Source organism: Folsomia candida, unplaced genomic scaffold (genome assembly GCF_002217175.1).
Source record: "Folsomia candida strain VU population unplaced genomic scaffold, ASM221717v1 Fcan01_Sc012, whole genome shotgun sequence".
NCBI lineage: Eukaryota > Metazoa > Arthropoda > Collembola > Entomobryomorpha > Isotomidae > Folsomia > Folsomia candida.
The window spans coordinates 4664955-4734031 of record NW_019091204.1 but is presented as its reverse complement, the minus strand read 5'-3'; the positions used below and the strand labels follow the sequence as shown (position 1 = coordinate 4734031).

Genomic DNA, 69077 nt, shown 5'->3' with positions numbered 1-69077 from the left:
CAAGTTTCTCAATTGCACATTCACGATAAAATTAATGTGGAAACGTAAATCCGCAATCTCCTCATTGTTATTTTACTTTAATTTGTCCACAGAAACTCAAAGGCTCCTATTCGCCGTAAAATTCGAGATCAAACGATCAATTCGCTATCAAACGTGGTGGCTGCAACTCTCACCGCCACCACCGCATCAAAATTGACATTGAAGACACATAGGTGGCGTCTGCACCCCTATTTCTGAGTCGCGTCTCCCCAAATTTTAGGTTCTACGATGGTGGGTCTGGTGCAGAAATAGGGGTGCAGACGCCATCTATGTGACTTCAACGTCGTTTTTGATGCCAGGATATGTGGGGATTGGTGGCGGTGAGGTAGGGTGGTGCACCACCGTCGTGGGGCGAAGCACGCACTGCTTGGCCGGGCAGCAGCTACCACGCGCTGCATGAATACTACCGATTAAAGGGGAAAAATGAACCCTCTATCGATGCGTTTTTCCTTATGCACTTTCCGCGAACCCTTTCTGGCTCACTCCAAATAAAAAAAGCCAGTTGGGTTCGCCGCGTGAACTAATGCTTAACTTTAATATTAATTTTGCCAATTCAGCTTTTTGACGAAATGGGTTTCGCTGAAAGTGTTCTGTTTTGGTATTTTGCCGCTTGTACAAAATGAGAAAAGTAAACATGGAGACAGTCACATTTAGGCATTATGCCATTAAGGTTACAGAGGACGACTATTTGATGCAGAATAGATTTTAAGTCTCATTCACTCCCAATCAATAAATTTCTGAAGTGTTATGAATGTTATAAACTTTGAGATATCTATAAGAGCTCTTCATTCATAACTATTTTAATGTAAGGTTCAACCTTTTGCACTACACAAGCATCGATTTAAAAAATGTTGATTCGTTAAAAATTTTTGAATACGAATTACCCAATTGTATTACATTTTAATTTTTTTGAACCTAGTTTCTTAAAATATTCCTGATTCTTAAAATAAAATTGAAATTTTTGAAGTTTGGCAGAGGGTGAGATTAAAAAAACTATATGACGGAGTTATTCCATCTTAAATACTTTACCTAAATTGCAGCTCGATACCCTACTGGCTTTATCGCGAAACCAAAATTTCTAAATTATAATATCCTTCAACTACAAATAATGTCAGTTTTGTGGATCTTGGCAACTCTTTCTGGTGCGGTTTTAACCATGTTTCTCGTCGTCCCACTCAAACCACAATACATTTCATCCCTCTTCAAAGAAGCTGTGCAAGAAAGTCGTTTCGTTTTGGGTGGATTTGCCCTGTTGGAATTGTATTCGAAGACTTCCGCCGCAATGGTGGATTCGATGGACGGGTTCCATATCTTAGTCACCATATACGTCGCCACTCGCTGCATGAATGCACTCAGGTTAAGTTCGAGTCAGGTTGAGAAATAGCATTTCGGAGATTGCGAATTAACGCAATACTCGAAGATTTATTTCAAAACTTTTCAAAATCAGCATGTCATTTTTAATCATTACTCCGCTATGGGAGTTTTTTGTAAATTTTGGACCGCTAATTTGTATAGCAGGGGTTTTTAATTTTTTAAGAATCGAAATCCCAGATATTGACAGTTTGTGTTACCAATTAATGAATATTTGCAAGATTTGACAATTCTATCGAGTAATATGTTAACGGGGTTACACTAGGGATTTAGAAAACACACATTCTTATAATTTCCGTAACAATTTCTTTAGTATGGTCAAGATTTCTGGACACAATAAGCAAAATATTTCGCGAAGTCATTCGAGATTTAATTCATAATCGGCTACAAAGTTTTGATCAAACATTGGTGAAAATTAATAGGGAATTTGCGATATATTTAAAAACCTACATTTCCTACCTGTCTATTAAATTCTCAATAACAAGTTTCTCAATTGCACATTCACGATAAAATTAATGTGGAAACGTAAATCCGCAATCTCCTCATTGTTATTTTACTTTAATTTGTCCACAGAAACTCAAAGGCTCCTATTCGCCGTAAAATTCGAGATCAAACGATCAATTCGCTATCAAACGTGGTGGCTGCAACTCTCACCGCCACCACCGCATCAAAATTGACATTGAAGACACATAGGTGGCGTCTGCACCCCTATTTCTGAGTCGCGTCTCCCCAAATTTTAGGTTCTACGATGGTGGGTCTGGTGCAGAAATAGGGGTGCAGACGCCATCTATGTGACTTCAACGTCGTTTTTGATGCCAGGATATGTGGGGATTGGTGGCGGTGAGGTAGGGTGGTGCACCACCGTCGTGGGGCGAAGCACGCACTGCTTGGCCGGGCAGCAGCTACCACGCGCTGCATGAATACTACCGATTAAAGGGGAAAAATGAACCCTCTATCGATGCGTTTTTCCTTATGCACTTTCCGCGAACCCTTTCTGGCTCACTCCAAATAAAAAAAGCCAGTTGGGTTCGCCGCGTGAACTAATGCTTAACTTTAATATTAATTTTGCCAATTCAGCTTTTTGACGAAATGGGTTTCGCTGAAAGTGTTCTGTTTTGGTATTTTGCCGCTTGTACAAAATGAGAAAAGTAAACATGGAGACAGTCACATTTAGGCATTATGCCATTAAGGTTACAGAGGACGACTATTTGATGCAGAATAGATTTTAAGTCTCATTCACTCCCAATCAATAAATTTCTGAAGTGTTATGAATGTTATAAACTTTGAGATATCTATAAGAGCTCTTCATTCATAACTATTTTAATGTAAGGTTCAACCTTTTGCACTACACAAGCATCGATTTAAAAAATGTTGATTCGTTAAAAATTTTTGAATACGAATTACCCAATTGTATTACATTTTAATTTTTTTGAACCTAGTTTCTTAAAATATTCCTGATTCTTAAAATAAAATTGAAATTTTTGAAGTTTGGCAGAGGGTGAGATTAAAAAAACTATATGACGGAGTTATTCCATCTTAAATACTTTACCTAAATTGCAGCTCGATACCCTACTGGCTTTATCGCGAAACCAAAATTTCTAAATTATAATATCCTTCAACTACAAATAATGTCAGTTTTGTGGATCTTGGCAACTCTTTCTGGTGCGGTTTTAACCATGTTTCTCGTCGTCCCACTCAAACCACAATACATTTCATCCCTCTTCAAAGAAGCTGTGCAAAAAAGTCGCTTAGTTTTGGGTGGATTTGCACTGCTCGAATTGTATTCAAAGACTTCAGCCGGGATGGTGGACGCGATGGACGGATTCCATCTTTTGGTTACTATCTACGTCGCCGTTCGTTGCATGCGTGCAGTAAGGTTAGTGCCAAACTCTGCTGAGGAAATGCTATTGAGGAGATTGCGAATTACGGGGTTTTATACTTAATTCTCTCGTAAACGGTTGCAATCGAGGCCTAATGTGTGCCCTGCTTTCGAACAACTAGGGTTAATCGATCTATTTAAAACCTAAGTAATCCCAAATTCACGATAGATACATATTACTGGCTAAAGTTTTGGTGTAGGTAATTGTACCCAAAAAAGAGAAACCGGTCTTTGAAATTCACAAATTTACAATATTCTAGATATTCGCTTTGGATGAAAATATGTATGTATCTCCGCCAAACTTGGACTTTGGGGGATGATGTCTTTTAAAAATTTCACATTATTTAAATTTGTGATCTATCTGTACTAATTTGGTCGAAATCGGGGGGCATGAAAACCACCATGTGTTTTTCTTTTCATTTTCACTGGTGATAAATTTAACGCATAATCCATAATTCCCAGTCTCTGTAGTATTATTCAAATTACTTCAAGTCTAAATACTTTAATTTCTCCTTAGAAACTCGAAGTCATCGATCTGCCGTAAAATTCAGGATTATCGCACCCTCCACGTGCTTGCAACCTCTTTCAACCATTCCATTACCAAGGAAATGCTCTCTTTCATCTGCTTTTGGGACCTGCCGGATATATTCTGGTTGCAGCATTTGCTACGATTCGGTGTCATGGAAACGTCAGCATTTTCGAATACGCCCCGTTCCCTACTTGCTTACAGAACTGTGTGATTATCTTGTTGCTTGCGATTCTGACCACCTCCTCGGTGGGGGAGGCTTCGAAAACGCTATTTAATTCAATCAAAGGGCGTGGCACGAGTCGAAGTAAAATTACTGTGAGAGAAATGAAGGCCTTGAAGCCGTTTGGCGTTCAAGTCGGTTCCGTCAAAGTTATTAAAAGAATTGTAGTCTTAAAAATCCTATATTTTGTAGTTGACACATTAACTACGATGTTAGTGACGTTTCCTAAGGAAGCCGTTTTTGCTTAAAAGCTGGTACAAATAATTATAGTAGTTAGTAAGAAAATTATTGGTCATTTTGGGACAATTTTTCAATTTAGGGTTTATTCAACAGTTTAAAATTTAAACAAGAAAAACAGAGTTCTTTAGCATGTTGGCTTATAAATTAGATTAAATTAGATTGGTAAGGTTATGGTGCATTTTTGCAGTAGGCAAATAAGTAATGCAAATAATTGTAATACATAAATATTTATTATTCATACGTATAAATATGTACATTAAAAATGAGTAGAAACATGAAACCAATGAATGCAACGTTATTATGAAATATTAAAACAATTGTGTATTCCCTTCGAATTGAACTTCTCATATTTATTAGTCTACTTGCCCCTTTGATTCCGAGCATTAAGCAAAAGCACTGACACGGTTTGGTTAATACAGAAATTCTCGATGACTAAAGGAGTCCCTTTATCGACAAAGTTTTGTCCAAATTGTATCCTCGTTGCGGTACAGGCTCTCAATTCCTTCCGATACTTCGACTTAGCTGAGAAACTTTTTAATTCGTTATTTAATTCAGACAACATTTTCACCGAGTTTGTGTTTACTTTGGCTGCGATGGTTTCAATCACGAGGTTCGTAATGGCGGCATCGATTAGAAGCAGGGGAAAAATTATGAAGCCTGGGAGCGGGATTTTCGAATAGAGTTTGATACACACGAATTGTGTGAAGACTTGGACTTGTGGGACAACTCCGATCATGGCGGGGATGAGTTGGCCTTTCATGGAATGATTTAGAATTTTTTCGATGAGTCGGATACATCGGTACGTGTGGAGAGCTTGGGTGACCCGACGTTCCAAAGTGCGTTGAAGATCATTTCCGGTTGTGGAATCAGTTCGAATATCCCGCACTAATCTGTGCAAAAAGATAAATACTAAGTGAATTTACGATCTTATCTCTCAACGGCTTTCTTCGCATCAAATCATTTGTATCGCGAAAGAATTCGCAAAATATTATTTCGGAAATTATGTAATCTTCACAAACATTTATTGTCCTAATTTAATTTGATTTTCATGGATTGTTTGAAGTTTCAACAGAATTAAGAGTGGATAAGTTTGCAAAATAATCTTGCGAAATAAAAACATGCTCAATTCAGGGGAAAATTTACGCTTTAGTGAAATTTTCTGATTTGAAACTTTCCAAAATGATTTTTACCTATTGCATAAATGTTGGGAAACTTTTGTTTCAAAAATAGTTGTATTAAGAAACTTACTTTTGAAAGTGCTCCAAATAATCCAACATGACCACGATGGAGGTCATGAAAGCGTAGAACACGTAGATCGTTCCATCGTACACCAAATGTAGCCAAAACCAGAAGTCAGTTAGTAGCAGGAGCACATGGACCGGGCGTGGTGGCGGAGTCCAGACGGAATTAGAGCAAAATGGAGACAGCGACCCGAGAAATGGGAGCGCGCATGGATTATGGAGACGAATCGCTATCACTACTATGGGAACGAGAACAGCTGTTGTTTCCAAAAGCTGGAGAAATGCTACCATAACTTTGTCCAGCATGGACGGAGGACGAGGTGGGCTGCCTAAATTGATATTGATTAAGAAGAAACTAGTGACGAATTTTCATGACAACTTGGTTAAATTCTGTTAAAAACTTTCCCTGTAGCGAAATTCATAAAGCCTAGGATTCAGGCCCACTTTTCATACGAAAGGACAACAAAATTGGTGTTTTCTGCTAGCTCACGAAATTGGTTCAAGCGATAAATTTAGCAGACCTCAATCACCTTGTCGTGAAAACCAGTGCTGAATACATAGCGCAAGTAATTTACTGTCGAATATACAAGTTTGGAACAACGTAAAGGTTTGTATTCAGGACGGGTCTTTCACGTTAATCTGTAAGTTCTTTGCTTTGTATTGAATTATTCCTTCACAGAAATTACTCATATTTCACTACAAAGTGTACCGAATTATAGTTCTTCAAATAACATGCAACAGGAGATTTTTTTCTTTTCACATGAAAAATCCTTCCTGAGTACATATTAGGTTTAAGAATTAAATTATTTATCCCCTTACCATATCCGGCGATGAGAACTTTCTCAAACTTAAAACACGCATTCAACATTTGACACGGTTCACTGATTTGTCCCTTCCGCGGCCAATGCCATCTCGCCATAAGGCAGACGATCATACACAACAGGAAAACGACACCTTGACATTTCTCCGCTATTGAGTTATTGCCTCGTGTAATTTTTAATGAGATCCCAAAAACGTAGATAAGCCCGGAGATTAGCTGACTTTTTTGGTATAAAATTCTCAACGAGGTCGAACTTTGGGCAACAATTTCTCCCGAGGAGGAATCCCATCGACACAAAGTGCACTTTAGGAAGATGCAAACGCGTAAATGATGGATCAAAAACGGTTGAAATGAAGTCGTCCACATGATAATTTATTTAACTTGGATATGGTTTTTTTAATGATTAACTTAACCCTTACAAATCTCAGTAAATTTTTATAACGAATTAATTCGTGTAGTCAGTAGGGTTGCCACGGGTAGCGAAAATGCTACCCGTTACCCGACCCGCTACCCGCAGCACAACTACCCGTACCCGCACGGGTACCCGTGCGGGTACCAGTTACCCGCTACCCGTAATGAAAATTGACTTAAAACCTAACCAGCCTTAAGAATAAATTTCATTTAATTAATTGGCTCATTTGGGTTGATATGTAATTTCAGATAATGCTACGCAAGTAACGAATGCCGTAAATTGCTATGGGAATATCCGCAGTTGTTCTGAAACCAAACTTTTTGACTTGCAATGGAACGTTTTTCAAACTACATCGGGATTTCTTAACGAATGATATCAAAAAATCAAGTTAAAAATTAGGAATTATCACTAATCTTTCCCTTGAATAGCCCATAGGAAACTATTTGGATCAGAGTTCAAAGTCCACCATGATTTTCGTCCAGTGGAGGAATAAGATGCTGAACATTTACTTAAAAATCGAACTTTGCCTCCAATATTTTTCTTTAAAGTGGACATTCAACGGAAAGTATCATGTGATTCCTAATTTTTGGCTTGACTTTTTAATATACTCTCTAGATAATCTTGGTGTAGCTTGAAGAAAGGTTCAACTTTTAGTTTGATTTTTTTTGAAATTTTGATTTAAATTTAAGTTTTCATTTTAAAAATATCTACAAATAAAATTTTAGCCTTCAATCGGATTCAGGTTTTTCATCTTCAACGAACAAATTAAAATCTCGTCAGTCTTACACAAATAAATAAATACAAAATAAATACAAATAAATACATAAATAAATACAAGTCAAATTGTTACTCAGATTTTAGAGCAGGCAAATTTTACTTGAGAAACAATAATTTCATTTTAGGGACGTGAAAAGCATATCAGGCTGCCATAGGCTTCCGAAAAGACACGCACGCTATAAACCCTAGTTGCTGGAAAATAGCAAATTTTGAAATAGATAAATAATAAATTGACGCTTTTGTTGGTAAATGGACTAACTTGCTGCTAGCTTTCTTTGTGAACTGATATATGTCGAGAATTAAATAAAAACAGAACTACCCGTTACCCGTGCGGGTAGTTCTCGCTACCCGCAGAAAACGGGTACCCGCAAGAATCGTGCGGGTATGCGGGTAACGGGTACCCGCAAGAATCGTGCGGGTATGCGGGTAACGGGTACCCGACCCGTTACCCGCGGCAACCCTAGTAGTCAGTAGAAAATTTTGTAGGATTCATGCGTTTTGTAAAATCAATTTACCAACTTTCCTTAAATAAAGAGACGCCTTTGGTCTGACAAAGTATGCAAAAATTTGCAAGCGAGATATTTTCTTTCTAGATATTTGTAAAATTTTGTAAGGTTAGAGAACTTGCGAATATTGCAATATTACAGAAATGCCTCAAAGTATGGCACAAGGATTTTCTCTTTCATGTCTCCAGTTACCAAACCAGTTTTCAGTTGCAATTTTACCAGTATCGTCGCTAGACTTACCCTTGGTCGTATTCAACTAAGGTTGCTCGTTAATAGGTGTGTTTATGAGATAAATATGTCTACACCTGTATAAATATAAACATATTACCCAATTTCCGGACCTATTAGCAGTTAATTATCTTGTCAGTGAAAATGCGTGTTTTCTCTTGATTTAAACGATATCATATTTATGTAGATACATATATACATTTATCTATTGTGCACACAGCTCACAAGGTAGGCTTCCCAGCGGAGAACTCGATTCACCAAGTATCTATGTCAATTTATTTACTTAATATTTATGCAATTTGCAAAAGATACAGACTGTTAATGGGTACGTTTGTTGGTGATTCGCATTCAATGGTATGCATAACTTGCTCGGAGGTGTAAAATAATAAAAATCAGAGAGTATACGCTGGGGGATTTGAATTATTGTCAAATCGATTCATTTCATTCCGTAGAAATGCAAGATATCCGTAAATAAACATCAACTTCAAGCGACACAATGGCTGTAATTAAAGTAAGTTCAGCGATTACAGTAATTGCTTGGGTACATACCATAATCCAAATGCCAAGACTATGTATGTACTTGACAGGGTCTTTGTGGGAAACCGGTCTAGGCACGGATAGGGTAATAGAATATAAATTCAGTAACGCTCATGGATATAACCATATAACCCAAATAATTACTAGATAATTGTTCCAAATTATATAAATACTTCGCGAAATTATGTAAACAAATTGTGCAGGAAACATTTCATGCACCTTTGTTACAATGCAATTAGCTCAAAATAAATTGTGTCGCTAATTTTAATAAATTTATGTATTTATCTTTACCCAGCCGCTTGAAAAGATGGACAAAGGAAAAGAGTGTAATCGGTCCATTGTTTATGCATGCTGTTACCAAAAAATAGGGCCAGAAGAGTTCATTTTTAAATAGGTTTTTCTGTATTTAAAAATAGAGGGGGAAGATCGTCATTGAAGTTAATGTGAGCTTTAATAACTTTTCATACTGCGTTTAATATTTTACAAAGTCGTTCTGTTCAATTCTTTCCAGAAGTACTGTGTACATTTTATTATAAAAAATATCGAAAAATTCGCACATTTTACACAGTGGCGCAAAAACTACCAGTGCACCCCTCCCCCAATCTTATTATAGATTCCTTATGCACACAAAATTACGGACATTTTACCGTATCAAAATTCAAAATCGTTCTAGCGCGAATAAACACTATCTCATTGTATATATCTATCTTCACTATCTCAAAAATGTGATACATATGTATGTATGTATTAATCAAATAGAGTCCTAAATTTTCATATCATCCGGCGCACCTGTCTTCGGGAATCCCACCCCAGAAGTCGACAATGCTACCGGCAAGGCTGATAATCTCGAACATATCGCCCCGCATAGGATTCCCCATCAGGTGAGTATACTCATTCGAGATGAAATACGTGAGTAGGAACTTCTCCATTTGGTCGTGTCGCGGATCCCGTCGGAACTCTGCACGGCGCAGGTAATATCTCCCCTCGCGCCCGACGCCTGTCCGCGCAACTGTAAATATTGGAATAAATTTAGGCAGGAATCATGTATAGTGTTTGACTTATGTAAGGGAAGTCCAGAAATTATGCCTTGACGGGGCTTCGCGTGACACCTTCTTGGGACATGGAGAAAAAATGGGTTTTTTCTACATGGTTTTTTCAACCCATTTTTTCGCGTTGCACCGTGAAACGCGAATGGGGTAAAAAGATTTGAAAAGTCGGCAGTTTGGCGTAGCATAATTTATGGACGATCCCATTCTCTGAAAATTTATGGGCGTCCACTCCTAAAAATTATATTGCCCTTTGGAAAGGTAAATGCACTACTGTTCAACCAGTCTTGGAAATTTTTCTGAGAGGTAATTTGGTTTCAAATTATCTGCCAGGAAACCTTTCAGATTTTTTTCAGAATGCCGCTACTGCTCAGAAAGGTAACATTATGTAGGAGTGTATAAAATGTAATGAACACATGATCAATAATGCCAGCCGTAAATACGTTCGTACATACTTAACCTATCGTACATTAAAGATTACAATTTTTTACGCGAATTTCCATATTTTATGAAAAACTCTGCATCCGGCATCTTCAATTGGGGCAAAGTTCCATTCCTGTTTTGCAGTTGGGACGAGTATTTTGTTAGATCCAAACTTGTCCATAACTTGGTAAATATGTCGTTTCCGTTAATCTTGGTGGGGGTCGTCGTCGTCTTGGGGTATATTGCGGGGAAAAGGTGGAACACCCCGAGGAAGACAATGACGAGTCGCATTGACTGAAATTAAACAGCTTAAATCAACTACAACAAATAATTATGAGATTGATTCAACATAAATTTTTGATTTTTTTAAATCCACTGGAAGAAAAGCAACATTATTTAGCCCGAGTCAGGTTGTTACCAATGGCCTTGACTCGGGCTAAAAAGGAGCAAAAAATGATTTGAAATATATCCAAGAATTGGATAAAAATGCAAGAAATTTGACTAATGGGAGCCACCACTCTTTGTACTGCATATATTTAATTATTTGCATTGTCCGTTAGGTGGCGCTTATTTTTTTAAATTTCGTTCACAGAAATTACGACTGCAAAAATTAATGCACTAATTCCTTGCATGCTTTGTTTTCGCTGCTAAACTTACCATGAATCTGGCCTCCATTTTATCCAATATCCTTAAATGTGCAAACTTATTTTATCACGGTTTGAATATTTTGCAAGTTAAGGTTCCATTGTCACGCTTCGAAAGGCGTACACTTACTGACTGTGTAAAATTATATGACCGTCGGAACAATAACGGCAACGGTAAACGGATTTACGGCCACCGAAAACAGGACACAAATACATACATTGTGCATTTCAGATAATTCATAAATAGGTAAATTTTACGAGTCACATTTCAACGCATATATTCGAGGAACACGATCTGCATGTACATATTTATGTACGTGACGCACTTTTTTCAGAGGTTTTAAACACTCGCAGGACCGGTTTTCCTATGTACTGAACGCTCATCTTCCGTGTTTTCGTGTAAAGTTGTAAACCTGTTTGGCCATCCATAAATAAATAAATAGTTTTTGCAAATATAAAAGTACCGTATGCTCATAAAATGGGTGCACGAAAAAATAGAGTAATTAAACCATTGGGTCACCCCACTCTTAAAAATAAAGTTATTAATTATTAATAAAGTTATTAAGTTCGTCAGAAGTAAATAAATTGAGCCTCAATTCTGTATTAACCCTTAGCCATGGGAGACCGTTTAAAAACGTTTTAGAGTTTTTGCTTTAATTCGGGAGACCGTGAAAAACCGTTCACAAAAAAATTCTCTGCCTTCAGGGTCAACGGCTTTTCACGTTTTCACGTTTCCATGTCAGGTGCGGGACAACGGATATTTCCGTGGTAAACATTATTTAGCTGATTCGGGAAACGGCAAAACACGTTGGCACTAAAAACTAAAATTATTAGGGGCTTGGTTCAGAATCATCCGTGGTAACACTAGGTCACTTTCATATAACTTCGCCCCTGCTTTGCATAGCATGGGTTGCATGTAAAATTTTTGACTCTGGTTTACTAACTGCTAAAACTATTCAAGAAATTTATAACGGAAAGTTATTGAGGCCAAACCACACCCGTCTCGTGTAATCTTGGTTTTGCCAGGACATGTTCATTTTTGATAAATTTCAACGTTGATGAAAAACTAGTGGGAGAAATTAGTTTAGGGTTTTCCCAGAAGCTCGACAAATATTTTGGTTAGTACACCAACTATCTCAGCCAATTTATAAAGGTACAGGGGATTATTTAAAATACAAAATATGAGGTAAAACCAGCGTCACCAATAAATAAAGGGTTATATACACCTTCTGCCAAACTCATAAATTATCAAATTGATCTCCTCGTCTAGGTTGAGGTCTTGGCTGCATTTAAAAATTAAAATATACCAAATGAATGCATATATTTAGTTAGTCAGAACTCCTGATCCAAGTTAAAAAAAAACCCTAATATAGCTCCACAAACATGTGTGGTTTTTAACCAATAGCTCTATTTTACAAATGTCTTGAGTAGTTTTGCATAGTCATAATTTTGTACCATAGTCATAGTTCATAACTCTAAAATTATCATGCAACTTTGCTTTACAATGTTACACTTAAATTTTGATACTCATAATTTTAAATATGATGTTTATTGAAGTTGCCCCGCAGTTAATTTTCTCCTAACGTGTTTTGCCGTTCTCCCGAATTGAGCATTTATAAAATCGTCCCGAATCTAGGCAACTCATATAATAAAAGTCTCCAGATTTAGAACTTGTCAGATTTTAATTATTTTTTGGCTTCCCGAATGATCACAATTGTGGTCATCGAAACGCCCGCAGCAACGCCAAACATAGTTACCGTTTCTCCTCGGCTAAGGGTTAAGTAACTATGCTACATAATAAATCCAGAGTATTGTTCCCGTTTGTATTTTAATTGCAGGCCCCCCATAAATTATGTAACGTAAAAATCGTGATTTTCCAGACCCCCACTTTAAATTAAAGGATTTAATATGGGTAAAATAGACAAGATATCGTTAGACTCTTAGACCCTCTAAATAGTGCTGCGCAATTTATGGACGACCCTTAAACACTTTTCTTCTTAAGAAATTCATCAGAAAAGGGTCCAATTTTAATGCACAAAATATAATTTGATAAAGAGTTAAGTTTGTTTTGGATTGAGCATTGTTTGCTTGATATAGAAGTTAACTACACATATTTACATTTACGTTTCAGAAAGGGAACTATATTTATTTTTAAGACTGCGCTTAATCATCTCTTTCTTTTGTGAGATAGAAAAATAACATTGGCAATTTGCAAATAAATTCAAACTGTACTTTTTATTATTTCATGACACATAAATGGAAATGCTTTTCTGATGCGTTGACTTTTATACTTGACATAAAATAAAAGCAATCAAATGTCTACTTACGTACCTACGATCGTGATATGGTAATCCGGTCTGGTCCAGGTAATTTTTGGTTACCAAGTTGGGTCACTAATAGGTAGGACGAATACATGCTCCCAATCCATCAGAACAAAGGAGCTTTTTACATACATTATTATGGAATTTTGATTTTTGATACATCACAAATGTGGAATTAGCCAAGATTTCTTGCAAACTTTTCAAGAAGGGGAAATGCGAGATAAATTCTTCAACACCACTTTGTTAAACAGATACATACATATCCTAAAATATCCAACTATATTTACCACGTGGTGCTTGTCAATAGGTTTGTATTGTGAAAATTGCGGTTAGGTTGGAATAAAAACTGTATTTGATATGATATTTCAGCAAATGATTATATTAATACCTTTATTTATACATTTTGCAAATATGTATATAGATCATTACCAATCATGCTCAAATTTGAATTAAAATCCCCTGTTTTTGCTCACATCATATGAAACATCATCGTCCCCCGTAGTATCCCCCTTTGACGCCATTCTTGCTCAAGACAATTTGCCACACCTGAATCAGTCTGGCTTGAAATAGTCCGTTGCACATTTGCAAATAATAGGTCCACATCCTTTCAAATTTGTCGCCATATTTTGGTCTAAGTTTGTCCCAATTTTTGCTAAAATTGGCATACCAAGCGGCCAAAGTTTTTGAATAATCAAACCCGATATTTTGCCAGTCTTCGATGATAAACCGTTTCTCGATAACATTCGTAATTTCCTTGTAATACGGCATCTGACCTCCGGGGAAGATGTACTTGCTTATCCAAGGTCCAGCCCGAGGTAGCCCGTGGTGATTAATTCCCCCAGAATGGAGGAGAAATAGACCATCATCTTTCAAGCATTTGTGCACTGTGGGGAAAAATAAAGGTGAGTAGGGTCAAGGGTCAAGAATCGGGTAAACTCTACCCGCCTGTAACCCTATGGGGCTAGACGGGTGCAGCGGGTAGCTTTAAGAAATTAGCAGGGTCGGGTAGATAGAATTTTTGGAACATTTGACCAGAACCACCTATAAGAGGTGAGTTGGGTTACTATCCGACCCGGTTAAACCCAACTCGCATGTCACTAAATTAGGTTCGGGCCAGGTTCCAAAATTTGTCTGGTCGGGTTTTCGGAATGTGACCAAACTTACCTTTATCGAAAAATGTATCGTAATTCCTAGATCCGATATGTTCCAAGCAAGCAATGGACACGATCCGGTCAAACGTTCCGACCACGTCGCGATAGTCGAGAAGCTCAATTTTGACCGGGAGATCGGTGCAAAGTTTCTCTGCGTAAAGGGCTTGTTCCTTTGATACCGTGATTCCAGTGACTGAAACGCCATAGTGTTTGGCCAAATGCCGGGCCAGCCCACCCCAGCCGCACCCGATTTCCAGGACGGTCGTACCGGGGAGAAGGTTGAGCTTTTTCGCGATAAGCTCCATCTTGTCGAATTGGGCGTCTTCTAAGTTATCAGCTGTTTTCCAGTAGGCGCAGGAATAAGTCATGCTGGAATCTAGCATGGCTTCGAAGAGGTCGTTACCTGGGAATATTTGAATTATTTGTATATATTTTCTTATCTGCTTTAGTAACACGCACCAGGGGAGATTTTCAGCGTATGCTCTCCGATTTTGTCAAAGTTTTGTCAATCGATCATAAATATATAGTTAATATGAAATTTTCGAAAGGCATTATTTGCCAATTCTCTGGTTCAGCAGAGATGTTTGCATCCGAAGAGGAGAAAATACAGAGTCAACTCGGGAAAATGAACAATTTGTAGACTTTAAGGTGCGTTGTCTCCTCTTCGGACGCAAAAATCTATACTAAACGAAACCATTGAGAAATAATGTCTGTTTCAAATTTCACATTAATTAGATTTTGTAATTGATGACAAAACTTTGGCCAAAATCGAACAGCGTATACTGAGAGAGTTCCCTTGTTAGTGAAATCATTATTACCAAGATCGTAGTGTGCTTTTACATTATCCTTGGCCCTTTCTTTCGTTTGCAAATTTAGCAGGGAACATTCTACAAAGTTTTTAAATCGGAGGATCGGGTTTTGACAAAGTTTCAAAATATCCGACTGTTTCCCGGACAATGCCCGAGTAAATAGGCCAGCCAAATCGGCACAGTCCCACAGTCCTTCCATGTAAGTTTCTCCCATCCCGAGACCATCCAGGGCACGAGTGTAAACGTCTTCGTGATGAATCTGTAATTATTTTTAAACTTTTACCAGTCACGTTAAAGCCAGGGTTTCGATTGGTAAAAGCTGGAGAATTTGAGAAAGGGTATATGCACTCTCAATAACTTTATGATTTTTACCGGCGGAGGTACTACCTATACCGCTCCGGTAAAAATTTATCCCTGAAGGGTTACATGGGGCTTACTGTCAACACTCGAATTACCGACACCTTTCTTACCCTTAGGCCAATTATGGTCTTACCACGCGGTAGCACTGCCTACATACATATGTGCAAACCTCCGCCGGTAAAAATCATATCACAAAATTATGGATATCAATAGCCGCGGATACTGTGAGGACATTAACATTGCAGAACAGGGGGAGGGAAGGTTTTTTATAGCATGAGCTGATAATGGGGACTTTGTCCCCATGCTTCCGCGGCCATTGGTTAAGAGTGTGTTGTCTACTACCTGCCTAACATATCTAGATAGGCGGCAAATTTAAAAAAGAAAGCCCTGTTCTGTTGTCATACTTTGAGCAAATTTCGTAATTTGAATACCCAGGTACATACATAAATCTGCAAATTATTTACATATGTATTTACCTGTATATCCCAAGGTCTATCGCCATTAACTTGGATGTCCACCTTGTTCAAATACTCCGTCCAAAATTCTTTACATCTCGTACGAAAGAAATTATTCAGCAAGTACAGTTGCAGTCGGCCCGACCAATTTGTTAGGCAGGTTAACATGCCAAGGACAATGTTAGAAATCATGATATGGGTTCAAGGTCAAGGTTGAAAAATTTATAAATACGTATCTTATTGAATTTTAAACTGCACAAAGCAAGGGAGTTTATTTGTCAAAGGGAATATTAAGACTGTTACCACTCTTTTTTGAACGATATCTTTTTATTTATGGGTCGGTCCACGTCAATGTCAATCATGTGTTGCGGGCCACGTCTCAGATTTTAGGGCTAATTTTACCATAAATACGTACGACTTAAATAAAGTTACTAGTGAAAAAATAAAAATTCTATGTTAGAAATTGGCCGAGAATTTAAATTTGTAAAAAATATAAGAAAAATTTTGCATTTGATGCACTGGGTGTCACGTAATTTTGGGAAGGTTTACCTAAACCTAAAAGTTGTTGTAGGCACTATAAACTAAATTCTAAAATTTAAAAAATTTGAAAAATTTGAATTCTAGCCATCTTGTAATGGTAACTTCAAAACGCTATAACTTTTTGCACCCTGTCGTGTGCAACCCAAATTTCATAAATTATAACGTAATTTTAAATTTCTAATCCACCATAAAAAAAATTAGGTCGCACACGACAGGGTGCAAAAAATTATATCGATTTTTCTGACACACATTAACACATGCAAGCATATGTATGGGAATATTCCCAAAAATTATCAGAAAACAAGAGGCGTAAACAAAACTTTAAGTGACAAAATTCGAATGCCATACCAGTCAAGATTATTTTTAACGCTGAGCTAAAAAACATGTGACTAAAAAAATGTAGCCCTGACCACGTCGACATTTAAAACGTTAGTACGCGCTACGCCCACTGCTGGTGAGCACCACCATCAGTAGTGTCGCTCGGAATGGAGAGACAACATCTCCGCTCTCATGACTCTCACCCGATCGTGGGTATTGACGTGGACCGACCCTTATAGGTGTGGGGACATGTATAAATTATGTCACGCAAAAATACCCGAATTTCTGTACCCTAACCCCCTCTGACTTTAACATAATGACATCGTGTCATGTACGCCCGATAGCCTTGGAGCCTTGACCTCCCCGCCTCTCTCGTGACATAATTCATGGGCGGTCCTAAATATATACACACCTTAACCTTTCGAAAGATCAGGTTGTAGCCGGTTTAAGAGAAAAATGTATTTTTTTACAACTAAAAATGCACCTCCACTCAAAATGGGACAACTTTCTGGATAAATGAAGCCTGTCTGGACGGGTTAAATATGCATATTTACATATTATATATATGTATATGTATCCTAAGAATTTTTATAATGCCCTCAGACACAGGTGCATACATACGTCTAATTTTTTTCTTGCAACTTTGTTTCATGCACATTAAATCACTCTGAAACGTGCTGTTACCATTATAACCAGAAAGTAAATAGTTGACTCTACCATAATGGTGAAAATGTGCATTGTTACATGTGCAGGAGGTTTCCCCAATTTGGGCAGTTATGCAAATTTATGTTGATGCATTTTTCTCTTAAACCAGTTATTCTGGACCAGCAGCGAACCATTGGACAATACTGATTAAAGTAATTTTAAATATTGGACATACCTAGATATTATCACTTACATCTGTTCGCTTTCATTCATTTTTCTGATTATGGTAATAAATGAAACTGGCTTACGGATGATAGGCTCCCGCCAATAGCCCCCCCAATCGCCTCCAAGTAATGGCTCCCCACTAATAGCCTCCTTTACCAATGGCTTCCCACCCAATCTCCTCCTGCTCAATCTACTCCCAGACCAATCGCCTCCCACCCAAAAACCTCCCATAATAAATGCATGTATTGGTTTTTTAATGGATAATTTACCTAAATCATAACAGTGTCATCACTAATATTTAAAAATTTACCATTGTATAATATTAGCACAAGGACCCAAGGAAATTTGGTGCAGCCATTTTGCTCCTGGTGGCATAAAATAGCACCTTTTTAAAACCGGTACGGGTCACTCTGGTCACACTTTGCTCACTTTTAGTTTTATATTCTTTGATGAAAAGGCGTTGCATATCATCGTACCGAGTTTCATCTTAAGCGGTATGGGTCACCCCACAGGGTCAGCTTACATAAAACTTTTGTCAATTTCACTTAATCTTCTTCCATTAGGACCATTAATAAACTATATATCAAATTTCAAGTCTGTAGGATGATTTCAAAAATCAGGCACCCCGTGTCGTCGCTATAGATCCATAAAATACTATATAAGATGAAAACCAGTTGGAACCATAATATACCAAGACTGCTTTGGGGCGTACTACGATTTTAATTGCTACAAGGTGGGTTGGTTAATTGCGCACAAAGTAGCTTTTACAAATTGTTAATTGACTTTGGGATGTATTAAAATTTAAAAACGGCGACGATATGGTCTTAACAGACAAGATTTGTTTTCACTTTCAATTCATATTATTCTACCAGGAGTCATTAGCAAGGGCCGCAATAAATTTTCCTGGGTATTTGTGCTAATATTGTACAATGATAACTTTTTAAATATTGGTGATGACACTGTTAAGGTTTTGATAAATTACATAACTATTAAAAAACCAATGAAAACGAATGCATTTATTATGGGAGGATTTTGGGTGGGAGGCGATTTTTGTGGGAGGCTAATATCCTCAGGAGGCTAATGGTCGGAGGCCAATACTTGGAGGCGATTGGGTGGAGGTTATTGGTGGGAGGCGATTTTCCGCAAATTATTTTCATTGAAGTTCTTATCATTTGAATGAAAATGAGTGAACGATTTAGCCACTTCAAATGAATGACTGTGAATGAAAGGATTTTTCACTGCTTTCATTTTTGACCCTATACTTAATACATGGGCGAAGCAAGAAATGAAATCCGATGAAGTGAAATGAAATGGATTTGAACGAAAATAACCGAATGTGAAGGTCATCAATCTGGATGACTGACTTTCGAATGAAGACTAAATTTATGGACAGCTAGGCTGTAACTAGCACTTTTGTACCACCAGTTTTACATCACATATCTGAATTCCAGTCAAGAAACAACATTTGCATAGACATTTTTATAACGCTATGTAAAAATCTAGCTTGAAAATGTAACATCAAACCTCTACAAATGCGTCGTAGAGACATGCGGTTTCGACCGATGGGTAGTAAATTCTTTGTAGTATTGCGGATTTATCTCTGGGCTTAATCGGTTCATACCTTCATGGTGTAATTGTCGTGCCAAAATTGGGTTGTTACTGCGCAGTAATATGTAGTAGTATCTACCAGTCATATATGTTTACCGCGTGGTAATATAATTTCTTTAAGTGTACCCAGGCCGGTGTAGAAATCTGCATTGTTATGCAGAAGGCTTTCCCACTTTGGATATACATACATATGTACTTATGCAAATTTATGTTTCTACATTTTTTCCTTAAACCGGTTTTTTCTAAAGTTATGTAATTGAAATTATAATTTTTTTATGTATTTTGTTTGGTATATTTAAATACCAATAAATTGCATACTCCATATTATCCTTATTCATGCTCCAGTATAAAGATATACATACAAAAAATAACTAAAAATGTACCACCAGCCAAATAAAATTTAGGGCTACGAAATACTTGTAAGCTCAGTAATTAGTGACATTTAGTTAACTTGCTAAGGTTCAATTTTACCCAAAATCGGAGAGTATAAATATCTACGCTGGGATGCATGAATTAAACTTGTGCACGAATAATGATTCACTTTCGCCACGGATTATCCGTATCGTTGGCATCATTTGATTCCCATGCAGATTTTGCATCATCAATGTCCAAGGATGAATTTGCGGTGGTGCTAAAAAATCGGGGGGAATTTGTGGTGCCTTGTTGTAAGGATGGGGGCGTCGTAATTTCATCCCATGGAGAGCGTGGCGTGTTTTCTTCCCAGGGGGAAGAAGTCGTGGTTTCATCTAAATTGGTTTCATCTAAATTGGTTTCATCCCAGTCGGGATTTGGGGTAGGTTGTGGGGAAGTTGGGGTAAGTGAGGGTGTTGTTTTTACGGGTTTTTGAGTTGTGGTTGGTGTTGGTGTTGATAAGGTGGGTGGTTTTAAAGATTTTGGTGGAGTTGTGGCAGGTTTATTGTTTGGTATAGGTTTTGTGGTGGGGGATGGTTTTTCGACGGGTTTTGGAGGCGGCAGTTTTGGAGCCGGTTTAGGAGCGGGTTTCGGAGCTGGTTTTGCGGGCGGCTGTTTTGGAGCGGGTTTCGCAGGCGGCGGTTTTGGAGCGGGTTTCGCAGCCTGCGGTTTCGGAGCTGGTTTCGCAGGCTGCGGTTTCGGAGCGGGTTTTGCGGTCGGCGGTTTTGGAGCTGGTTTCGGAGCGGGTTTTGCGGTCGGCGGTTTCGGAGCTGGTTTCGGAGCGGGTTTTGCGGTCGGCGGTTTCGGAGCTGGTTTCGGAGCGGGTTTTGCGGTCGGCGGTTTTGGAGCTGATTTTGCAGTTGGGGGTTTTGGAGCCGGCTTTAAAGGTGGGGGTTTTACAGTTGTCGTCTTTGGAATCGGCGGCTTCTTAATTTGCCCTCTCGTATCACGAATAGCTCCGATACTTGTATCCACTAGGTCATCTCTATTACGGCTTTGTAGAAATGCCTCACGAAACTTTACATTTTCTTGAATTCCGTAATCATCCCAATCAATCTGAACCTTAGAATCCATGCCACCTATTCGCGCAGGGTCAATAAAGCAAGTTAGTTAATTATCTTTTTACAAATTTGTGAAATGCTCCCGTGATCTGCTTTAATTTGCCGAAGAGAACAACTTGAAGCCACAGGCAAATATACAATTTCTAATAATATTTTATGAAAAAATAATTTAATTTTCTACATTTTTTGCAATGCAAATTGCACCAGGTCTTTGTCCATGTCAATACGTATAAATACTTATCTAATGACAAAGATTATAAATATGTATTTGTCTTGAAGTTTCTACAGATCTTAAAACAAATTCTGTTAAATGTAGTGACGCAAATCCATCAATTTATGTATGCATTCACTGGTAAGGCGCTGTTCGTAAACTTCGTAACGCTGGCTAACCATAGGAAGATAGGGATTTTTCCCTATCTTCCCATGGTTAGCCAGCGTTACGAAGTTTACGAACAGCGCCTAAATACAGTTAAATTCGTCGATTTAGCAAAATTATTTTACGAATTTTTACAAAATAAAAGGACACCTTGCCTTGATGTGAGAAAATCGACAAAAGTTTAGGAGCTAATACTCTGAAATATTTGTAAGTTTGCACAATATTTAGGGATTTTACAACGTTATAGGCCTGTGTGAACTGTCTCATTAAAATCATAAATAAAAAATAACAATTATTTTACGTTACCTTTCGAGGTGGCTAGTGGACTTTGGCATAATATCAAGATCCACGTGACACCAAATCTCCATATGGATACGAACCGCGTGACTTTGTGGTCACGTGGTCTGTGTAACTTTGCAGACATAGCTTTTAATTGAGGCGTACCTAAGACTGGATAACATTTGAAATTCTTGAACTAAAAAAACGTCGTCTGCAAAATGTAGTCTTAACTTTCACACTGATCAGGTGTACAGGAAATAATTTGACAAGTATAGAATGGAGTTATCTGTTAGGATATTTTTATTGTTGTCGATATATTTACAAAACATTAATTAGATATGTAAGTACTTTAATATTTATTGAAACAATGAGACTATTGTATTCATTACAGTAAATAAATCTTAGCAGTGAAATGTAGTGATAGTGTGAAACCAGTAATTCACCCCCAAAAATATGTGACCACACCCTTCGGCGACGAGAGGGGTGTGCCACAGTAGCCACAGCATGGCAGCATTTAATTTTATCTTCGGATTCAATTTCAGTAAAAATCTCATTTGCCCCGGCCACACACCCTGCCGCCAAATGGGGTGGTCCGAACCTAAAGTTGATAGGATCCTCCCCTTGAGGTCATATGTATGATGCTGAAAACCGATTTCGGTTATATCCATTCGTTCCCGTGTTATCTTGCTTACAGGCAGACAGACAGACCGACAAAGTCTTCGCATAAAGTAGCTGAAGCACTATGAAAACAGAATCACCGTATGAAAAAGTATCATGCAAATCTAAAGGAATACAAATTAAACGGAAGTGTTTTTTCATAACGATTGGTGCTTTCTTCCATCGAATTAACGGACCAACCAATGGCCTCCATGGAAATTGCCTTAATAAAGACGATCTTCCGTATCAATCCGGTCATCCCTGCTGTTCGATTTCAGCTCATGGGGACCGTGCATAAAGCGTGTCATGATTTACAGGCAGGTGGACTTCATGCCATTTTATTCGTCCTTAACTAATGAAAACTGCATTTATCAAGGAAATATAATTGGCAAGCGCAATTTGTTTTTCTCACAAAATTGGAGACATCATTCACGCACGGTCTCACGTCAAGAAATCGATTCTCAGCTGCTCGTTCATTCTCCTCTTACCAAAAAAATATGCAGAGTATTTGTTATTTAATTACATATTTAATTAATTAATCGAGTTAATTAATAGGTGCACTTGACCGTAATTAATTAGACAACTATGGCGAAGATTAAACCTTGTGGAAACTGTTGCGAAAAAAGTTCAGATCTCGTGTCAACAATTTTTCTAGTGAAAAACGAAGGTTTTTATTGACAACTTTATCTAATTGTTATCTTTCACCTGATATTTATGCTAATACGGGTTTAATTAATGATTAAATAACTACCAATTATTTCAGTCGGCGATGGCGGCGACGGGACAAATATTTCCATTTCTGCCGGACTTTCCTCCCTCTTTTCCTTCTGGTTGGGGTCACCGCGCAACGCCGTCCCCGGTTCCTCCTCCCCCTTGGAATTTTGCCCCAAATGTGCCACAATTTTTCAGGAAATGTACAAAATTTCAATCCAATTCCAATCCCTGGGCGGAAATGGGAGCCAAATTTCGAACCGGTTAAAAATCCTGAGAGAAGAGGTAGCCAAAGGTCAAGGAACCAAGTCAACTGAAGGAACAGGACAAATGTCAATGACCCCGAAAAATGTGGTCATTAGGTTCGATCCGGAAGAACGCGATGACCCTGAGCAAGGTCAAATTAAAGAGGAGCCCTTATCTGGTGACGATGAACCCCCGTGGATGGGCGAGGACGGCGAGATTTTTGGTAATTAATTAATTCCATAATGGAATTAATTAAATGGAATTTCCATTTAAACTTAATTAATCAAAGTGTAAATTTAACGTAAAAGTTACGCTCTAAATTTGTATTCAAGGTGACCACGACCAGTTCGCCAGCGACCCACTTCAATTATGTCAAACTGAAGAAAATGACGATGAATCCACAAATTTTTTGCCACTCTCCTCGGACTTTGTAGATTATCCAAATCCTGGCGATTTACAGTGTTCCATTTGTTTAAAAAAATTCGTCTCGGTTTTTGAAAACGTCCACCATTTTCGCCAAGTCCACGACAAAAATTGCAACCCACTCGAATGTCAGGTGGACACTTGTGGGGAAAGTTTTCAGGAATTTGTTCATTTAAAAAGTCACATGGAGTGGAAACATCCCGGAGTATCGTTTCCCCAGAGGAAGAGACCGACCGAGCGTCGGGGGGCAAATGGGTAGGTTTGGTTTGGAGGCTATGATAAATCGTAGACTCTTAAAAATCTTTGACAGTCACGGAGGTATTTCCCGGTATTACAGTTACTACCACTTGGTATTAAAATTACGGCCCAAAATAATTACGGATATGGTAAAACTTTAATATCGGGCTATTACTTGTCAGTGGCGGCGGAAGCAGGGAGACAGATATTTTCCCCCCAGAAATTCGGAAATATTCATGTTAATAAGCTTGTCCTCCTCCTACCTCACAATGTCTCCCCCAACTTTCGCCGCTACTTTTAGATACCTGTCATAAGAATACCACTTGGTATCATTTTAGTACTGGATTTCTGTACCCACCAAATTTACGGGTTTATGTATTTCGTTCAAATGAAAATTGACATATCCCCATAGGCAAGGAAAGATCAATTTGGACGAGAGAAGCGCTATCCCGATTAAGAAAGATAACGCCGTCAAGAAACTTCCGTGTTCCGTGTGCGGCAAGGAATTCAGATCCCCCGCTTTACTAAATACGCATTTGATCACGCATACGGACCAGGTTGGATATTTATTTATTTTAAAAATTAATTTAAATGAAAATTCACTATCGATATTATTGTAATTTTTTAAATTATGCCTATTATTATTTTGCAAACGGTTGTAACAGAAGTGTATTCAAATTTTTGTCGAGTTTGCAAAGCTGAATTACATATTTCATTTCCCTAAAGTGCACTACGTAAATTCCGTACCCAATTTAAAAATTGGATCAGTAAAATTTTAGATTGATATTTTTATAGAAAATGTATCAAATAATTTTACAAAATTTATCCAGTTTGTGAAACTATAAAGCTTTTTAATTAAAAAATATATTTATTTTTACCTTAGAAAAACCATCCCTGCCCAAAATGCGGGAAACGGTTTCGAACCCCAGGAAACCTAAAAAACCACGACCTCCTGGTCCACATTAAGGAACGGAAAATCGCTTGCCCCATTTGTGGGGCGTCCTTCGTCCGGAAGTCGCATCTCGAAAAGCACGTGGCGTCCCTGCACGAGCAGCCACGTTTTGCCTGTGACACGTGCGGAAAGTCGTACCCACGCGAGGACAGTTTGAACGTGCACATGAAAATCCACAGCGCCAAGGACGCTCACGAATTGCAGTGTCCCATCTGTTCGAAATTCTTTGGGCGGAAGTCCTCCGTCAAGCTGCATATGAGGAAATTCCACCCAGGGGTTAATAATTTCGATGAAACGGGGGAATTAAAAATGGAGGGAGAATATATGCCGGAGGATGAAAGTGCTTATAGTTAAGGAAATTGGGGAGGGGGGAGCAAAGAAGTGTAGTAACTATACCTGTTCAAAAAATATTTATTCATTCAAAATTCACTTGATTTAAAAATTGGAAAAAATTGTTCGTCATTTATTAATTTATACAAAATTTGAAATAATATTTATTCGTTATTTATTTTTTATGAATTTTATCTCAAACTTGCCTTGCTAAATTTCTCAATGTAGCAAATATGTAAACCGTAAAGTGAAAAATTAATCCAGCTCTATATGAAGTTGCATGCAGTATTGTTTTCATGAAACAGTTTTTTATGAAGTTTTAATGCAGTTTTTTTCATGAATAGGTTTAATTTTTCATGAAATCGACTATTTATGAAGTTATCATGCATTTTTTTATGAGAACAGTTTTTTATCCATTTTTACTGCAGTTTTTTTATTATTCAGCAGCTTCATTCATGAAAAGTTTGCATGCGTTGGACGACGGCCAACTGGAGAAACAAAGTCGAGGGCGCGATCCAATTTGCAAGTTTCACAACTCACATCAGATGTTTTGGGGTTTAAAGTTTTCCTAAATACTTGCAACATTTCCTGGTAATAAATTATTACCAGTTTGCTATTCAGTATAACCAGATAACAATTTGCACAAATGTGTTATTTCTTACATATCAAAAAGTTGCAGGTATTTATTTATTATTTACGAAGCATCGGGGAAGAAAAAGTGTAATTTGTTAAAAATATTTCTGCGTGTTTTCAAAATATTGTTTTAATTTCATAAAGTGTTCATAAATGAATTCATTTATGCTTCTCTTAAGAGAAGCCTGAGGCAATTCACGTAGTGATTGGTAACTCTGTAAAATCTCTGCAATTTGTCAAGTAATTTTTTTTAACTTTTACAAAATAAAGATATCTGAGCAAGTTAATAAAAATTTAGGAACTCATTTCCTTCGAAATATTTATAAAATTTGTAGGTTTACGGATTTTACAAAGTTACCAACTTGGTAACTTTGTAAAATCCGTAAATTTTGTACGCACGTAGTCCTTGGTAATACCAAGGACTACGTGCGTACAAAATTGCGAAAAATTCATAATTTCTGGAAAAAAATTGATATTAAATTTCACACTTTATCATTCCAGCTTCTCCGTTGGGATCAACACTTGACCTGACGTGACCTCACTTGACCTCACTAATCATGGAAACGTGCACATTTTGCGGAGGTCATGAACCCTGCGTCGTCCCTTCCCCGAAAAGCGGGGCCCTTTCGTCCTACTCGTCCTCCTGCGTGACCTCTCTGCTCACCGTGTTCCACATCGACGGCGCGGACCCCGTCGCCGCGCACCTCGCCACGGCCGCCCTCACCTGCGCGGACTGCCTTCAACTCACGCGCGACATCGACTTGGAGTTACGATCGCTGCTCAAATTCCTCAAAAATTTGGACCTTCTGCGATCCCGGTTGGCCAGGAGGGTCAAACGCGCGGCCGCCGCGACGACAAGTTCTAAATTTTCCGCGACCCGTGACCTCAATGAAAGTATGTTTTTATAGATAACTCATCGTCAAAATGAGCACCTTTTTAGCAATTTCTCTGCTGCTGGGAATTTATTTTAAAATTCTGGATGACCAATTTGTACAGCCAAATTTTGTAAAATTTGGCCAAGTTTCCTGATTTTGGCACTTTTTTAAGGAGCAAATCACAAGTTTAAGAAGCGTTTATAAAAATTGGAACTTATCGAAACTGGCTTCAAAAACTCGACGCCTTGTCGTCCAGAATTTTAAAATAAATGCTCAGAGCAGGCAAACGATTTAAAATGTGTTGATTTTAATTGTTTTTACGATAAGTTATCTAATCCTGCGTTAAATTAAAATTAAGCATAAATTCATTTTGTGCCCAGTATTTTAAATAAAATCACATTTAATAAACTATTTTTTAGAAATTCAACAAGAAATTCCCCTTGTTAACAAAGCGTTTGAAGCGTTCAATTTTCTGCGGATTCAAAAAGGAGGAAATAATAACGAGCTTAACGACACGATCAAAAACCCGGGGGACATTTGTAAGCAAGAAATTCGTGTATTTCACGAGATTAAGGACGAACCTGTATCCGACCATGAAGCTGAGGCGAATGTTGAAAATAATATAATTTTAGGTAATCTTATCTTACTCCCGATAACTTTGGGTTTAATTTGGATCATTTTATTATCATTGTATTACATTGTGTGTCATAGTTAGTTAATTGCCGTATAAACTGAAAGAAACCTTAAGACCTTAATTAAGTTTCCACAAAATAAATATGGACTGTTGTTTAGCTGTCCATATTTTTTAAAAAGAGCCAACGGTGGTGGTTCATAACGGGACGGGAACATTTATATTCGAGTTACTTTTTTAAAAAGTTACTCGTCAAAATTATGAAAATTAAATTACAATACCAAAACCAATTACCAAAATTTGTAGCGAAAAATTTCTGCGATACTAACGAAAGACAAAAACAGTCCATATTTTGTTGGTATGATTGCACTAATATTTGTTTATCTAAAAACTAGAAGTCGACGATGGGGACGACGACATGGACCAATTCGCCATCGATCCTGTCGATGACCATTCTGACGCAAATTCTTCCGATTATTCGCCATCCTCTCCAGACTCGGAAGATTCCTCCCAAGATTATCTGCCTAATCCGCGCCATTCCGTCGAAAAGTTCGACAACGACGTCGACATGGGCGACTCCACATCATCTACATCAAATCCTCTACAGTGTCCCGTCTGTTTCAAAACGTTCGGCGCCGTTTCGGCAAAACGTCGCCATATTCGACAACATCACGACTCTACTTTTACCCCTTTCGAATGTCCGGTCGACAATTGTGACCGGGTTTTTCGACAAGCCTGGCATTTCAGGGATCACATCTTAAAATATCATCCGGGCGTCGACGTTCCGCAGTTCAAACGTCGATGGACACCAAAAACCGAGAATGGTGAAGAGTCGGGAATTGTCCCGAAAAAAGAACGGATCTCTTGTCCGGTGGAAGATTGCGAAAAATCGTACACTCGAAACCAACGAGTCATCGAACACCTAAAAATTGCACATCCCGACTTCCCCTTGCAGAATTACAAACCAAGCAAGAAGCGAAATAGCGGAAATGCCCGGCAAAAAAGTTCGGATGGCGAATCCCTCCCCGATTATTCGCCCTCCTCTCCAAACTCTGACGATTCCTCTGAAGACGATTCTCCGCCTAATCCCACAAAATTCGACAACGACGACGACATTGGCAACGCCACCTCATCATCTTCAAATCCTTTACAATGTCCCGTCTGTTCCAAAACGTTCGGCGCCCTTTCGGCAAAACGTCGCCACATTCGACAACATCACGACTCCACTTTTACCCCTTTCGAATGTCCGGTCGACAATTGTGACCGGGTTTTTCGACAATTTTGGCATTTCAGAGATCACATCGTAAACTTTCATCCGGGCGTCGACGTTCCGCAGGTCGAACATCGACGGACACGAAAAACCGAGGAAATTCGGGCAGATGGTGAAGATCGGATCCCTTGTCCGGTGGAAGATTGCGAAAAATCGTATTCGCGAAATCAACGGGTCGTCGAACACTTAAAAATTCTACATCCCGACTTCCCCTTGCAAAATTACAAACCAAGGAAGAAGCGAAATATCGAAAATGCCCGGCAAAAAAATTCGGATGGACAAAAAGAAGAGATCCTTTGTCCCGTAGAAGATTGCGAAAAATCGTACTCGCGAAATCAACGGGTCGTAGAACACATGAAAACTGCACATCCCGATGTCCCCATCCCAGAAACGTTTGGACGACGAGTAAAAACTGAGGGGGATGAAGACCCCCCGAAAAATTTGGAAGGGGATCTTGTCCCGCAAGAACGGATCCCTTGTCCAGTGGAAACTTGTGATAAATCGTATTCGCGAAATCAGAGGGTCGTCGAGCACGTGAGAATTGCACATCCCGACGTCCCCTTGCCAACAAAGAGGCGACGACGATTAAAGCTGGAGGGGGAAAAGGTTAAAGAAAAACGGATCCGAGTTCGGACCATGAAGAGGAAACCGTGTCCCGTGTGTGGGAAGGAGTACAGATCGAGTGGTTTGAGCGAGCATTTGAAAACGCACACGGCTGAGGTTTGAAATTTTTGAGATTAAATTGAATTCACGTGGAGGTTTGTAATTTTAAGTTCAAATTAGAATATTTTGTAGCTATGTCATTTTTTGGATTATTTTTCACATTTTGCAAATTTTACAACAGATTGATAGTTAAATTTGAGAGGTTATGAAAGATTGCAAAATAATGACGCAATTCTTTGATATTAACATTACAAAATCCATTAATTCTGTAAACGTACCAAATTCTACAAACTTTTGCTACTAATATTTCTAAGGAAAATTAGCCTCCGAATTTTTGAAGGTTTCCAGATTTTACAAGTTACCAAAGCCTGCGTGAATTGCGTCAATTTTTGTTAAAATGTATGCCCTTGTTTTGTAAAAATTTCTGCATTTTGGTCACAATTTTGCAATCGAAATTGGTAATTTACCTTTTAAAATTTCTCATATTTGGAACGATTACAAGTTTTGGGGTCAAATTATTTCATCAAAGTTACGCAGTTTACAAACCTAAACGTGAATTGTCTCAACATTTTTTAAATGAAAAAATGATTCAATAAATTGTATACACATTTTAATTTTTCAGAGAAACCACCTCTGCACGAAATGCGGAAAACTGTTCCGAACCGCACGAAACCTGCGCCTGCACGATGCCGATGTCCACATCAAGGAACGAAACTTCATCTGCGCCCTTTGTGGAGCGTCCTTCGTCCGGAAGTCAGTGCTCGATAATCACGTCGCGACCATTCACGACCAGCCGGAGGACCTCCGATTTTCCTGTGACACGTGCGGAAAGGCTTATCGACAAGAGAGAAATTTAAGAGAGCATATGCAAATGCACACCAGTCAAAGTTGGCGGTGTCCAATTTGTGATAAGGCGTTCAACCGGAGGGTCAATGTCCGCCTCCACGTGCGCGCGGTGCACGAGGGGGTCAAGAATATCGGAAAAACGGGGGGACGAAAGAAAGATAAAGAGGAAGAAGATATGGAGGAGGAGGAAGAGGAGGAGGAAAGTGCTTATCATCAAGGTGAAGCTTATCAAAGTGTTAGGCAGGATTACAAACTGTTTTATACTTGAAGGTTGTAATGATTAGTTAATCACGTAATATATTTGAATCATTAGTTGTGTAATTTATGTATGATTCTGTTTTTGGTACATAAAGCTTGTAATTTAATTGAGTAATTAATTTAGTTGTTTGTATAATTGCGTAATTTATTTATTTAATTAATTATTGTTTCATTTTTGGTCTACCTGGATATCAAATTAGGGTTTTTACATATTGTTGAGCAGTTTAATATTTAGATTAAATTAGCAAGTGTAATTTATATAAGTACATATTTTGTTTTTGTATTTTTTAAGTCAGAAATTATAGAAAATAAGACGTAGCATAAGTAAATACGTACAAATTTTTTAAAATAAAGGGAAAAATATTTGATAACATGCATTAAATCCTGAATTGTTGAAATTGATGAATTACGTACATAATTGGAAATTCCAGATTGGAATTAATTTATACATGAAGACAAACATAATCCATTTTTCCAAAAAGTTTAATTATGAATATGTTCTTCTTAAGCTTTTTTCTCTATAGTTTATTAAAAAAGGAAAAATCTGCATTTATTTTTTGTAGATTTGTCCAGGTTTTAAATATTATTTCTAAACGCACAACTTGAATTTATTGTCGGGCTGAGTCTTTTATCTCAGAATAATATGCAAAATTTAGCAAATTAGATATATTAAGCAGTTTATGTATGTACGACTCTGTTCATGCACAATTAATAAATCTACATTACCCTGGTTGGACATTAGGCATTCTTAATTATAATTGGTCAGTTAATTAAAGCTTGTTGGTCCATTTTTTATAAATTAGCCAAAATATACCAAACACCCCAATGGCCACGAGTACTGCCCACATCCAGAAAAAATCAGTCTCCTCTTCCCCCTCCCCTTGCAAATTGCAGGTGTGCCTCCTCCTCCCCAAACCGCCCCCACTACCACCTCCTCCTCCTCCCCCTCTCACAAAGACTGGAACATAATACCCACGCCCGCGGTGGTACTGCGACGCGTACGCGACCCGACTCACGGATCCTGTCGTTCTCGCGCCTGAAACTAACGAGTTGTAAATTAGCCAACTTATGCAAAATTAAATTTTTAAACACAGGGCCCTTACGAGGGGCTGCCAGGTGGGGGTTTTCCCCAGGGCCGGGCCCCGAAGGGGGCCGGGCCTTGGTGTCCACTACAAAATTTCACGGAAAATTATTTAAACGTTTCGAAGATTTTGAGCAATTTCGTAGCGTGCCAATATCGAACAGAAATAAACAATAATTACCCTAAAATTAAAACATAGTTAAAAAAAACTCTTTTCACTTTTGTGAGCCTAAAATAATTTATCCTTGATTCTTTCAAATTATTAAAATGGAGAAATTATGGCGTGAAAATTATAAGCCCAATCTATGCATTCTTACTTGGGCTGACCAAGTAAAAAATGCATCATAATTTTTTTACCTCTCCGAAAACACTAAAAAAGCTAGGGCAGGTGTAATCCCCAGAAGGTATCGGGTAGTTGTGTCCACTAAAATTATTGTACGAACAAGTTCGCTACCTATCACAAGTCCTTAATTGCTTCGAAGATTTTGAACAGCCACATTGGGTTTAAATGTCGAATCTACAAAGGCACCTATGCCATCACATTGTCGATCATAAAAGAACAATAGCTAACAATGGTTATGTACCTACCTTGGAATAAAAGGTAGAATTTAAGCTGAAAATCTGGGGCTCCGGACGAGTGGGTGGCCGACAAACTGTCTCGTCAACATCATATTGGTCGACAACCAGCTGGTCCCCAATCTCAGCTCGTCGACAAAATATTTGTCTTCACGATTTCGGTACCAATGGGTTCGGCAGGCGTGTTTCTCCCAGATTTTTTTGCAACATGTACATTTTCACACATATTTATATGTATTAAATGAATAACCTTTAGTTCAATTAAAAACTCGATCATCGATTTTTAACTTCAAAATAAATAAAACTATTCCATATCCACATCAATTGATTTGCAGTCTTCCTGCATAACGCATTGTTCTGTTATGGGAAATGGAGTTGTTTTAAGTAATTATTTTAAAATTAAAAACGATGGTTTTTTTCTTATCGGCCCGAGTTTTGAACTAAAACTTTGTGTATTTGATAGATGTGCGGAATTGTGCATGTTGCAAAAAATCTGGGAGAAACAAGCCCGGCGTATCAATTCTAAGTCCACATACCGTGATAGAAAAATGTTAATTTGGATCAAATATGGTAATATTTTTAACTTATGCCACTGCAATTTTCACTTATCGATGTAATGCTATCTTTTGGCAGAATTTCTGGATAAGTAGTAATAAAATTATACATCTTCCCATGCAAGGATTACTTAAAACTTGTAACGTTGGTCGACTAATATGTTGTCGACCACTTTAAGTTGGGGACCAGTATGACATGTTCGACATATACACTGTTTCGACCAATTTTCTGCCGACCACATATCTGTTTTGTCGACTAATCAGGTTTCGACGAAACGTTTGTCGACCATTCGTCGCTAACCTGAAAATTTTGTGTAAGACCCTATGTCACATTGTCACAGGGCGAAAACAGGACATGCTTGATTTTACTAAATTACTAAAGCAGGAAATTGTGCAGTCAAAATGATAAGCCCAACTTCGATTTCGATATTTTTGCTGACCAAATAAAGAAACGTACCGGGTAGATTTTGTATCACCGAAGACATTAAAAAATCTGGAGCTATTGCACCTATTTGTACACAATGCAGATGCATACCAGGTCCTTCGGTGAAAATGATAGTTCGAAGAACAAATCAAAATAATTTTTTAAAAACTCTTAAATAGTTCAATTTTCAAACTTTATAGCGCGTAAGGTATAATAACGCAAATTGTACCCATGCGGGTTTTGCGGCCCTACATTTTTAAACGAAGTTCAAAGTCTGGGCACTACTATGTCGGTGTTTAACAAAGTTGAAAAAGACCTAATTAAACTAGGACCCTTGGATATCCTGAAAATTCTACATATATACATATTAATGGTCTCGCGTGTGCGTATCTAAACTTCGAGATGGCACTGAGGATGTTTCTCAGTCTGCCCATTTCTGTTCCGTCAAATGAGGGGCCATTTTGCAGATGAAAATAATCAAGAATTATCTGAGGTCAACAATTGGCAAGAACGATTGAATGCCTTTGATTTCGATGTGGTTATAAATAATTTCGCCTCCAAAAAAGATTGCACAATCATAATTCTGTAACGTTGAAGTAAGAAGTGGTTGAAGTTAACACAATCAATATATTGACATCTTGTTAATTCTTTTGCTGACTTGCTTACGATCAGAATTGTTTTAAAGATACCTTTTTAGACTCAAAATTTCACGCACAAATGCCAAATAATAAATGGGGCCGGGCCTAAAAAATCCCCAGGGCCGGGCCAGGCAAGTTTGGGCACTGTTAAACATTTACATATTTTTTAATTCCCAGACACATAAGTTTGTGATGAAAAGGTATAAATTCTAATAATGAAATGAAGAAATTGAAATTTTCGGCTAATTAGCAGTTTGGCCGATGAATTAAGTTGTTAAAATTTTTGAATTTTTTTGAAACTTATCTGGGAGTCAAAAAACGCTTAAAAATTCAATTTTTTGCCCGACTCTGTGAATATTTAAAGAAGATGGCGTTGCACTACCTGAAACGGAACCCCCCCTTCCCGACCCACCAATCCACCCTCTACCCCCCGATCTGCCCCCACTCCTTCCACCCCTGCCCCCACCACCACCGCCCCTCCCCCCACCACCTCCTTTCGCCATGGCGACAGGTCCCCTGCTTTCGGACAGGACGGCGGCCGCACTACTTTCAAAGGAAGAGGATGTGTCCACATTGGTCACCCAAACTTCAAAGAGGACCCAGCAGAGGGCGAGCAGACCGCAAACGTCGTGCGCGGTCATGTTCCGATTGATGATTTCACCTGACAAAATTGAATTAATTGCTTTTTGGGTCATCAAAAACTGGTTTTTTCATTTCTCCAACCATCGGTTTTATGTAAATTTGAAAAATCTTAACCCGGTTTTTCAAATTTTTGTTGTCCTGATCGATACTTCATAAAACATGGTTTTTCTTACCCAGCAAGCCTGAAGAATCGCGGTCCTGCACGAGCTCCATGCACGCGTCGACGTCTTCCTGATCTTCGTGAAATTTGCAAACATATTCGAGTACGGATTTTAACTTATCCTAAAATAAAATTGGAAAACCTTTCTTTCAGAAGGTGAGTAAGGGGCCGTCCATAAATTATGTCAGGCGATGATATGTGATCCAATAATATCTTGCCTTTGCGACACATGTTAAGGGAAGGGGGGGTCTAGAAATTCGCGATTTTTGCGTGACATAATTTATGTGTGTTCCCTAAGTATGTAAATATTATCGAATTGTTCAGCCCACCTTACGCCGGCTGCCGGCAATCATTTCATCCTTACACATTCGGCACTTGTCGATGTCATCTTTCGGTACAAGGGCCGTATTCCAGACGCAGTTTATGCAGTATGGCGTGGTCCCACAGTGTTCAGCTTGTCTGCATATAAGAATTAATGTTTACCCCCTTTTGACCATTCTGAATTTATCATTGCTTACTTAATTTAGAATTCAGAGTGCTTTTGCATTTCAAAATGGCAATATTAGATACTCATGTCAACTATTGTGAATACTACACTTTTAAAAATTATAATCGTCATTTATGTATGAATCCTTACGCTAATGTTTGGCAGGTATCGTCCAGTCTAGAATTGCATTCTCTTTTACTCTCTTCCTCTTGGCCGTAGCCTTGTGGAATGGATCCCACTGAAAATACACAAATTTATATAAAATATTTTTGAAAAATTAAAATTTATACTAAATAATCTTTATTAGTAACACGATTTTATAAAAAAAACCTTCTTTACCTTCTCTAACGAGGTGAAGACTGCATAGACCGAGAGAGTAATATGCTATCCATGCAGCCGAAAAGAAAGCAACTGGTTTCTCCCGAGTAGGTTTCATTTCGCTTTGCGGACACAAACTGAGCCGAAAAAAGTTTGCAAAACCGACAACGCTTTCTCTCTTGCGAGGAGAAAGGAACTTGCGTCATGTGAGTTAACAGGGAACGTGCGTATATTACGTCATCAAAAAGATATTGGTTAATGGTATTTGTTAAGATTATCCTGAGTAGGTGGGTGGCTGGTGTAAAAATCCGAATTTTTGGATGACGTCATGCATGGACGTTCCCTCAGTGAGAGAAAGTCCAGCACTTTGCAAGCATGCATTTCACCCTCAGATTTATTTAATACCATGTCGTGAGTGACTCACTCACTGTCGTCATCAGCATTCACATTACTATAAAAGTAATGACGTCCTTGGAAGAAAGTGTAGTTTTTGTGGTAAATAATTCCTGAAAATAGTCTGATGAGACACGCTTTTTAGGCCAGGAATAGATTGAACTTTCGTCAAATGATGGGCATGCAGACATATGTACTCACGCCATAAAGACATCAATATACATGCAATTCGCATCATTTGCGAATAATGTTGCGAAGTAAAAGCATGGATTTTTTGCATGGATTTTTCTATTGTGAAGGTTCCACCATACGGATTCCAAAAGTTTGTAAACCATACAAAGTTTAAATCAGTTCAAAAAACAGAATGTAAGAATTATTTACTATATGCATTTTTGCTATAATTTCGATGAAAAACTATGGTTTTCACATAATCTTGAACGCTTCGATAAATAATCATACGAATTATACCTAGATGTACATACCTACACTCTTAACAAACTGGTAATAAAATCTTAACAATCATCTTTACCAAGCCCTCGGTAAGCATGATTGTTCCGCAGTGGTAATAAAGCTTGTTACTATTTTATTACTGATCGGTAAGGACATGACTCAGCATATTGGTAATACTTAGTATTACTTACATGGTAAAAATTTATTACCGGGGAGTTATAGTTTTATATAATTTGGTAATAATTACGGCGCTTTGCTTAATTACTTCGCGTCCAAGTAAGCAACAGTCTGCTGCCACGCAATAAAAAACTTAAGTTAATTCGAGTGTCGAATTTATTGAGATGAAAAATCAGTAATTTCCTCTTGGTATTTTTAGAAGTTTCTTTAAAAGGTTATGGTTTTAATAATAAATTATTATTGTTGTAGTGTATATACATATTAACAATAATAATTCATGGGCACGGAGCAAGAATTTTTTTTACAAGATCCTGCTGCTGGTCCAGGTCCCCAAATAGTTTATATGAAGAAATCTTTAATAATTTTTTTAGTTTTATGTAATAAGAAGCTACACTTTTTTGTTTACAGTACTGTCTATCCATTTCATTCTACATATTTTACATCATTTATATGTGTATTGTGCTATTTATATACATTTATATTTGATTCATACATACATAAGTATGTACATACTAATGTTAACAATTAATATTTTATTTTTTATTTGTAACGTGTTTATCTAAAAACAATTAATTTCGTCAGATCATTTTAAATACTAAGGTTGAAAATAAATTTTGTTACCAGATTATGAACAGAATCGTTACCGTGTTAATTTGATTTGCAACCATGTGGTAACGATTAATAAGGAAGTTGTTACCGTGATGGTAATTATTTATTACCAAATAGTACAGATTGTGCTCCACGAGGTAATGAACGGTTTTACTGTCATGGTATGAATTTATTACCGTTAGGTAATCAGTTATTACTGCGCTGGTATAAATCATCTTTAATCCGTAATAATTCTTTACCATTCTGGTAGAGTCATATACTTGTACAGTCTGGTAATAATTTGGTAACAATTTTGCTAAGAGTGTACCTAGTTTATGTAGGCTTAATTTTATATTTGTGAAGACAGTAAATATAGAAATGGCGCTACAAAAGTAGATTGAATCATTCTGAAAAATATTTAACATAAATCCTAAATTATTGAGATTAATTAATTTTCTGTACACTCCTTAAAATAATGTTAACCATTTGAAATGTATGTAAATGCAGTCTGAATTAAGTAAACTACGTATTATAAATCCAGAGTAACGTTAACTTCCCCATTGACCAGTTGGTTCTCATCACGTTTTTAACTGGTAATATTTGTGCTGGATTCGTCCAGGACCAAGGGCACCGGTAAAAGACGTGCTTAGTTTGTACGTATGACACGAGCTTCGCCCGGTACCAGGGGCTCGATCTTAGGACGTACGGAGGTGGTCACAACCATACCACCTCGAGATGGGGTTGTATGGTTGTTTGAATTTAGACGTGTTAAAGACGGCCGAGGGACGAAGTCCGATGAAACTAGTGCGCCACATTTAAATATTTGGCAGCATGGATGTTTTTGCTTCTAGTTTTACTTCCAGTCAGCAGCTAGCGGTCGGACAGAGGACATTTACAGAAATTCGACGAAAAAAATTACCAGACGTGCTACTAAAAATTTTTAAAATTCGCGAGTATTACTAAACTCTCAGTAAACCAGACGCCAAAACTTGGAAAATCCTTGAGACTGAAATAGTTGAACGATACGGTATGTAGTATTTTTTACATTAGTTATAATATAAAGTTTGTGGGTGTATCGTTAAAACTTTAGTTATATTCTGTTTAGGAAAATACGAAGATGCTCGCCTAAATCTTCCACTTCTTGCACAAGGAGGAGGGATTAGTAGTGGCGCAGAACTGGGGGTCGACTACGTAAGACTGTCAACAGAAAACTTTTTAACGCTGACTCAAGTGGCGATGACGAGAATGATAGTCCGTTAAAGAAGAGCTACATGTAAAACCTAAACAATCTAACTCATTCGTAAACATAATTTACCGTTTCATTCTAACTTGTTTGCATTAATTAATATAATTAAAATAACTAATTCTTCAAAGGACGAGCCCCGATGAGTTCTTTGTCCCAGGTACGAAGCCAAAATATTGATCAAGGGTCATTTAATGGAACAATTGCACTTACTCCAAAAACCCATGGTATCCAGTTCACTTCCTTCTACAGTAACAATTTAAATTTTAGGGGCGTATCTATTTTTTTGGTGCAGATATAATTCGTAAACTGGATTACCTTCAAGCGACCATTAACGAGCTTCGAGAAACTTTACATCTGACTTTGCGTAATCAAAATAGGACGATTATCGAAGACCTTGATGACGACGAAAAGGTTATTCCATTAAACAACTTAACGGAGTATGACGAATTGGAACGAAAAAGAGCTGACCCTAAAATTCGACAAGCATTGGTTAACATCAAGCTTTTAAGTTCACCCAATCTTTTTAGCTCTGTTTATCATAATTTATGTATTGTATTGTAATTTCTAGATAGCGAGATTGTTAGGCTCATGCAGTAGAGGCACAGATGCTATTTACCGCGTGCTTACACTTTTGATGACGGACGATTTTGCAGCAACACAAAGTTTGGCGGGTCAACGCGGAAAAAAATCTTTTAAAGATCGTGAAAAGATCAAAAGCTGTGTTTATTGTAAGGCTGATAATTTAAACTTTTCGTCCTTGCTTCATTCGGGTGCATATTTTAACTATTTTCAATTTTAGCTGCCGTCCGGACAAATTCACTAATGTCATTAGCTACGCATAAAGACATCGACGAAAGCATCCAGAACTGGCTGAACAAAGCTCCTGCCAGGATCAACTGATCAACGCAAGAAAGAAAAAGGTATATACGTAACCTTCATATATTTAGTAGATTAAGAATATTTAAGAATATTATTTAATGTGAGACATATTTATACTTAGATGCAGCTTGGATGGAATTGCAGAGCACGTTTCGTCATAAATTAATTGCTACTTATATTTTAATTTGTATTAAAGCTACGAATATAAATATAAATAAATTGAGTAAAAAATAGTTCTTGGTGGTTACATACTCGTACTATTTTCGTATATTTGCACCGCATAAGAGCGTGATTAGAACGAATTCAGCCCGGTTCCAGGGACGTTCTCAATTGGTTCCGTTTTGGTATTAACGGACCAGATAAGGACGAGCCTAGCACGTTTACCGGCGCCCGTTCACCCCGTACCAGCCCGTCTATAACTTGTACTAAACACGAACTTCGACTCGTCCTTTCGTCCATTACGGACGAATAAAATACGTGTTCAGTAACCACTTTGGTCAATGGGGTTGATATGTAAAGAATAAAGTTTATCCAGGATTTATTTAGTACAGATAGTTTACTTAATTTAGAATTTAGAGCGCATATGTCTACTTTATAAAAAGGGTAACATTATTTTTTAAGTGTAATTTGAAGTTATAAGTACGTGACAATTTTTCCATGTTGGTTTCTGGATGAAAGTGAAAAATCCACTGCTGTCAATCAATCTATCTCAACTAATTTGCATCCATTTCCTAATCTGCACCTCGCTAACTTCCCATTTTCCAGGAGGATCTGACCCTGAGTTGAAATTTGGGCGTTTTTCCATTCCGAATTCCACCCCATTGTTCGAACGCGTTCAAAGGCGCCCACTCGTGCCGGGGAAGAAGTTCCTCTCGCAGCACGGGACGACCGCATGTCGGACACGTGACCTCCGACGAGGCAGGTATAATGTCCAGCTCCTCGTGCCAATTAATTTTCCAGCCGGGCTGATGGTGCAACAATTTGGCCACGCCGTGGTAAAGTTTTCCGCATTTTCATCATATGATTAATGCCGTTTCACACTTTGCCTTCTGAGCGGCGTCCGATTGTTCGGGAGGTACCGGGATGGTAAAAGTTTATTGTAAAAGTTTTGCTTCACAGGGCGACTTGCACCACGTATTTCACTCGTGTGGAATGCATGACACGGGGGTGAGATGGTGTGAGAAACTTTCATTTTTACGTGACTTCACTTATACACAATCTGTGGCCAACATATAAAATAAATCAGGAAAAATGAATGAATTTATTTATTTATTTTATCTTTCATGACATACATTCCAAATTGCCAACAATTAATAGAAACTGTCTTGGAAAATAATCGAATTCATCGTAGTTGTCCTGGGGAGTGGAGTATGTCCTGGTACTTACAATGCGATGGTGTGAAGTGTAACCCTCCGATTTGGCTGAAATTTTAAAATTAGGTGGTCCAAGCCAATACAACTAACGTTTCTTCAGGCAGTTTGTGCGATGGTGAGAGTTACTCAAAATATTTGAGGTCAAAGTTCAAAAACGGCCGATTTTTTTCAGGCGGAGTGAGAAAACCCCACTTCCATTCTCTTCCCCCCGCTTTGATTTTATTCAGGTGTCTCGCTCACGCATACGCCTTCATGCACAAGCACAAGCTTTGATTCAAAATAATAAAAAATAAACATTATTAATTATAGCTTAAAAAGCAATTAATACGCATTATGCATACATACTTAATTTAATTCATAGCTAAATAAGTGAAATTTTTACTTATTTCTAGATATCTCTTCTTATTTTACATAAAAGTTAATTTATATTATAAATTCGCCAACGGCAAATAAACATGGAAAAACGAACTTGCTTTCCATTTCGAAAGCGTTGGTTATTCTAATATCCAATTATATACTAATATTTTAAGTGCTCCTGTGTTTGTTCCAATGATTCGATATTGTTGGTACTCGAGCGGATTATGGGGTGATACCGAAAAGCCCGAGTTTAAAAATGTAAGCGAAGTTTGTTTTGGAGAAAAAAATATTTGTATTGGATTTATCGGACGACATGGTTGTTTTAAAAATGCAGATATATTTATTCCTAGCTTTCAATACACACTTGTATCATCTTCAGGGACAATTTTCGAAATCAAAATCCTCAAAAAAATATTAGTTGCGACCTGAATTGTGCCAATCCCATATTCATCAAATTCAGCTGGTGCAATTTATCGTATTGTTCTGTGGACTTTTATGAAAATAATCAGATTGTCACATGTGCAATGAATAATTAATATTTTTCTATAAAAAATTAAATTTAAAATTGTTGAAATTAATTACTTTTCGGAGTGCAAATCAAAGCGAGGGGAAGAGAATGGAAGTGGAGTTTTCTCATTCCGCCTGAAAAAAATTGGCCGTTTTTTGAACTTTGACCTCAAATATTTTGAGTAACTCTCACCATCGCACAAACTGCCTGAAGAAACGTTAGTTGTATTGGCTTGGACCACCTAATTTTAAAATTTCAGCCAAATCGGAGGGTTACACTTCACACCATCGCATTGCTAGTGTACCCCCTACACATTGTGGTACTTCGAATGGAAATTTGCACGTGTAATCGTGAATCTGCAAGAAGAGGAGATAAATATTTGAACCCGTTTAGTAGAGATGAATATTTTGAAGGGATTGATGTTAAGGGTCGTGGTCCCCGGGGGAATTATGCCTCTGGGGGACGGGGGGATGATGCCTCGTACGGGAACCTCCGGGGATCCCACGATTCCTTATTCAACTCCTTCTTATTATTTAGGGATGAGGGGATGAATTGATGATGATGCTGAGAGAGGGCCGGATGATGATGATGAGGAAGTGGGCAGAATTGTCCACTTTTGGGGTGTGGTGGGGGTCGTTCCCGGAGTCCCACGGTGAGAATACCCTTACAGTCGGATAGAGGACCTCTTCAGCTCTGCTGGGGCCCGTGGTGGGGTCACCACCACAAAAAGGGGGGATGGGGGAGTGGTTCTACTGCGACGCGTTGGTAGAACACTCCGTGATGCACAATATGGAGGCGTATGCGTATTTAACTGTCCAAGTTACTGTACGTGCACAATATGGGAATATAAATTTATGAAGATTCACTTGACACCCAATAATGTTCCTTTCTCTGCACAATTTTATGGTTTCTTACTAACAGCACTATTTATTAAACAGGTAAGTTTTTATAACACTACGAATTGTTAAATTTGTGTGTTATAAAAACGTTTATAAAAACGATTATGTGTGTGTGTGTGTACTTTATGTGTGTGAATTTACAAGAGAGAGAGAGAGATTGACAAAGAATTATCTTCCCCAGAAACTTTGGGAAGTTTGGAGGTGAGTCGCGCATCGACTACAATTGTGATGCGTAGTCGAGTCTAGGTGGTGCGGGACTGAGGAGAAGACGGCGTGGAAGCCAGGATGAGAGCAATGGCGACGGAGACGCTTGGTTCTCCGGAGTAGTGGTCTGGCCATGCTCCCGAGACCAAGTAGGGGGAGAGGGAGGGGATTGATGAGGATGGGGTCGCCCATAGACTCCGTCCTCACAATTTTTTAAATACTCCGTCGAAGAAGAGACCAAATCCACATGTTTGTAGGGAATGAGACCCGTCAAGTGTGCAACTGTAGTGAAGGGAACAATTGAACGGATGTGCGATAGGGCCAGCGTATCCGGAAGGGCAAACCCAATTTATTGGGTCTTTATGGAATAGCATGCATATATATACAGGGTGGCCCTCCGTGACTGTAAGTGAAATGAATTGCTGTAGCGTCAATAGTTTTTGTGATGCACATTTCTGGTTAATTTTAATGGAAAGCCAGTTAATTTCTGAGTAGAAAACAATTTTTAGTTTTTACAATTTCCTCCCCTTCCATTAATGCAACGCTGAAGATGTCACCTCCTGTCCTCGACTGGAGCACGGCGTGAATCCATGGACAAATTGTACCATTTAGGGGTCAAAGAATTTTTTAAAGCCGCCACACTTCTACGAGGCTCAGAACACACCTTTGCCTCTAATTTTGACCGTTTTTCATAGTCCAGAGATTCAAATCCAACAGGGACGACGACATTCCCAAGCGGAAATAAAGTTCGGAATTGTTTTTTTAGCCTCCCTTTGCTCATTTTTTGCACTATTTAATGGTACTATGTCCTGTAGCGAGGTCCAGTCGACTCCATTGACTTGGATCTCATTTAGTAGATGTACCACGGACTCAAAAATGTATTTCAAGAATTTCTTTCCTTTCACCTTCCCCCCCGTTTCGACGAAAAGAGGATAAATTATCCCTAATCAGCTCTTACTTACAAAAACCATCACAAAACATGGCTAATGGGAACGTTCGACCTTCTTTCTATATTGAGGGATATCTTTGACCAATTTTGCGTAGACGAAGTCATTTTGTTTGTTTAAAAAGTCCTTCACAGTGAAAATCTGCTCATCTGGAACGAGGATTTTTTTTACTCTTTTTTTTAGCGTACCTATTAAAGAGAGCCCTGCATTTCTTTAACCTGGTTTTATTTTGAGTGATAGTCAGCATGCGTCAAGTGCTATGTTTCAAAGCCCCAAGCCTAAGGTTCAGTTTAAGCACTCATTGGATAATATACATCGAAAATGTCAGCTGTGAGGCTATTTTCCGTTTGAATTTCGAGAATTTTTTCGGATTCTAGCTTCCAGCGCCTTCAGCATGGGTGTGGTGCTTGTAGGTTTTCAAAAATTCTTTCTTCGACTGTTCTTAGTGGGCCAGGTCCAGATGAATGTTTCTATAGTCCGTTGGACTAAATGAAAGCGCAGGTTCGATTCCTGTCGCATTTTTCATATTCACCATTTTTCTTCGCATTTTCTTTAATAAAAATTATCGTCGCCCGCCTAATTTCAAGAGTTCGCCTACTTATATGCTTTGCAACTAATTAAAAACGGAGATGCGGTATTTATGTAAAATCGCACGGGGAAGCCAATGCGCTTATCAGATTTTGATTATCTCCAGCGGTTTTCCCGTTAAGAGCAACTTACAGCTAGCATCAGCCCACTAGGTACATATATAATTATTTACAGGTAAAAGAAATGTTAAGAAATAAATTTGTGTGGACTTGCTTCCATTGTAGTTGCTTCAGTTGGGAAGGTTGTCTCACTTGTAGTGGTTGCTTCAGTTGGGAAGGTTGTCTCACTTGGAGTGGTTGCTTCAGTTGGGAAGGTTGTCTTACTTGGAGTGGTTGCTTCAGTTGGGAAGGTTGTCTCACCTGGAGTGGTTGCTTCAGTTGGGAAGGTTGTCTCACTTGGAGTGGTTGTTTCAGTTGGGAAGGTTGTCTCACTTGGAGTGGTTGCTTCAGTTGGAAAGGTTGTCTCACTTGGAGTGGTTGCTTCAGTTGGGAAGGTTGTCTCACTTGGAGTGGCTGCATCAGTTAGAGTGGTTGACTCGCTAATTTTTGATAAGTACGGTATTAATATATTATACGCATTAATTACCCGGCCATGCTAAATATAAAATACATTTTTATTTCACATATATAGGCATGAGTCGAGCTCCATTCCTCCGTATACCAAAGACTTGGATTAAATAAACTATTTTGAATAGAAATTGCATAATTTTCCTGGAGGATGGGGTTGCCCTCAGCCCACTCAGCCCAGTCACCAAGGTCCACCGCGGCTTCAGTGCTCGTCCATCGAAACGTATTACCATCAAAAACTCCATCCGTCCAAATTCGACCTAATTAAATAGAATATAGATTTATTTAATGTGACCTCTCATCTAACTCGGTCAAAATGGCGGACATATGTATACCAACTCCATATCGTATCATGAGAGCACGCACAAATTCATATTCTCCACTCGTTTCCACTGCAACTAAACTTCCATGATGTGTTGTAACACATTCGAAATACGCTTCTCCCCAGGTTATCTTAATTTAGTGAATTGTGTTATATAATATTACTAAACATATATATGCAGAAGTTCAAATGATAATGCAATGTGTGGAGGAAATTATACCGCTGTTGTGCTAACGTTGTACATAGACGACTCAAAATATTCTTGTGTTCCATAATTACTTCCACCTAAATTCGAACCAAAATCTATAATTAAATGATCTTCTAATGATGAAATATTTTTGTTTGCAGACCCAAATAATTCACAGACTTGCCCAAAATAAGTGGGAGGAGGAAAAGGAGACAGGAAAGTGTAGGAAATATCATCATAAATATAAATAGGTCAGTTTGTTGGGGGAAGCCGGTTACACAAGGAGTTCTTGCCTGGATGGAACTGATTTTTGAAATGATACCTGCAATGACAACCGATTATTCAGTTATAACTAATTATTTGACACATTAATCAAATGATGTTTCATGTTTTTGTGTTATCAATTAATTGAATTGTTTTTGCTGGACAACATATTTATCGTCCTTGTCAATAATGTACATATATGGAAGGGCGGTATTTCGCAGAGTTTTACTTTATAATCGACCCAGATTTATTAAATGACACATTTAATGAATCGAATTATACATTATTATATTCCACCAAATATCTATCTGCTTAAAAAAAGAGAGTAAAAAAGATTGATTATTGGTTATCGATACTGTGACCTAGATATATCACGATTACAAAGTACTTTAGTTAAGTAATGAGGATAATATTTATGTGTGTGAAACTTTGCACACATTTACGGCGGATGTGTTTCCCCTGTGGATAGATAATCAATCATGCAGAGATAAACCAGACCAATCGTTCCATAAAAGCATTTTCCATATTTCGAGAGACAAAGTGTAAAACTCGGGTTCTGGTGGGTATCCACCACCATAGCGCGTCAGTGTCGTATCCGTCGCACTTTGTCGCGCTCACTCAATCACGCCTCTTATTTAATTAACTATACTGGGTTACTTAAATGTTGGCTTATCAAAATACAAAAAACTTAAATGTTGATATATCATTGGCCCTCGTTTGTTACGGCACTTGCCGTATAAGCCACTCCGTCAGAAAATTTGACCCCAAAAATCTCATGGTCCCAGCGTTTCCCTTCGGGCAACAAGAGCAGAAAATGTAGCTCTTCCCAAGAGGAAAAATCTGGCATCAGGTTGTCAGAAGCAAATGGCTGGGGCAAAGAGTTTTTTGACGATTTCTGTGTACGTAAAAAAACCGCCAATTTTCAAATTTTGAAACTCTTGATGCATCAAAATGTTCCTATTTCAGGGGGAAGTCAAATTGCAAATGCAAGTATAGGTCGAACTCTTGTTCTACAAGATCTACATTGACTTTCTCATTTTTCCAAAGTTTCTCCCTTTATTAGCTCACCCTGCGGGAGCTATTGAATTCCTCTTGTCCATCTGTCCGTCTGTCTGTTAACGAATTTTTTGCATCAATTGATGCTAATTAAACAGCCCCTTGACAATTATTGGATAAGTGGGGCGCACCATTGGTGTCGAACAATCCGTGGCGCAAATGGTGCGAATTAATTGTGCAAATAGATCGAGAAAGTACTACAATTTTGGAATAAGTAGCACCGTTAGTATCGAACAATCGGTTATGTAAAATGATGCGAAACAATTGGGGGATAAGATGCAGATCGAACCAAAACTGCAGTTCCAATCGAACCAATTCCAATAACCGATGAAATTAATTAAAATGGACCAGCTCCATTTTTTTACAAATTAGTAGCACCGTTGATATCTAACAATCGGGAACCCAAAATGATGCGAAATAATTGGGGGAAGGAATGCAATACGCACCAATAGTGCAGAATATCCGGGAGAAATGATCATACAATTTTGACAAAGTTTTCGAAATTATGGCTCAGTTTGCACGCTAATGCAGCCAGGGTTCGGAAAACCCCGGGGTTTTTGTAGAAAAACCCAACCCCGTGGGTTTTTCTGGGTTTTTTGGGGTTTTTGTGGGTTTTTGTGGGTTTTTGTAGATTTTGGGGCAGGTTGAACCAGAATTCCTAAAATTATTTATTAGAGAAAAACTAATTTAATATACGATTTTAACATGCAATTTTAACCGTTATCATTGACTTGGACTATTACATCGAAAATTCATGTTTGACATGTAAACCTGGAAATATGCAATGATACTTGGAAATTCAAGTCGCAAATGAAAATTCTCAAAATTTCAAGATGAGGCAGAAAAGTTAATTAGCATTGATCTACGTTGTAGTTTAAGGGATTTTGTTTCAATATGCCTCAAAATCTTACAGAAACCCCACAAAAACCCGCAAAAACCCCATTAAGCATTAGGGTTTTTCCGGAGATTTGATACCCCAAAAACCCACAAAAACCCCAAAAACCCCAACCCACAAAAACCCGGGGTAGCGAACCCTGAATGCAGCTAATATTGGCTAAAGTGGTGCAAACTGTTTCGTCCATTTTCTGTATTCTTCTGGTAATAATGCACCATTGGTGCAAGAATATAAAAATTATGATCTATTTTGTCGGCTTATTCCGCACATTCGGTGCAAAGTCATATCTCCATTGTGACAGGGTGAGCTACTTCTAACGTTACTACGGTTTATTTTGTATTTATTTAAATACAATAAAATACAAAATACGAATTTTGTAGTTTCAAAATACAGTTGTATTTAAGATATGCATTTTGACTATCCCTGGTTGTGGGTTGTGTGTCTATTGCCATACAAATAGTGTAAAAGGATTGGACTCCATTGGGCCAATTGTGTCCGCCACACCCACTCGAAGGAGTGCAAGCTGCGAAAATTGCCGCACTAAAATCATCGCCAAAATTCTAGTTTTGCTTAGATTTTGAAAATATTTACATTTTTTTAAAATTCAGATAGTGCTCTATCAAATCCAATAGCAAACTCAACTTTTTTCAAATTTCGAATTTTTTCGATACATGCCCGTCACAATATTTTGAAAAATATCGAAGATTTCAAAAAAGCTGAGTTTGGTATTGGATATGATAGAGCAACTATCTGAGATCACATAAATGAAGATATTTTCAAAATGTGAGCAAAACTCGATTTTTGGCGATGATTTAAGTGAAACAATTTTCGCAGCTTTTACGCCTTTTAGTGGGTGTGGCGAACACAATTGGCCCCATGGAGTCGAGTCCTTCTTCGCTTTTTCTATATATGGTCATAGAGCCCCGCAACAAAGGAGTTCGACTACTTGCGACCTTCTACTCGTCAGCTTCCGGTTGAATCCTTCAACCGATGTTATTGTATTGCTATTGCATTTCTTGTCGTTCCGTCATGTATGTGCACATTAGTGTAATGTCATGAAAATAAGAATTTACGAAAAAATAAAAAAATTCAAACAAAAACATTAAAAAATCAAAAAATACTACAAAAAAACCAAAATATCGTGAAAAAAATATATTTTCTTAAAAAATGGCGAAATATTGCCAAAAATATTTATATTTACGAAATGTCCAAAATATTTTTTAAAATTGAAAACATTTTTCAATTTTTGATAACCACAAGTGTTGATAAACATCCCTACAAAGTTTGGGGGTCGACGTGTTGGAAATGAAAAAGTCATAAATAAATAAAAACCGGGGAATGCAAATTACATATGTTCGTATGATATATGTAATTCGCATCGTAGCAAATAGTTTGCGAATAATGTTTAGAAATAAAAACTTGCATTATTTGCATACATTTTAATTTTAAGAGTGTAGTTACAAATTATGCACATACGCCTCATGCAATTTTGATACGTTGCGGCTGAATTGACCACTTGGCTTCTGGACGAAGTTTAAAAATCCACCGCTATCAATCAATCCATCTCAACTAATTTGCATCCACTTCCTAATCTGCGCCTCGCTAACTTTCCCATTTTCCAGGAGGATCTGACTCAATTGAAATTTGGGCATTTTCCCGTTCCGAATTGTTCCCCATTGTTCGAACGCGTTCAAATGTGTCCACTCGTGGCGGGGAAGAAGTTCCTCTCTCAGCACGGGACGACCGTATGTCGGGCACGTGACCTCCGAAGAAGCGGGAATCATGTCCAGCTCGTCGTGCCAATTAATTTTGCAGAGGGACTGATGATGCAACAATTTGGCGACGCCGTGGTAAAGTTTTCCGCATTTTGCACACTGGATAAAAGCCATTTCACTGTTCGCCTTCTGAACGGCGAGAGCTTCTTCAGGAGATTTATGAGACCACGTGTGCCACTCGAGTTTCCCTTTGGGCACCGGTTTTCCACAGATTTTGCAGGGGACGAGAGATTTGCACACTGCGTGATGTTTTCTTCGGCCGGCTGAGCTGACGAATTTCTTGTCGCAGTTGGGACAGCGGTGATCACCTGAAAAAATTAGTAGCATTAGGTTATTACTACATATGTAAATATTTTATATTTTTGTGTTATTTATTGAAGAATCAGTAGCAAGTATTAAAGAAATGAGAGAGTGGTTTCTTGCAGGTATGTTGACCTGATTTCGCAGAAACTATGTCCCTCCAACTATTCCTTCATACGACGAAGATGGCTAAATGGCGCTTATTTTTTGCACTTTTTTGCACATCGCATTTTTTGCTTTGCTTGCCTTGCAGTACATGAAATGGCTACATTATAGTTTGAAATAAATAGAACAGGATACCTGAAAAATTCCAAAATCATTAAACTGTTCATGATTCAGGAAAAGTTTAATGATTTTGAAATTTTTCATAACTTTGGGTTTATAAATTATGTACCGTGCGAAAGCTCTAATGATATTGGCATGTTGCATAAAGGGAATTAAACGGGGGAGGGGGTGGGGGTCTAGAAAATCGAAATTTTTGTGTTACATAATTTACGAACGGACCCTTTGAAATTAATTATTTAGCATACTTACGTAGATGATCTTTCTTGATGTGGTTGCAGATATCGAAGCTCTGCGTCGCCGGGTTGTTCGTGCACCACCCGCACGTTAAGCAGGTCAAGGTGTCGTTGATCGGGGCGAATTCGTAGTTCTCGTAGAATCTGCGCTCGATGGGAACTTTGACGGGTTTTGGGATACTTTTTGGGCGTGACTTTTTGGCAGGAGGAACTGAGTCGTTATCCTGGGGGCAGGATAAGCCATTTTCATGCTCCGTTTCGTCGTCGTCCTGTCCAGTCTTGATTTTTTTGAGGGGACGTTTCTTCGTGACGGGCTGGACTTTTAATGGGGCAGTTGTTTTTGGACATCATTTTTGTACAGTTTTCGTTAGTTTGTTGAGTGGCGGACTTGGGTCGATTTTAGTACCGAGACCTGTACAAAAAGTGAGTGAGCATGAATTTTTGAAAAGATAAATAATTACTTAAATATGTACATAAAAACTGTAAATTTCTGGAGAAAGTTGGCTCTAAAACTTATAGACTTCGCTTAAAAACCGTCAAATCTATTGCATGTAAAAAATTATTTTCTGTGGATAAATATGAATTAAGTAGGGGAGTTAAATTGTGAGTAATGGATTCCGTACTTTGCGAGGGTTTTCTGAGCAACTTTTTGGACGCAGGAATTGAGTTGTTATCTTGGTTGCAAGATAAGCCATTATCAAACTCCGTATCGTAGTTGTGATCAATTTCTTCGGCCTCGACTTCCAGGGGACGTTTCGTGGTGAGCTTGATTTTTAATGGGGAAATTGTTTTTGGAGGAGGACATCGTAATTTTGGTGTAATTTTGGTATTGTTGACGGGCGGATTTGGGTCGATTTTAGTGGCGAGACCTGTGCATAAAGTGATTAAGAAATGTTGAAAATGCGTTTTAAATGCGTTTTTAGGAAAAGTATAATTGGGGTATTCACGTCAACTTCATAAAAGCCGTTCGTGAACATCGCTTCCCAACCGTGTTTTGCGATGTTTGCGAAAAATGTTACCCATCGTAAAACATTTTTCGCGTAAAGTCGTCGAGTCATTAAATAAATTTTAATTTCTCGTAACTTTTCCGGTTTACATATTTTCATTTAAAATACAAAAGTCGTTCACCCCACGAATTTCCAAAATACGGGAAAGTTTTTAAGTGACGTGAATACTCCCAATTGTTCATATAAAGTGTGAAAATTTCTAGAGAAAATGTAAAAAATGGGTTTAAACACTTTGAATTTGTCTAATAAAAATGGTCAAAATTATAACATTGTTTTCCGCTGATTATTAAGTGTTAATCAGGGTTAAAATTAACTAACCTGGCTTTTTTTGAAACGTGGCGACCCCTCTTTTCAGCTCGTTTTCGATCTTCTTGTAATTTTTGATGAGGCCGAGGAGGTGGGACAATTGGCCAGTGCAGGTCAAGCAAAATGGGGGGACCGGAAACTGTGATCCGATCAAGGAACAAAGCTGCCTCCAATGCGAGGATCGACGATTAAATGGATAAGTCGACGGCGACGAAGAGGTTGTGGTTTTGACCAGATTTCGACAAACTTGGCAGCATGGCGACGACGACATCGTGTTGTCCGAAGGGGGTACACGTGGCCTGGATGTTACAAATTACGAGCTTTGCAAATTACATATTTGTTTAAATGGTCAGCATTCTTAAAATAAATATGGACTGGACACAATAATTGATTTCGTACCTTTCACCTTTTCTGAAACACTAACTTGCTTATTAATAATAACTCCAAATGCAGGAATGCAATTATTACCAAGGAATTGTAAAATTTCAGTCGGTTTGAAATCTGAAATTTTGTGCAAATATTGTTTTTCTCTGAAAAATGTGCGCGAATTGAATACATAAACAACCCAGCTGGTTCCCGGTACAAAGAATGGGGCCGTGCATAAAGCATGCTATCGATTTAAGCAGGAATTTAGACCCTACCCCCTATATGTCTTCTCATGTTAAAATTAACATGGATGGAAGGATAGGATGCCTTGACCCTACCATTCTGAAATCAAGAACATACTTTTTGCACAGTCCCAAAAACTTGAGCATATGACAATCTCAAACACATGAAACTGACCTTTTTGCATGAAAGACTTGAATTTTGCTCGAATTTCGATATTTTTATGTCATCTCTGTCGCCCTCTCGAAACAGGAAATAAATTTTAAGGGTATTTTTGTCGAGTAATTTCATTCATATTTAATTCTATAAAAATAAAGTACAGTTTACCGACACAAAATTTATGCTGCGTTCACAAGAGTAACATTATTTTTAAGAATTGGAATTTATGCATCATGCATTTTTTCACACTAAATTTGAACCTTAACTAATTCGAAATTCCTGTTCCGCCATCCACTTTCTAATTTGCATCTCACTAACTTCCCCATTTTCCAGAAGGATCTTACACGGTCGAAATTTCGGCATTTGTCCCCCTCGAATTGCGACGCGTTTTTCCAGACTGTTCAAATGTGACCACTCGTGCCGGGGAAGTAATGCTTCGCTGATCAAAGGACGACCGCACATGGCACACGTCACCGCTGAAGTCGCGGCCGCGGGAATAATGTCCAGCTCGTCGTGCCAGTTGACGTTGCAGGCGCGCTGATGTTGCATCAATTTGGTCACGCCGTCGTAAAGTTTTCCGCATTTTAAACATGTGATAAAGGCCGTTTCACAGTTTGCATTGAGAGCAGCGTCCATTTCCTCGCAGGATTTGTGAGACCACGTGTGCTCCCGAAGTTTCTGCGGGGGGACGGGTTTTTCACAGATTTCGCATGGGACGACAGATAAGCAGATGTTTTCGAGATGCTTTTTTCGTAGCTGGAAGCTTGCGAATTTCCTGTCACAGTGGGGACAGCGATAATTGTCTGAAAAAATGTGGGGAAACGGTTAGATTAAAATACGGAGAGTTTGGATGAAAATTTTGGTTAAGTGATCAAGGATGGTCAAAATACTGATTTCGTGTGTCCAAATAGAGACGGACTCTCACTAAAGGTATACATTGCCTGTACGACTATTTTTTGATTTAAAAATAAGTACCCGAAACGTTGACTCTCACGTTCACTCTCAAACAAAAATTTCCCAAACAACTAGAATTTGGTCGAAACGTGTTCTAAACAGCATAATACATCAAAAAAATTGATTTTCGGAATTTTTTTTGAGAAATTTTCGACGTTTTTCAAAACTTCGACGAATTTTTGTGAGCCACACCCCCAATGCCTGTGGGTGTGGTTATGCTTATTTTGTTCACAATAGATAGTAGTATCGACCTGACACTCAATTTGACCGAAGGAAAGGTCAGGCTCGGAAATAAGGGCCGCTAAAGTACCCTCCCCGTCGCGTTCGACATCGTCGATTTTCTGGGGTGAGTCGTCCTACAAAGTACCCTTAGTTTTTGAGCTAGGAGGTCGAAACTACCGGCAATAGACGCGGAATATATTGTTTCTGTACGGTTTTGAAGTGGGATAGTTAAGATTTCATAAACATGGAAAATATTTCGAAAAAACGAAAAAAAGGTCGAAATTTTCAGGTCAAGGGCATTATAAATTTTGACCTAGGGGATTCATACTTAGCGTCACCGAGGACGACCCCAAATGAGAGGTCTATGCCAAGTTTGGCGAATTTATCGGCCTTGGGGGCCGAGAAAAAGTTGAACCAAGCAAAATTACCTCTGGGGGAGAGTGGGTGGGGCAATTTGACAAAAAAATATTTTTCCGATTTTTTTGGCGCAACGTGAACCCATTTCGGGTACTTAATTTTAAATCAAAAAATAGTCGTACAGGCAATGTATACCTTTAGTGAGAGTCCGTCTAGATTGGTATTTCCAAAATACTGAGATTTTTGCTTTTACAAAATGCGAAATATTTCTACTCTCATTTTCAATTCAAAATTTGAAAATACAAATTACTTTGTAGGTTTTATAGACTGTAAATTTATAATTTAAAATTGTCGAACGAACGAAATTAGATTAAAAAATCGTCACAAACAAGCGTCACAAATAGAGCACGTGTAAAATACAAAACTGAATTTCCTATAATTTCTCAAAATGCAACTGTAATTCAAAATACTTTCGAGCATTGTGTCGCATATTTTGAAAATTCCAAATACGTATTTTGTATTTTCAATTCAACGTATTTTGACCATCCCTGAAATTTATATATGTCATTAGCATATTTACGTTTGTGCTCAGTCTTGATGTGGGTGCAGATATCGAAGGCCTTCGTCGCCTCCGCCACTGAATTCGTGCACCACCCGCACCTTAAGCAGGTCAAGGTGTTGTTGATCGGGGCGTATTCAGTGTCCATGTAGAACCTGCGGTCGAGGATAAGTGGGGGCAGTTTCGCGACACTTTGTGAAGGTTTTTTGGGAATATTGGTGTTATCTTGGTCGTCGTCCTTATCAATTTGTTCCATCTCGGTCTCCATGCTTGTGGGTGGCTCGGGTTTTAATGCGGCAATCGTTTTACGGACGCGAGGTCGTTTTGGTATAATTTTAGGTTTTTTGGGTGCCTGATTTGACTCGAGCTTAGCGGCGAGACCTGAAAACAGTGAAAATGGGTTGTTATCTATTAGAGGTGTACATACATATATTCACGCCGTAAATTTCGTAAACCTCGGTTAAAAACTTTGCTATGTTTCCGAAGAGTTGCGACAATTTGGTAAGAGATTTGCGAATTTTAATTTCTCGTCACATTTTCAATTTATGCATTTTCATTTAAAATAAATCCTTCACGATTTCGTAAACACGGCAAAGTTATGAAGCGAGTGACGTGATTAGATTATGTATATACTGCCCATAATCAGAAATTTTCAATCCCTCAAAAATGTGCAAATTTCCAGAGAAAATGTATAAACTGGGTTTGACGTTTAAATTTAAAAATGATGAAAACTAAACGATTTTCTGCTGACAAATACAAATTTTTTGAAAAACTGACCCGGCTTTTTCTTAAACTTGACGATCCCTCTTTTCAACTCGTTCTCGATTATGTTATACTTTTTGATAAGGCCGAGGAGGTGGGACAGTTGGCCGGTACAGGTCGCACAAAATGGGGCCAGGAGCCGTGTCCCGATCAAGAAAGAAAGTTGATTCCAATCCGCAGATGTTCGTTTAAACGGCGAACTTGACGACGACGACCGCGACTTTAACGAGATTGCATTGCGACACACTTTGCAGCATGGCGACGACGACATCGTGTCGTCAGAGGGGCGGGAATGTGGCCTGGAGGAAACTAAATTGTGTCGAAAAATATATAATTTTAATAAGTTTTGCCAAAATCCAAATTAAATTATGAACAAGTGTAGATTTGAAAGTTTTAAAAATGTGTAAACATGTTTACCAGAAGTGTGGACAAATTGCGAGATTTATAAACTATTTAGACTAAATCATCCCTAGGAAATTGATCTAATAATAAAATCTGTTAATTAAATGTCACAAAATGATTGAAATTAATTTCATACCATCAACCTTTCACTTTTCATGAAATATTAGTAGTACCTCCTTTGTTTATAAGAACTCGAAATGATGAAATACAGACAATAACGACCAACAGGGTAAAGGTTTATAAGTATTGTAAAATTGCAAGTAGTTTGGAATCTTATGAAAATGTGTTTTCGGAAAAGTGTGCAGAATTTTGCGAAATAAATAGTCCAGCTGCTTCGCGGTACAGAGCAACTTGGAGCATGGGTTGTCTCAAGTCTGTCGATTGTCAGATATCTGTGTTCAATTGTAACCCTCGAGCACACACGATCAGCAGAGGCAGTGGCGGAACTATAGATTGGGGGCCGGTACGTGACCAAGATTTGGGGGCCTATCTAAATTTACTTTTGCCAATGGATATGTGCCTGTAATTTTTTATGAATTTTAGCATTTGCTGTTAAAAGGCATTCACATCATTTTATTTGACATAAATACGTTGCGTTATTTGGTTTTAGTTAGCAAAATATGAATGAAAATAAGAAATGACTTGTTTCAAATAACAAATTATGTATTTATGTATGTACTATATAGTTTTGGGGTTTCCCGATTTTAGCAATTTCTCGACAATCCGGCTTTAAATTGTTTTCAAAATTCTGGTAAGACCAATTTTTGATCAATCAGATTTTTGGAAAAGTGCAATAAGCGGGTTTCATACTCCACAAAACCGGCTGTAAACCGGTTTTTAATTTTAAATCTGTGTGTTTTAGTGAGACTTATAAATAAATATAGACAGCTAAATTTTAAAACAAATTAAAATTCAATGTAAACGTGATAATAAGGTATCTATTTCAGAACTACTATTTCTCATTTATAAGAATTATTAGCTCGTCCTGCGTAGCATAAGAGCTATTGAATTCCTCCTCTCCGTCTTTCTGTCTGTCCGTCTGTCTGTTAATGAGTTTTTTGAATCAATTGATGCTAATTAAATAGGCCCATGTCCAATTTTTAGGATATTAATGGCCCCATTCGTACCGAACAAGCGATGACACAAAATGGTGCCAAGAAATTGGGGGAATTGATGCCACACGCACCAAAAGTGCAGAATAACCGGTAGTAATAGGCCCTACTACAGGGGTCGAAAAAGTCGAAATTATGTCAAATTTATTGGTCTGTTTTGTCCGCCTATTTCCCATCATTGGTGCCAAATTATATACATAAAAATGTTGCATCTATTTGCGGGGATTGTTGTGTAGCATTGATGCAAAATTGTGTCAAAATTCTGTATCTAGATTGACCGATTATTTGGCACCTTCGGTGCGAAGTTATGCTCAAATTATGTTTCAGGGCGAGCTATTTCTAACGTTACAACGGTTTATTAGCTTACCCTGCGTAGCATGAGAGCTATTGAATTCCTCTTGTCCGTCTGTCCGTCCGTCCGTGTGTTCACGAGTTTTTTGCATCAATTGATGCTAATTATAAATCCCCTTGTCCATTATTGAGCATCTTAATCGCACCATTAGCATCGAACAATCCGAACGGAAATGGTGCGAATCAATTGGGAAAGTTGATCGAGAAAGTACTCCAACATTGGAATAAGTTGCACCGTTAGTATCAAACAAACGGTTATCAAAAATGATGCTAAATAATTGGGAGAATCGATGCAACATGCACCAAAAGTTTAGAATAACTGGATGAAAGGTGGTGTCAAAAATTTAACACCACGAGTTCAAGGCCCCGGGGGAAAAACCAAAATTATTTCAAAATTAGATATTTAATTTGGCTCCTTATTCTGCACCCTTGGTGAAAAAAAATTATATCATTTTTATATGCCTGCTCTTTCTGGTTATCCTGTACCATTGCTGCAAAATTATATGACAATACTATATCTATTTGTTCGATTATCCTGCATCAATGGTGCAAAATTGTATAACTTTTATACTTGTATATTTTACGCGATTATTCGGCACCTTTGGTAAAGTTATAGCAAATCATTATATATGCGTATCTTACTCGCTAATTGTATTGTAAGTATGGCTTGTCGGGTTACTCCGCACCTTTGGTGCGTAAGTTATAACCAAGTCAATATGACAGGGTGAGCTACTTCTAACGTTACTACGGTTTATTAAAACTTAAGGGCCCAAAGTTTAACAGGTTTACCAGTTAAATACAGTTAGTTAAAATTATTAAGCTGGCGATGACATTATTTTTTAGTTTTTTAAAAATTTATTATTGAATAAGTTCGAATAATATAACGAAGTCGAGGGGCCGGGGTGCCGGCCCCTCGACGTAACGGCCCCCGCGGGGGCCGTTACTAAGCGGGGGCCGATACATGGGACGTACCCTGCGTACCCCTAGTTCCGCCAGTGAGCAGAGGGCGGATATGTATTTCTAACTTTTTCATACCCAGTCAGATCTTACTAAAACTTCGTATAGTGACATCCAGAGTCTGGTTAATCCGGGATTACGGATTGAGATTGGGTTGGGGGATTAATTAATCCTTAATCCAAGGATTAATTAATTACAAGGATTAGAAGGGTTAATTAATCCTTAATCCCAAACCTCAATCCGTAATTTTTGACTTTTAATCCCTAATCCTCAATCCCAAGTAGTTTGGAAAAAATAATTAATCCTCAATGCTAATCCCGGAAGCCATTGATTAATTTTAATGATGGGATTAAAATGGGATTAAGTCAGATCCAGACTCTTGTGACATCCCAACGAAGCATGATTTCAAAAATTCAAACATAGTTTTCCATATTTCCCATATTTTAGGGTTTTCATACATATACATATTTTCATACATATTTCGAGCCCTTTTCCAACGATAAATATTTTAATGCATATTTCAAGGTTTTTTGATGAAAAATATTTTGTTAAACCAAAGTTTGACCAAAATTATATTTTCATTATAACAGAGTTCAATTCGTGTGAACGACTAGCAAATCCAATTTGTCCCATTTTTCAAGCCATAAAGTACCTCTGAAAATCTCTAAATATGACTAATGTCGCTTCATGGGTCGGTTAAATGAATATTAAAATACATTACTTAATAATTCATTAATAAGAGTGTTAAAAATTTAAAACTTTTCGAAAATTAAATGCAAATATAGTACTAAATTTCAGTTGGAAAATATGTTTTACGTGTATAATTTCGAGTTTTTTAAGTACATATTACATACATATTTTGAGGAATTTAAGTACAAACATACCCGCCCTATGACGATATGGTTAGGTTACAAGTAGGAGCTTTGAGTGTGCTACGTTACCTCGCCGTTGAAAGGCTTTCGGCCTCAATCTGAAACGAGACCATGAGGTGCTTATCAGCGTGAAAGATATGGAGAGTGATGATAAATGTGAGATAAGGGCGCCTTGAAAGTGGGTCATTAGATCTGTGCAAATTGGGTGGTTGGTGTCGATTCATTTCATTGCTCGGTGAAGTGAGGAGGAAGAAAGTATAGCATGATAGGGAAATTGAGACTCATGTTTTGGGTTTCATTAAGCTCTATTAGTGGTAAAGACTTGTTTGAAGGCCGTCTCCACCTAGGCCCGGGTGAGCCGGACTTGTTCAATTGGGACGCCCTGTTCTAGTGCACGGCAGGTTTTCTAAAAATCTAAAGCTGTTCCTCGTAGGTGACGAACAAGGTTGGCAATACATTGCCCCCCCCCGTCCAGCGGTGAGTTGTGGCGTCTAATTGATAGACGTCCAGAAAGTCACACCAACTAAAAGAGGTTCCATCCCACTTGCTTGATTCGGCCTGTGGCATGTAGACGGATATAAATTTGTGAATGGTTGGATTACTCGCCATGGCAATGGGAATATGTGTGAACACGGCAGTAGAGGAGAAAGTGGTGGTTGCCGTGGTAACAGGTTTCGTACCCGAGGGGAAAGTAGTGGTTGTTATGATGACAGGTATCGTACTCGTGGAGAAAGTGGAAGCTGCGGTACTGGTGCACGTGGGGAAACGTGCGATAGTCGAGATGGGGCTGAAGAATTGCATGTGTATGTACGCTTGAGTAGTTGTGGCTAGTAAGTGGTGTGCGGGGAAGAGTCGATGTGGAGATAGTGTGGGCTGATTGCGATCTCCCGAAGAAGAGCTTGAGGTTGTCGTACGGGCGGAAGAGGCTGAACTGAAAGTGATTTGTTGTTGTAACGGGGTAGATGATGGGCGAGATAGTACCGGAAATACAAGTGGGGTGCGAGTTTCGGCGTTGCTAAGAGACGGGTATAAAGGTGGGCGTCTGGTCCCCCGTGGGTGTGACAAAGGTTGAGATGCCGAAGGAGAGGTGGCGTTGATGGTTTGGTGCGCAAGGGGAGAAGATACACTGATTCTTTATCTATGTTCACAAATGGTGTGTGGGGATATGTCCCACAATGGCCGGGGGGTGTAACGATGCTTAATATGGGTTTACGTGAGGTTGTGCTCATAATTATACATGGATTCCCTTAACGGATGTCATATGAAAATTAGGTTGAATCGTATTCGCTGTTGGCATGCACACTCCGAGTGAAATAGAAATTTCCTCTCGTTTTCATTTCATGAATGAGACGAGGTTTCGAGAAATATAGTATTTATTTTGCAGGATAAAATGCTGGAGTGAATTTAAAATATCCCTCACAAAAGTTCCATGTGGATTTCTTTCAATTTTATTAATTAGAGTAAAAATTGTATTCGCAGAGTAAATAGTGCATATTACATATCATTTGTATAAACAAATCTTTTAAAAAGATAGACGACCAGCGCTGTACAAAATTGTCCCTATCTGATACTTTTAAAAATCTTAAAATTTATCAAAGTATAAATAATGAAGGAAAGTAAAAATATGTTTTTAATATATAGATATGTACATATGTATATACGTAGTACGTATACCTATGAATGTATGCATGTTATACATACATACATATACATACTATATTTGATATTAATTTCTGTCTGTAGTAATGTGAACATCATGCATGTAGCACCAAAATTTTTCAACACTTTGTTGAAATTTTTGGAATTCATAGTTCTATTTAAGTCAATACAAAAAATTTTTCAAAATTTTTCGAAATATTCGAGGTTAAAAGTGACAAATTTTCAACTTTGACCTAAAATATTTTGAAAAATTCCAACCATTGCACAAATGGCGCCAGGGAACATTGATTGTATTGACTTGAACTCATGGTTCCAAATTTAAACACAATCTCTGTATTACACTTATCACTATCACATTTTTACTAATTTAGTTTTAATTTGTGGAGGTAATGAATATCCATCTGCTCCCCAATTCGGCGTATTGTGGGAGCGGCTGGTGTCTGATATTTGTCCTGAAGTTGTTCTGCACGGTGAATCTGGAGAACCCTGGTAAAATAACTCATAAAATCTTTATTATTGCATGCAGTTTGAAATTATAATTTTGCAACTGTTTGGCAAATAGGGGATTATCTTTTCCAAATTGTACATGTATTAGTAAATTTTAATGTGACCACTTTGGTTGATTTTTGCAACCGCAGTGGTAAAAAGTGGTAAATTGATTTAAAAGTGGTAAAATGGTGAAACGTAGTTAGCAGTGATAACTATTTAGTAAAGAGTTTAACACTATTTACCACTTTTGACCGTTTTACGGCTTTTTATCATTTTACCAGTTTTTACAATTTTATATTTTATATATATACTTAATATAATTAATATATATTTTATATTTTATATATTTTATAATTGTTATCAAGTGCGGTCATGTCGTCATATTCATCTTTAATCTATGGAATCAGATTTTGAATGAAAATGTACACCTGACACGGAGGTGCAATTGGATTGTGAATAAAAATTTGTGATTGACCTGACCATCCAAGGGATGAACTTACCCCACCACCGACCAACTCATCCAGATACGGCGAGCTACATAATGCAATTCAACAAAATACATGGGTAGCCTATCAGTTTAAATTTTGACACAATTATTTAGTGGTAACAAGGCAAAAAGAAAAAAAAATTAATCTTTGCTTCTTTGCCCGCACACTACTACTAGACCCTCGGATATATGATTTACAGCATCGGAGACAAGGATTATTTTATGTTATGGATATTATTATCAAATATTATTATCAAAAAGTGTACATTTGATGTGACAAGAGCGTACGAGCATAACCGTGTGCATAAATTGTATCTGAAAACGGATGTAGTCAAAACTCCAGAAAAAATGGTGCAAGTATGCATTTGGCTAACGGAATAAGACACTAAGCTAGATTGTTTATACTTTAAACAGTTCGTGCAAACTGTGCCAAGACGATTTTAAATGACAGGGTGTGTATTGACCATGCAGGCAAACCAGCCAGCGACTCGACATGTTATGATCCCACCAATATTTACATCAAATTTGCGCGTTACAAGTACAACGTCGACCCTACCACACTCCTCCACTGCCACTCCAAGCGCATCCATAAATATCTCCAAAACGATTTGGCCACCCATAACTTCATCGCCTCCTGCCATTATTTCAACACTTGACTTCCGGCCACACTACAAACTGCACTAACCACTGTCGATCGATCAGAAACCAGTGCACCTTCTTTGATCCAAAGCGTTAAATTTTCATTGTAGAATAAATAATGGCATGTTCAAATTTAATCTTTTATGCCGATTGTTCACTGTTTATTAAAATGCACCTATAAGTATACTAGTGTGGATGAAATAAAAGGTGTGCTCGAATCTATCGTCTTGTTTGTGTCTAAGCACAACAGAAAAGATGGGGTCAACTTGTTTACCGATAACAATTTGAACCTGTGGAAAGAAGTGGGTTCTCGGTCAACGTCCCCTTTCATCACAAGTTTATCTGCAGTCGTCCAATAATCTGGTCACAAAATGTGCACGTTGGTCGCAAGTGCTACAAGAAAAGTTAATTCAAAATTTCTGCAGTCTATTTCATTCCTGGTGTACCGCTTGCTTGCCGTATGCTCAACACTGTTCCTGGGCGATGACAACGACTACAACACGTAATTTTGTCGCAGAAAAATACGGAATGTATAAATCACCCATGTCTAAGATCCAACATGTTTTTTTCCTGGTAGCACACATTTTCCGGAAAAACGTCCGTCCAGTTGACTTTGGAGGAGTAGGCTTCCTGGTAATTCGCCATTGTTGGAAATTACACGCTACGTGTCGCAAGTTGTTGTCCATCGGAAAATCGAGGTACAATTTTGTCACGGTTTTGAATTTTATCGAGCTAAATAGATCCACCAAGTTAAAAGTTGTTTAAAGAAGTTTTTGATTCAAAATTCAACCTAAAATATGAACAAAAAATCTATCCGTCATCGGTATTCATTCATTCAAAAATACAAATATTGATTCATTATTCATTGCATCTCAAATTCGCTTGATCACACTATTTCTCCATATCCCCCGTCTTCTAAACATAATGGAAAAAAATGAACGTAAATAAAATTATCATACGTCCTTTGTGAATATAAAATGAGCAAATATTCATTAAATATTAATTCATTTTAAAGTTCAAAAAAAATTCTCAAATTTATTTAATAACTTTTTCACACCAGATTAGTTCAGGACAACTGATTAGTGACTAGGCGAAAGTTCTTCCCTAGATGAGGAATATCTTTATGTTCCGTGTCCTGGACAAGAGATGGTACAAAACCATTTGGGATTCCTGGATGGCAGGGGTGGGTTTGGAACTCGCAGGTTAGTTGTGGGTGTGGCTGCATGACAATAATAGTTTTCATAGATTTTTTTCAAGGAAATTTGAGTTATTGGACATTCTGGTTCTGAGCCTGACTTTGGGATTTATCATCCGAGACGACACCAAAAGCGTGAGGATCAAGGCGCCCTGGATATTTTTTGGGTAGCGGTTTAGTGGGATAAGAGATGGGGCCCCACTTCGCGACATGAGGTCCGCCTCATGATATGGAGGAGGAACCGGCGGACGTATGGTGAGACGGTCGTGACTTCTTGCATTTTTTCTTCTCTGCAGGAGCAGTAACTGTTTATCTTTGCGCCTGAGTTTTGCGGAAACTTCTTTCTGTTATTATTAAGCATATTTTACGTTTTTTTGATTTCATTAAATTAGTAAAATAAAATTCTGTGACTTGAGAAACTTTTGTGGTCATGAGACGACTCTTGTAGTGACTTGACTTGAGAAGGTTTTTTTGGGGGGGGGAGGGAGTTTGAAAAAAATTGCCAGTCAGTCATCCGCTATAGTGACAACCGAAAAGGGTGATAACTGATCAGTTTCAATGAGACTTATCTGTATTAAACTGTCTCCAATCTGATATGTGATAACCGCTCGAGAGTGTCAACCGTACCCATCGCACTGATATCTGACAACCGACGGGTCTTACGGACAACACATACTTGGACCATGAGACTTAATAATGGGTAAAATGTACGTATGTGCATTTGTATATGCAAGGAATTGTGCAAAAAGCATGGGATCGATCATTTTCGAAAAGATAAGTAATGTTCAAGGCATCCTATATTTCCAATGTCAATTATAGCATGGGGCATTATAAGTCACACCAGGAAATACATTATAATGGAGTTTTAATCAAATTATTTTATTGAGTTTTAATAATTACATAGACTTATTCAACTCGTTGTATGCAAATCCATATTATATTTTTGTATGCAAGTAAATTTGTAAACTTTCTTGGAGGTGTATTATTAACTGAATTATTTTTACTATAGTAAAAATAATTCAGTTAAGTTAGAAAATGATAGCTCACCAAAATTTCTAAATTATTTTACTTTCACGTTGAACCGAATTTCATTTTTATTATAAATTACTTCTACTAAAATTTTTTTACCATCTATGTGACTTAAATACAGGTTATGCGTATGATCGATCATAGGGGGCCGTTCATAAATTGAGTAACGCAGAAGTCGGAATTTTCTATACCCCCTCCACCCTTATACATTATTAATATTATTTGAGCTTTCGAAAATTTATCCTGAAGTTAAACCTTAACCGCTAATGTTTTTTGCTCACAGGGGCCATTCAACGGAAATATAACTGTTATACGACAAATAATCTTAAGCTTGATTTTTTGTTATAACTCAACACACAATCCCGGTGTAATTTATAAAAGGTTCCATTCTCGGAGTAAATTTTACATACATAATCTACCAAGTTGGAAGTTAGTAATCTTCGAAGTTCCATGATTATCCTTCACAACTACCAACTTCAACTTGGCATGTGGTCAATTTGTCACCAACAAAATTACCTATTCTTCAATTTCTGTAGTGCCTTCTTAACTCTACATTTTATTTTCTTACGATGCCTGGCACATTTTTGCACACTTTTAGCAAATCTTGCTCAATCTCAAGATGAGATCTGCAATCTCAAACCCCAAATTACTGCGCCACTTTTCACAATCTGGACCCTATTGTATTTCACATACTCGATAATCCACCCACAGAAATATGCCGCCAGACAAGAAACTAGAAGAATGAAGATAGTTTGAATACTCCCGCTTGACGGACCACTCTATCTGGACCACTCTATCGGGCCACTTTAAATGTGCCGATTCGAAATTTCTCATTCATTCCTAATTTTGCCGCCTTTCTTTCCCGAAGTATCGTCTCGTTCAGACTAATCTGACGAACAAACAGGTTGTAAACCCCCGAACTCAAAAACGTCTTAAGATATTGCAGCATCCGTGATTCCCGCCAAACCAGTAGCCAAAACCCGACAAGCCTTTCAAAGATTATTTTCTCCCCGCGATACCACTTTTTAGTGGAATAATTTCTCTTCAGATATTAATAATCTTGAAGTACGTACAGCACCCAAGCATAAATTTAAACCCGGTCGTATGCTGCGCGGCGCGAAGGCTGTAGAGTCTCAATAAATTTTATTCAGCCATCGTATTTAGGTTTGTCCTGTACAGAATTTAACTGGCTTTCCAACCGTAGGAAGTTTGGTTTAGAAAAATCTAATGGGGGTTGGCAAATAATCATATCAGAAAAAAAACTCAAAAAATTTTGTTGCAAAAGTTTAAACCCCTTCCATATTATAAATCATTTCATAACGAAAGGGCAGTGCAACATGGATTTAAGAATAATTTCCATTCATCCTGGTCCCCCTACTTCGGGTTAGGCCTGGCATAGACAACCACATTTTTTTACGAACGCATCAACCCTTGAGACTTTGTTCATAAAGTCTCCTCTTCACATTTCATGGGCTAATTTAGATCTCACAATCATAGATCGGATATTTTGCGTACTCCGGCCTCCGCGTACTCCGGCCTCCGGCCGGCCATGCGTACTCCGGCCTCCGCGTACTCCGGCCTCCGGCTGGCCACGCGTACTCCGGCCTCCGCGTACTCCGGCCTCCAGAAAAAGTCGCGTACTCCGGCCTCCGGAGGCCGGAGTACGTACTCCAAGCCCGGAATTCTCCTATCTATGCGATCGGAAATTTTGCGTACTCCGGCCTCCGGCCGGCCATGCGTACTCCGGCCTCCGGCTGGCCACGTGTACTCCGGCCTCCGCGTAATCCGGCCTCCAGAAAAAGCTGCGTACTCCGGCCTCCGGAGGCCGGAGTACGTACTCCAAGCCCGGAGTACTCCGATCTATGCTCACAATGCCCCTTGTTGTTGGAAGTCAAATTTTTGAGTGGCATCCTACGATTTTGGATTGCATTTGAAACAATTTTTCAGTCAATCTGCTTAGATGCGACGGTTGGCTGTCCCAATTTAGGATTACTTGGTACAGATAATATATTTTTCTATTTCTCAATAATTGTTTTGATCAAATTTTTGTTAAATTTGGTAATAGCACTAATTTTTAAGCGACCCAGGTCTTGCTCGTGGAAATTTACAATATGTTTTTACAGCAATGGTCAACTTCAGATTCTTTCCTAGTTCTCAGCTTTTTTTGCAAGTAGGGGGACCAGGATGAATGGAAATTATTCTTAAATCCATGTTGCACTGCCCTTTCGTTATGAAATGATTTATAATATGGAAGGGGTTTAAACTTTTGCAACAAAATTTTTTGAGTTTTAGGCCTTTTAAGATGGCCTTATAGATTTGTCAGGATGTCTGTCTGTCCGTCCGTCTGTCTGTACGCACGATAACTCTCTTGAAACACATTCTATCGACTTGAAATTATGTACACTTGATCTTCGGGTAAAAAGTAAGGATGAGTTCGAAGATGGGCATGATCGGTCAAGTGGTTGGCCGGTGGGGGTCTTCTCCACCCAAATGTGTTGCAATTAACTACCAAAAACCTTTAGAGCAGGTTATATAAGTGCAAGTAAAATATTTGTAACTTGAGATATATATATAGTAGACATGCACCGAGTACCGAAAAAGTCGACTCGGCCGAGCACCGAGTACTCGGCTATATTTTTACCGAGTACTCGTTTCTGCTCATTTGCCGAGCACCGAGCAAAGCTCGGCAATCGAGTACAGAGCAAGCCTCGGACACCGAGTAAATTGTCTAAAAGATCATAAAAAAAATCATTTTCTACCTAATATGTAATTATCAGTACCTTTATTTTGAAAACTGGTGGACGGAATCACGTGAAGCTATTAATTCTGCTTCCTGTTCCAACATTTCGGTTAAAGTTAATTACCGGATAGAATTAACAAATTTCATGGGTGTATTTTTCAAGTAAGTTTCGATGAATAATTTGAACTGCGCGGTATAAGTACTGTGTAAAGTGGTACTGGATGCATACAAAAATTTAAAAAATACTCGGCCGAGCACGCAAAAATACTCGGCCGAGTCCGAGTAGTGAGAACATGGCCAAAATCTGCCGAGTACTCGGCAGCGCCGAGTACTCGGTGCATGTCTAATATATAGTAATAATTTTCAGTAATTTTAGTATGAAGATTGCGACTGACCTCAAAGCGTTTAAACTGGAGTGTAGTTTCAGAAATTTTCAACCTGGGAGACCCGATAGGGTGACCCCACGGATTTCTAAAATTTGTCGTAGGAAGCTGAAATTTGGTACTAAGGTTGCTAATGGATTGTAACAGAAAAAAATGAATTTAGGATCGAAAAATTTTCATCTTGAGGGACCCTATGGGACCCATACTGGTTTTTCAAAATCGTCATATCGAACTGAAATTTGGTGGAAAGGTTGCACATGGGTCTTAATGGAACAATATGAAATATTTTTGCCAATATTTTACCAATTTCATTTGGTAAAATTTTTATCTGGAGCGACCCTATGGGGTGATACATACCGATTTTTAGAAATTGCTTTAAAAACATGAAATCCGGCACGATAATACTTACAATTAATGGCTTCTCATTAAAGAATTTACAATTAAAAGTTAGCTAAGTGCAAACAGAATGACCCTGCAGAGTGACCCATATCGTTTTTAGCCCGAACCAGGGCAATTGTAATTGTCATCCGTGTAGAGATATGTATATGGGCAATGAAACGACCGAGTTCGAAGATGGGTTCTATCAGAAAAGTTTAGGACCGGTGGGTGTCATATGAGTGGGTGGGTAGGGAACCAGAAGGACCCGACAAAAACTTTCATGGGGACCCTATAGGGTGACCCGATTTTAATAAATTGCTTTTAAAACATGAAATCTGGCACGGTGATACTTAATGGCTTCTCATGAAAGAATATGAAGTTAAAAGTGAGCAAAGTGCAAGCAGAGTGACTATTGAGGCTGACCCATACCGTTTTGGAAAGTTGTTATTTCTATCTGAAATTTGGTATATGGGGGATAAAAACCACTTATGGATAGCACATACAGCTCTGGAAGTACAAGTCAAGATGCCAAAGAACCCCACTGGTCAGGTCATGGTAGTTAAGGACAAGATTTGTAAATACTTACAAAATTTGGTGCCGAATACAAACATTTAACCATTCACAACACGGAGGTTAGTAATATTATGTCGGACAATTCGGAGAAAAATTTAGAAGCGGGCTCTGACTTATGAAGTCTGCCCTGTAGGTTTTTTATTCTGTCGAGTTATCGTGGTGACAGACAGACGAACTGGAAGGACGGACGTCCAGCCACAAAATTGCATATACATATTCTGCCATATGTTATGTCCAATACATTCCGTGCGGAAAAAAATTATTAGCAGTTATACTAGTTGTTGACAGTTGTACTATCTTTTACTGAAATGTCCAACCAATTGTCTATCAGAAACCGAATTTTTTTTTGACCCAATATGCCAAAATGACAGATCGTAAAACAATGAGGAAATTAGGAAAGTCAATGGGTATATCTTATAGAAAATGTTATGCCCTTTGTCGTGATATCATTATTTTTTTTAATTCAATAAACTGAGTCCGCTATATTAATTTATGCATTGGACATAACCAGTGGCCGTGGAAGCTTGGGGACAGAGGGACAATGTCCCCACAGTTATTCGATATCCCCATCATCTCTCCACTTTATACTTACAAACCCCTCCCTCCCCTATCCTACAATGTTAAAGTCATGTCCCCACAACTTCCGCGGCCACTGAACATAACAATTGGCACTGGCAGTACTATGTAAGTGCTTATCGTTCATCACGAGTCTGGCTTTCCGTGAATATTGCCTTCTTAAAAGGCCCCGCAAAGTTGCTTGAAGAAGGTTTTTTTCTGATATGATTATTTGCGAACCCCCATTAGATTTTTCTGAACCAAACTTCCTACGGTTGGAAAGTCAGTTAAATTCTGTACAGGACAAACCTAAATACGATGGCTGAATAAAATTTATTGAGACTCTACAGCCTTCGCGCCGCGCAGCATACGACCGGGTTTAAATTTATGCTTGGGTGCTGTATGTATTTAAGACCGAAAATAGAGATGACGAAGTAAAGTTGCGATAAATTCGTACATCTGCGTTGGGCGGATGGTAAGTTTATGGTGGGGAATGGAATTGTGAGTTCGACAAAAATAAAATTTCCCCTGCAATTAAAGATGAATAAGATTGGGGGGGGGGGGTGATTTAATTCACTCATTGTCTAAAATTTTTGGATTTCCCTGAATGATTTAAAAATTGGTCCAAAATTCTTATAAGGTTCATGGCGCATAGAATTATAGGTTATTACATAAGCTTTGGGGGGGGGGGGGGGGTAACTTGAGTCCGTATATATCAAATTATTTAAAAATGACTTCATATCTACGGA

The 69077-nt window shown here is 38.2% G+C and overlaps 9 protein-coding genes and 3 long non-coding RNA genes across 19 annotated transcripts; 4 read left to right on the top strand and 8 right to left on the bottom strand.

Annotated features, from left to right (window-relative positions):
* Nucleotides 1–4636: 4636 nt before the first annotated feature.
* LOC118437130 lies at nt 4637–5840 on the bottom strand. Its single transcript, XM_035855933.1, has 2 exons — nt 5527–5840; nt 4637–5168 (listed from the first exon to the last, which is right to left on the bottom strand). Exons 1-2 carry the CDS (start codon nt 5823–5825, stop codon nt 4637–4639), a joined length of 831 nt encoding a protein of 276 aa, XP_035711826.1. The 5' UTR covers nt 5826–5840.
* Nucleotides 5841–9293: 3453 nt separating this feature from the next.
* LOC118437206 lies at nt 9294–11033 on the bottom strand. The gene is made up of 3 exons (XM_035856084.1): nt 10926–11033; nt 10337–10562; nt 9294–9808 (listed from the first exon to the last, which is right to left on the bottom strand). Exons 1-3 carry the CDS (start codon nt 10941–10943, stop codon nt 9576–9578), a joined length of 477 nt encoding a protein of 158 aa, XP_035711977.1. The 5' UTR covers nt 10944–11033; the 3' UTR covers nt 9294–9575.
* A 2658-nt stretch (nt 11034–13691) lies between these two features.
* Nucleotides 13692–16902, bottom strand: LOC110855253 (cyclopropane-fatty-acyl-phospholipid synthase). Its single transcript, XM_035856023.1, has 4 exons — nt 16030–16902; nt 15203–15452; nt 14398–14787; nt 13692–14117 (listed from the first exon to the last, which is right to left on the bottom strand). Exons 1-4 carry the CDS (start codon nt 16198–16200, stop codon nt 13720–13722), a joined length of 1209 nt encoding a protein of 402 aa, XP_035711916.1. The 5' UTR covers nt 16201–16902; the 3' UTR covers nt 13692–13719.
* Nucleotides 16903–19881: 2979 nt separating this feature from the next.
* LOC110855252 (extensin) lies at nt 19882–20829 on the bottom strand. Its single transcript, XM_022103667.1, has one exon. The coding sequence runs from the start codon at nt 20827–20829 to the stop codon at nt 19882–19884; it is 948 nt and encodes a 315-aa protein (XP_021959359.1).
* Nucleotides 20830–22575: 1746 nt separating this feature from the next.
* Nucleotides 22576–25653, top strand: LOC110855337 (zinc finger protein 426). The gene is made up of 5 exons (XM_022103765.2): nt 22576–22795; nt 22892–23308; nt 23418–23763; nt 24158–24302; nt 24629–25653. The coding sequence occupies exons 1-5, from the start codon at nt 22714–22716 to the stop codon at nt 25049–25051; spliced, it is 1413 nt and encodes a 470-aa protein (XP_021959457.1). The 5' UTR covers nt 22576–22713; the 3' UTR covers nt 25052–25653.
* On the top strand, nt 25570–30579 carry LOC110855336 (zinc finger and SCAN domain-containing protein 2). Of its 2 annotated transcripts, none has more exons than XM_022103764.2 (5): nt 25570–25706; nt 26162–26554; nt 26955–27167; nt 27562–29156; nt 29722–30579. In XM_022103764.2, exons 2-5 carry the CDS (start codon nt 26218–26220, stop codon nt 30211–30213), a joined length of 2637 nt encoding a protein of 878 aa, XP_021959456.1. In that variant the 5' UTR covers nt 25570–25706; nt 26162–26217; the 3' UTR covers nt 30214–30579. The 2 variants fall into 2 exon arrangements, with proteins under 2 accessions (XP_021959456.1, XP_021959455.1); XM_022103763.2 differs by lacking the exon at nt 25570–25706 and adding an exon at nt 25759–25900.
* A 188-nt stretch (nt 30580–30767) lies between these two features.
* LOC118437131 lies at nt 30768–33849 on the bottom strand. The gene is made up of 2 exons (XR_004835881.1): nt 31307–33849; nt 30768–31245 (listed from the first exon to the last, which is right to left on the bottom strand). It is a non-coding gene; the product is annotated as an uncharacterized LOC118437131 (long non-coding RNA).
* Nucleotides 33850–33854: 5 nt separating this feature from the next.
* On the bottom strand, nt 33855–35206 carry LOC118437129. Its single transcript, XM_035855932.1, has 6 exons — nt 35105–35206; nt 34916–35003; nt 34608–34737; nt 34292–34400; nt 33977–34137; nt 33855–33875 (listed from the first exon to the last, which is right to left on the bottom strand). The coding sequence occupies exons 1-6, from the start codon at nt 35199–35201 to the stop codon at nt 33855–33857; spliced, it is 606 nt and encodes a 201-aa protein (XP_035711825.1). The 5' UTR covers nt 35202–35206.
* Nucleotides 35207–38767: 3561 nt separating this feature from the next.
* On the top strand, nt 38768–39049 carry LOC118437139. The gene is made up of 2 exons (XR_004835899.1): nt 38768–38857; nt 38938–39049. It is a non-coding gene; the product is annotated as an uncharacterized LOC118437139 (long non-coding RNA).
* Nucleotides 39050–42605: 3556 nt separating this feature from the next.
* Nucleotides 42606–51461, bottom strand: LOC110855388. Of its 3 annotated transcripts, none has more exons than XM_035855954.1 (11): nt 51288–51451; nt 50901–51187; nt 50199–50444; nt 49592–49987; nt 48459–49065; nt 44952–45089; nt 44801–44865; nt 44594–44711; nt 44302–44518; nt 43906–44230; nt 42606–43840 (listed from the first exon to the last, which is right to left on the bottom strand). In XM_035855954.1, the coding sequence occupies exons 5-11, from the start codon at nt 48463–48465 to the stop codon at nt 43778–43780; spliced, it is 933 nt and encodes a 310-aa protein (XP_035711847.1). In that variant the 5' UTR covers nt 48466–49065; nt 49592–49987; nt 50199–50444; nt 50901–51187; nt 51288–51451; the 3' UTR covers nt 42606–43777. The 3 variants fall into 3 exon arrangements, 2 of the variants coding, with proteins under 2 accessions (XP_035711847.1, XP_035711846.1); XM_035855953.1 differs by having other exon boundaries at nt 44931–45089; nt 51288–51448; XR_004835898.1 differs by having other exon boundaries at nt 42606–44230; nt 44315–44518; nt 44931–45089; nt 51288–51461.
* A 310-nt stretch (nt 51462–51771) lies between these two features.
* Nucleotides 51772–55281, bottom strand: LOC110855306 (zinc finger protein 473 homolog). Of its 5 annotated transcripts, none has more exons than XM_035856014.1 (5): nt 55046–55281; nt 54925–54989; nt 54523–54816; nt 53767–54126; nt 51772–52456 (listed from the first exon to the last, which is right to left on the bottom strand). In XM_035856014.1, exons 3-5 carry the CDS (start codon nt 54776–54778, stop codon nt 51915–51917), a joined length of 1158 nt encoding a protein of 385 aa, XP_035711907.1. In that variant the 5' UTR covers nt 54779–54816; nt 54925–54989; nt 55046–55281; the 3' UTR covers nt 51772–51914. The 5 variants fall into 5 exon arrangements, with proteins under 5 accessions (XP_035711907.1, XP_035711909.1, XP_021959424.1 ...); XM_035856016.1 differs by having other exon boundaries at nt 54925–54976; XM_022103732.2 differs by having other exon boundaries at nt 54925–55002; nt 55083–55281.
* A 5455-nt stretch (nt 55282–60736) lies between these two features.
* On the top strand, nt 60737–63022 carry LOC118437180. The gene is made up of 4 exons (XR_004835926.1): nt 60737–61977; nt 62053–62173; nt 62536–62677; nt 62733–63022. It is a non-coding gene; the product is annotated as an uncharacterized LOC118437180 (long non-coding RNA).
* Nucleotides 63023–69077: the final 6055 nt, after the last annotated feature.

Excerpts from the sequence above, each read along its gene's own strand:
- LOC110855252 (XM_022103667.1), bottom strand. The coding sequence starts at position 20,829 with ATGGATTCTAAGGTTCAGATTGATTGGGATGATTACGGAATTCAAGAA.
- LOC110855253 (XM_035856023.1), bottom strand. The coding sequence starts at position 16,200 with ATGATTTCTAACATTGTCCTTGGCATGTTAACCTGCCTAACAAATTGG. Across the intron at positions 15,453-16,029 it reads ATAGACCTTGGGATATACAG|ATTCATCACGAAGACGTTTA; the intron begins GTAAATACATAT and ends AAATAATTACAG. Across the intron at positions 14,118-14,397 it reads CGATACATTTTTCGATAAAG|TGCACAAATGCTTGAAAGAT; the intron begins GTAAGTTTGGTC and ends TTTTCCCCACAG.
- LOC118437130 (XM_035855933.1), bottom strand. The coding sequence starts at position 5,825 with ATGCTGGACAAAGTTATGGTAGCATTTCTCCAGCTTTTGGAAACAACA. Across the intron at positions 5,169-5,526 it reads TATTTGGAGCACTTTCAAAA|ATTAGTGCGGGATATTCGAA; the intron begins GTAAGTTTCTTA and ends CTTTTTGCACAG.
- LOC110855306 (XM_035856013.1), bottom strand. The coding sequence starts at position 54,778 with ATGTCGTCGTCGCCATGCTGCAAAGTGTGTCGCAATGCAATCTCGTTA. Across the intron at positions 54,127-54,522 it reads CAAGTTTAAGAAAAAGCCGG|GTCTCGCCGCTAAGCTCGAG; the intron begins GTCAGTTTTTCA and ends CACTGTTTTCAG. Across the intron at positions 52,457-53,766 it reads CATCAAGACTGAGCACAAAC|ACAATTATCGCTGTCCCCAC; the intron begins GTAAATATGCTA and ends ACATTTTTTCAG.
- LOC110855336 (XM_022103764.2), top strand. The coding sequence starts at position 26,218 with ATGGAAACGTGCACATTTTGCGGAGGTCATGAACCCTGCGTCGTCCCT. Across the intron at positions 26,555-26,954 it reads GACCCGTGACCTCAATGAAA|AAATTCAACAAGAAATTCCC; the intron begins GTATGTTTTTAT and ends ACTATTTTTTAG. Across the intron at positions 29,157-29,721 it reads TGAAAACGCACACGGCTGAG|AGAAACCACCTCTGCACGAA; the intron begins GTTTGAAATTTT and ends TTAATTTTTCAG.
- LOC118437206 (XM_035856084.1), bottom strand. Across the intron at positions 9,809-10,336 it reads CATAAAATATGGAAATTCGC|TTGCGCGGACAGGCGTCGGG; the intron begins GTAAAAAATTGT and ends CAATATTTACAG.
- LOC110855337 (XM_022103765.2), top strand. The coding sequence starts at position 22,714 with ATGGCGAAGATTAAACCTTGTGGAAACTGTTGCGAAAAAAGTTCAGAT. Across the intron at positions 23,309-23,417 it reads CGAGGACGGCGAGATTTTTG|GTGACCACGACCAGTTCGCC; the intron begins GTAATTAATTAA and ends TTTGTATTCAAG. Across the intron at positions 23,764-24,157 it reads GAGCGTCGGGGGGCAAATGG|GCAAGGAAAGATCAATTTGG; the intron begins GTAGGTTTGGTT and ends ATATCCCCATAG.
- LOC110855388 (XM_035855953.1), bottom strand. Across the intron at positions 44,519-44,593 it reads CATGATACGATATGGAGTTG|GTCGAATTTGGACGGATGGA; the intron begins GTATACATATGT and ends CTATTTAATTAG. Across the intron at positions 43,841-43,905 it reads CTGAAGCAACTACAATGGAA|TGGGCTGATGCTAGCTGTAA; the intron begins GCAAGTCCACAC and ends ATATGTACCTAG.
- LOC118437129 (XM_035855932.1), bottom strand. The coding sequence starts at position 35,201 with ATGAAACCTACTCGGGAGAAACCAGTTGCTTTCTTTTCGGCTGCATGG. Across the intron at positions 34,738-34,915 it reads GATACCTGCCAAACATTAGC|ACAAGCTGAACACTGTGGGA; the intron begins GTAAGGATTCAT and ends TCTTATATGCAG. Across the intron at positions 33,876-33,976 it reads GCAGGGGACCTGTCGCCATG|GGGGGGTTCCGTTTCAGGTA; the intron begins GCGAAAGGAGGT and ends TGGGTCGGGAAG.